Raw genomic sequence first — 70828 nt, 5'->3', positions numbered from 1 at the left:
CCGACGAAAACGTCATTGGTCGGAGACAGTATGGACAGGCCTTTAAGTTAAGGCATAAGAGCTGGTACAGTGGACAGTCAAAATAGAGCCCATCATGTTTAATGGAGATGCACACTATGGGTCAGATCAAATGTTTGCCATGCCATACTGTGTAGTTCATGTTGAAAATTGCAATATGTGCACTAACATGCAGGGGTTCCAGCTGGAAGAAATTCGGGGGTGAACTTGAATTAAAGCCACTTGTAAGAGCGTCATAACAGTGAAAAGTGTTCTCTACTGATCTGCCTTATTACAAACATTTCACTTGACTGTTCCTCCCTCCCCAGGTGTACCAGCACAGCTCGGGCCAGCTGATGTTCATGAACAAGTACCACGGCCGCAAGCTGACGCTGGCAGGCTTCAAGGAGGCCCTGTTCCAGTTCTTCCACAACGGGCAGCGGCTGCGCCGCGAGCTCATCTCCCCCGTGCTGCGCCGTCTGAGGGACATGCAGGCCGCCCTGGAGTCCTGCGAGTCCTACCGCTTCTACTCCAGCTCGCTGCTCGTCATCTACGACGGCGAGCCCCGACGGACACGTGCGCGCCCGCGTGCGGAGGAGGACGGTCTCTCCGAAGAGGAGGAGGAGGAGGAGGAAGAAGTAATGGAAGAGGGCGAGGAGGAGGAACGAGGGGATGGGGTTGAGGATGAAGGGGGCGGCGCGCACGCGTTTCCACACTGCTCCTCCGCGTCCAGCGGCGGTGGTAACACGTCCTCATGCCCCCTGGTGGACGTGAGGATGATCGACTTTGCCCACACCACTTGCCGTCACTACGGGGAGGACAGCGTGGTCCACGAGGGCCAGGACAGCGGATACATCTTTGGCCTCCAGAACTTGATCACCATCATTTCCCAGATGGAGGACCAGAGCACAGCCTAGAGTTGGAAATGGGCCTAGTGTCTCCCCCTTAACTCTGACAGTGTACAAATGGAACCAAATGAACCTGTGAGGGTTCATTTGGTTCCATTTGTACACTTGTCAGAGTTACAGACTTGTATGGGTCAATTTAGACCCCACTAAAGGAACCCACAGAGTCCCTGGAATCCACTTTGAGAAACACTGGACTAGCCTGTGTGTGCGCACGTGCACGCACACATACACAATGCACACTGACAAACCCGCACTTGCACAGTTATATATGTGTTTTTTTTATACGCTCTTGTTCTCTCTTCATAATATCCCATGGAAAGAAAACACCAGGACTTGGTTTGTGTATAATAGGGGAAGGGAGAGAGACTTTTTCTTTTGAGGTCTCCTGGTTTCTGTCATCAGTGCTTCTCGTGGTATTCTTTCGTTCCATTATGTCATGTCTATCTAAGGGCTGAAGGACGAGCAGCCCTCGATCGTCTTTGTTTTAACTGACTGTGATTTTCACGCTCTCTCCGGCTCCTCTCTGCCGTTTGAAACGTTTTTAACCCTGTTCATCAACGACGACAAAACCGCCAAATAAACCCCCTGGAGAAGTTCAAAGACTGAGCATGGTTTCCCTGTGTCCTATTCCAAAGAAAGCTCTCTCTCTCACACACACACACACAGGGGCGTCACACCAAATTCTGGGCCCTGGGTACAAGGATTCACTGCGGGCCCCCCATGAATGTTAACTATTGAAAAATAGCAGATATACAAGCTCACAGCGCGGCACCGAGTGCCGCGCTGCGAGCTTGTAGATCTGCTATTTTTGTGAAATTGTGAAAATGTGTGCAAGAAACCCATGTTTCTATGTCAGTGATGCTCAAACTTTTTCATGTGAAGGACCCCCAAAATTATATGAATTTGGCCACGGACCCCCATCTCAAAATATTGAGTTCCAGGGACCCCCCAAGAAGCAAAATTTGAGTTACGAATGTTCGCTTAGAAAATACATATTCAAAGATTTGCACACATTTTCACGACTTTTCAAAAATAGCAGATCTACAAGCTCGCAGCGCGGCACTCGGTGCCGCGCTGTGAGCTTGTATATCTGCTATTTTTCAATAGCTAAAGTTACTGGGGCCCCTCCACCCTGGGCCCTAGTAACTCAGTCCCACTTTCCTACCCCTTGTGACGCCCCTGCACACACACACACACACACACACACACACACACACACACACACACACACACACACACACACACACACACACACACACACACACACACACACACACACAGCAGACTATCAGTGGAACAGGAATAGTGAGGACAACTGGAGTTCTATTTGTTAAACATAATAGACATTCATATCGGCGCTCCCGTCTTTCTTCGCTACCCGTTCATTTGACCCTCCCTGTTACTTCACATTTAAAGAGGCTATATTCATACATAGGTGTCAGAGAAATGCTATAGAGATGTTTATTTATTTGAGCTGTTTCCTAAAATAAACTAAATTTTTTTAAACAATGTGAATGGAGAATACTACATTCCATGTTATTAATGTGACGATAATTATATTAATTTCTGTTATTTGACATGTTCAAATACCTCTCTTGTTGCTATTCGTGTTGTCCACAGTTGTAGGATAAATAAACACATGGTTTGAGCTAAACTGTCCATTTTCTTCCCCCTTTACAATCACAACATTACCAGGACTCCAAGAGAGAAGAATTGTAACTGCTGTATAAAAACCATAGGCTCGTGGCTGCTGAAAAAAGTGTGTGTGTGTTGGGGGGGGGGGGTTTGGGGTCATTATGGTATGAATAGAACCTTGTCATCATTCCCACCGGGCACGATAACTATAAAGATATCGTTCGCCATTGTATTTTTTTTTTTAATAGTTGGTGTGAACGCTGCCATCCACTTGAGTTTAGAACAACTTTTAAAACAATAGATCGAGATAGTTATCGTGCGCGGTGGGAATTACGCTTTAAAGTTTGTGTGATGCAGTAGCCTGTGTTTGTATTGTGTTATAGGTATAACTGCCAAAATACATAGTTTTCTATGCATTTTGGGGGAGTTGACTGACTAATTTCTTTTCGCCCACCTTCTGTTTCTTCTTGCCCCCCCCACAGTACTACAGGCTACATCCAGCGTTCCGGCCCTGGTGGTTCTCAATCCTTTCTGGATCGGGGCCCACTTGTCAAAGCAGTTGGCAGCACACCCATTTAATGGTCAGATGGGTGTGCTGTGTCCATTGTCGGCATGTTATGATCAATCAATTCTCACCCTTTGTCAATTCCCGCCCGTTGTCCCTCCCCTCTTCGCACCCATTGGTTGCTGTGTCTTGGTGGGACAAGAGTCCTTTCTCTCCATCCACTGCCATTGAAATTCAGTTGCTTCTTATTGTTATTTTGTGTATTCAGTTCTCATTTTAAACTTGGTTTCAGTAAAAAAAAAAAAAAAAAAAAAAAAAGGAGCCTCTCAGGTGCAGTATAGTGACTGGGCATGTTTTTAAATGTTTTTATTTCTCCAAAAATGTAGTTTTAGCAAATTCAACATAAAAAGGGTGGAACCAGGGCGGGACCAGGCAGGAAGAGCCTGCTGGTTGGTCAACCAGGGACCAATCAGAAGGCTGACAAAGGGTGAAATTACTGTGTTCTTGATAACATGGTATACTTGAAGTTCCTACTTGGCAATATCACAATGACAACTCACTTTTCAAGGTTTTAATGAAAAAAAATACCTTGTTATGTTTTTATGTTAATGTTATATTATTACATTATAAGAACTGTTAGGAACAGTTCTTATAATAGTCAGTCCCTGGTACCAGAGACCAGGGACTGACGGTCGAACTGGCGCATAGAACACCATGTATGGGCACAAAGATCTACCCAACAGGCACTCCAACATATGGGCGTAAGTATCTGCCCAACGGGCACTCCAACATTACTTCTGAGACTCCTACATTGCATATACTTCATATACTTTAGAATCTGAAGATTTGGGAGAACAGAATACAAAAGATTTCATGTGGGTGTTGTTATTTATGTCAGGTCGGGCTTGTGGGTGGTGATGTCACCAAGAACACTGCTCCCTCATTGGCTAAAGGCCCTGCCTTTGTACTGTCGGTATTCTTTTTAGGAAGATTTGGGGTCCCATCCTAATTTACAGTACACTTTAAGACTGAATAAGACATAATAAAGCCATTATAAGAAATAATGTGTTGGTAATGAGAACTAATATGTTTTATTATACAGAAACAAGACAGAATAGCAGAAAGAGCGGATACATTCTCTGGCACCGTCACCTGCCGGCGGCAGGTCCCGCCGCGGGAAACTGCCGGTCCGTGCGATGGTGGCTGCTGCGGCAGTTACCAGCGATGCCGGTCCTACCTACAGTTCCGTGGCCGCCGGTCTTATCGCCGGCGATGCAGCACTACTGACCGTCGAACTGGCGGTAGGCAGGTGCCGGTGCCAGAGAATGTAGTCGCTCTTTCTGCTATTCTGTCTTTGTTTCTGTCTAATAAAACATATTAGTTCTAATTACCAACACATTGTTTCTTATTATGGCTTTTTTATGTCTTATTCTGTCTTAAAGTGTACTGTAAATTAGGATGGGACCAGATTTGGTATACCATACTGGTCTCGCCTTTCAGCGAGCCCACAATTAAAAGTGTTTTGCCAATGATTTGGAGGCCCACATGCAATATCTGCATGGCCCACAGGTTGAGATCCACTGGTGTAGGCAAAGTTCCAGCTTGCTTTGTGATGAAACATTCATTAATTTCTCTGAAGATTGCTTGGAAGATGATGACAGGGCTGCAACCTGATATGGCTAGACAGCCACCACTAAAAGTCTCACCACCTGCTGAAAGGAAAAACAAGTTAAATCAAGCCAAGTTGATGCACAGTAAAATCCTCGATATTCATTGATGAAAGTGTATGGTTGTTTACTCTCGACTTTACCTCTGAGACAATTTGGCTCAATAAATAGGCAACCACAATTGCAATTTCCAATTGCATCTTTCTAGTTTAAAGGACAACTTTGTTTTTTTTACAACAAGGGTTCATATTTTAGATTGTAATTACAGAAAATAAAAAGTGAGAGTTAAAATGTTTTCATTTGCTTCGTTCTATTGTTTTATCGTGTTTACTGTGCTAAAATGTGGGGCATGCGTACGCATGGGGGCATGCGTACATGTGGCTAAATATGTCTTTTTAGACACAATAAGCCAGCAGTTTCTTTATTGCTATTTACAGTAACACTTCTAGCCCCCATAAGTCACATGATATCCAACCATGAAAGTTTGCGTTGTATCTTGTGAATGGGCTTATTCTGTGTAAAATGACATATTTAGCCACTTGTATGCATGCCCCCAACCACTGAAATAAGAAGACAGTACAAAGGCAGGGCCCTTTGCCAATGAGGCGCAATTGGTGGAAATCTGGGAGTGGTGTTAGCTGGTGTATTGGTTGAGCTTCACATGTCATTTAGTGAGTTCTGCCGCATATATCTGCCGCAGACAATACAAAGGCACGGAGTGGGAGTGGTGTTAGCTAGAGTATTGGTTGAGCTTCACATGACAGTTAGAATGTTGCAGAATATAGTCATGTTGGCATGTTGGACTATAGTCCTGGGGACATTTTATTTATTTTGGGCTCGCCTGAAAGGTGAGAACACTATGTTATCTTCATTATGTATAGAGTGAGTTCCGTCGCGTGAGTTCTGTCGCAAACAGTACAAAGGCAGGGCCCTTAGCCAATGAGGTGCAATTGAGGTGTAGAAAATCTGGGAGTGGTGTTAGCTGGAGTATTGGTTGAGCTTCACATGACAGTTAGCACGCTGTAGAATATAGTCACAAGCGAGGGTTATGGTTTGGGTTAGGTATAGTATTCCTAACCAATTCCGACGAATGAACCTTTGGACTAATGAACCTTCGGAACAATGCCATGGCACCATGGCTGCCAGTTCCCACCTGATGTTGTGTGGGAGTTCAGATTGCTCCAGACCGTACTGAATAACTGCTAGCTCGGATAATGTCTTAAGACTAGGACTCAAGTCTAAGATGACCAGGTCACTGGGTTTGACTCTGTATCCTCTAAAGAGGAAGACACGATCTCCCACCATGCAACAGGACCTACAAGACATCGGAAATGGGTGTTTCCCCTTGGGCTCAATCTTCTTCCAGGAGAAGGTCTCTGGATAAAATTTCCACACGTCATTGTGTGTCTTCTTCAGATGACTGTTGTATCCACCAATTATGTACAGCTCTCCTTTGTAGGAAAAGGCTGCAGGTCTCCAGCGTCCTTCTGGGAGAAGCTGTGTAGAAGGCGTGCTCAGCCAGCAGTTGGTCTCTGTGTCAAACACCACGACTACGTTGTAGTTTTCATTCCCGTGCCTTGTTCCCCCAAATACAAACATCTTTGACCCAATGATGGTGGAAGAGTGAAGAGATGAAGCAGGTGGGGGAGTGCCTGTGGTGTTAATTAAAGACCAGACCATTGTGTTGGTGTCCAACTTATAGATGTCATCCTCAATGTGTCCAGTCTGGGTCCATCCTCCATAGACATACATGGCCTTCCCCAAAACACAGGCGGAGTGGTTCCTCCTCCCCCCTGGAACCGTTCCAGAAACACTAGGCCTTAACCAACTGTGAGTGTCAACATCATAGCCATAAACAACGTTGGAGTTCTGCCCCCGGACGTTAATGAAGGCGCCCTCCTCTATCTGAAAATCCACTACACCCCCCCAGAGGTAGACGATATATTCTATGAGCACAGCAGTGTGGCACACACAGTTGGAGGGAACCTCAGGGGGGAGTTCTTCTATTCCAGGTGTCACAGGAGGCAAATTAATCCAACGCAAAGACACTGTGTTGAAAACATGCACTGGAATCTGGTCCCTGTCATTCAAGTCACAGTAGCCTCCAAAGGAGTACAGTTTGTGTTCCACTGCTACAGCAGCATCCAAGGATCTCTTTGTTCCTCTGTTGAGAAGCAAGGTCCAGCGCCACATTTTGGACAACAGCTACAAAGTGGACGAAAGTGAGGTCTTGAAGCGTCTGTAAAACAATGCAGAGCTGTTCAACACACCAACACTTATATTGGTACAGCTACACATACAGAACTCCATATTTGGGCAGGATGAGATCATATTCTTGTCTTGTGGAACACCTTATTTGGGCAAGGCTGGATCCGACATTCTCTGATCAGATTGATCTCATATCCTGGAGGTTCAAGCTTGAGGATTAGTCAAGCTTCACATGACATTTCGGCCATTATATCAAGGAAATGTTTAATAAAGTGTATATGAATTATTTAATTATTATATCAAGAAAACATTTTAATCAGGTTAATAAAGCATTGCTACACTATATATAGTGTTCCTACGCTTTGATAATATATTTTGCAATGTGGCACTTCTAGGGCTCTGTATTAACAGGTAGGGCTGCACACGGGTAAGGTCAGGCCTAGTATAGGGTGAAACGATATGGGCTTCAAATTGATCAAATACAATTTTAATAATCATATAATCGTTCTGTACGCTTGTCCTTTTTATAAAATAAACGTTTTCATTTTCAAGATGTCTATATTTTTGAGCCGCACAAACCGCTCCTATAAGTGGCTGTGCGTGTGTCCGTAGCCTTCTTCCTCAGCGTTTTGCCATAGCAAAATGTGTGTGTGTAGCATAGCCTGTACATCCTAGACTTAAATCCTAGTCTGAAGATGTTATGCAAGCACGACCACCAATCACTTCACATTGGATGTGATTTTTTTTAGATAGCTATACTAGCCCCTCGGGGGTACCATTGTACCCATTTATCTGTCTGTCCCTTTTATACCCATTTACAGTATGTAGTACTGTACTGTATGTTTGTGTGTATAATATAAGTGTGTGTGTGTGTGCGTGCGTGCGGGTGTGTCTGTGTGTGTGTGTGTGTGTGTGTGTGTGTGTGTGTGTGTGTGTGCGTGCATGTGCGTGTGTGTGTGTGTGTGTGTGTGTGTGTGTATATATATATATATATATATATATATATACAAAATATTAGAATATTGCACACAACCACTCAAAAGAAGGATTTATAATACAGAAATGTCAAACTTCTGAAAGGTTATGTTCATTTAGGCACTCAGTACTTGGTCTGGAATACTTTATGGAGATCATGATTTATTTTTAGGCCTCTATCAAAGCAAACCTGGGCTTCCATAACACCTCAGCAGTACCTGCAGGCTGACCACCTTCATGCCACGCCACCACTGATGAAGACATTTGTTCAAAAGTATTCCAGACCAAGTACTGAGTGCATGCATACATTAACATAACCTTTCAGATGTTTGACATTTCTGTATTATAAATCCTTCTTTTGAGTGGTCATGTGTAATATTGAGCTGTATGCCATAAAAATCAAAATTTAAACAAAAGAAGGTTTTGAATAATTCACTGCATGCACAATGAATCTAGAATATATGAACGTTTAAAAAATAATAATTATATTACAGAAAGAAAAACCTTTACGCAATATTCAATTTTTCTGAGATTGTATATATATATATATATATATATATATATATATATATATATATATATATATATATATATATATATATATATATCACACACACACACACACACACACACACACACACACACACACACACACACACACACACACATCATTATAAAGTAATGTGCATTGTTTAGTTGATTTTGTACTGCTTCTCAGAAACCAAGACAGGGAGATTAGACTATAAATATCCAAAGCCTTGTTTATCCCACTCCAGCTCAGACACCAGCAGCAGCAGCAGCAGGAGGACTGACTTGAGTGTGCTAGATGTGAGTCTGTCTGCACTCTGTCGTGTGTCATCATCCCAGTCTATGGTCTCAGCCAGACCAGTCCTCCCCAGCTCCAAACCAGTCCGAGGCAGAAAGAAACCCCAGCATGCACAGCATGAGTCACCATGCGTCTGATGCGTGAGATGCAGAGCCGCTGGTCTGCCCAGCGTAATAATGGCTCTTCAATAGACACATGGTGTGTGGAGGAACGATTAGTGTCTGTGTGTGTCTCTATAGGGTCTAGATTAGAACATAGTGTTTCAAACGTTACTCTGGGATGTATAATAGCCTACTACAAAAGATGGAAAATTACTATATATAGTCACTAGTTATTAATGAACTATTAACTAATGAATTACATTTAAATGTTTTACTCAAAGGAATATCTGTACATAGAAAATAACTTCTTGTAAATAGCCTACTTAAAAATATCAGGCAGAAACCTTGTATCAACATTTTTCAACTTTTTACATTTGTTTTGTAAATGAATACCCTACTTTATCACACAAGGGTGTTGAATAAAAGCTTGTAGATCGGCAATTAATAATTTGTAGATCGTCAATTAATAATAAAAAAGGAAAGATTTTTACCTAACATAATTATATGAATACAGTACTATTGTTTGCCTGTATCTTATTATTATTATCATTATTATTTGCCAGAGCTCATTGTCAGCTGCAGTCAGATATTTGATACTTGCCCTGTGACAATCTAGGACAGGGACTGCTTGTTTGTTGAGCCAGGATTGACAGTCTGACCTCATCCAGTGCACGGTCAGGACTGTAGACGGTCACATGGTGGATCAGATCTGTGTGTGTGTGTGTGTGTGTGTGTGTGTGTGTGTGTGTGTGTGTGTGTGTGTGTGTGTGTGTGTGTGTGTGTGTGTGTGTGTGTGTGTGTGTGTCTGCGTGCGTGCGTGCATGCACGCTTGCTTGCGTTTAAAACAGACTCATAAGAGAAGCCCTTATAATCATCATCAGTCATAGAAGAGAAAATGCCTTTGATTTGCCTTTGCTATGTGACTGAAGCAGGATGGAGAGAACTATAAATGAAGGGATAGAGAGAAAAAGAGAGAGAGAGAGAGAGAGAGAGAGAGAAAGAGAGGGATGGATAGAGAGAGAGACACACAGAGAGGCAAATACGAGAGAGAGAGAGAGAGAGAGAGAGGATGACCTGGGTCTCTGAGGTGCTGTCACCTACCATCAAGAAGATGTGTGTGTGTGTGTGTGTGTTTATGTGTTGTCCATACCTTCCCCATGGCATTGCATGTATAGGCGACTTATATAAGCCTGGTGGATGTCGCTATGGCAACAGCTGCATAGTATCTGCGTTAGGCTGTGAATGAAGCAGTGTCCTAGATTCTGGGTTCAATCATGTAATCCCATCTGACAGCATCAGCATGTCCTTCAAGCACTTACTATTTATACCATAGTATTAATTAATCTACGGAGATTTGCTTTTATCGTGGCACAATCCTGAACACCAACTGAGTTATCAGCAATAGCATACTGTACAATACTAAAGTGTAGATTAAATCACACCTTGAACAATATCTGCATATACGTTAATAATAATGACAATGAGTCATGATGAGTCTATCTATACCAGGGGTCTTCAACGTTTTCAGTCCAAGGACCCCTTAGTTGAGAGAGAGAGAGACAAAGCAAGGACTCCCACAACCTTTCAGAGATTCCATATAGTTTCATCCTTTGACAGCACAATCATCAGTGTATTTTGTGTTTTCAGATATTTAACCACTTGAGCTGTCATTACCTAATAAACCTTTTACTCTGTACTTAGTCTGCTCTTTTCCCCCTTTACACCAAACCTCTTTGCCGAAAATAGCTGATCTACAAGCTCACAACGCCTCTGTGAGGCGTTGTGAGCTTGTAGATCTGCTATTTTTGGATACAGTTCTCAGAATATGGACACTAGGGTTCGAGTTGTTAATATACAAAGCATTGGATGATTTGGAGGACTCCCTGTAGTAACTCTGAGGACCCCCTAGGGGTCCCAGACCCCCTGTTGAAGACCCCTGGATCTATACATTCAATACTTTTGTATGTGTAGCCATGGCGTTAATTCAACCTGTTTCACAGATTTGTCAGCATCACACTGAGAACCATGGAAATAAGGATTTAATTACACAGGCTTTAATGCCAGCTTTGGATGAACTACATCATGCATTTACATCTTGAAATGTTAGGGTTAGGCAACACAAAGGGGGGGAAAGTGAGACTGAGTTAATATGGCCCAAGGTGGAGGGGCCTTAATTATGTTATACTTTAGCTATTGAAAAATAGCAGATCTACAAGCTCACAGCGAGCTTGTAGATCTGCTATTTTTGAAAATTTGTGAAAATGTGTGCAAATCTTTGAATATGTGTATTTATAATTTTGCTTCCGGGGGGTCCCTTGAACTAAATATTTTGAGATGGTAGTCTGTGGCCAAATACATATCATTTTGGGGGTCCTTCACATGAAAAGGTTTGAGCACCACTGACATAGAAACATAGGTTTTAAAAAAAACCTTTAAGGATTTGAAATATTCAAAGGCTTGCACAAATTTCGTGATTTTTCAAAAATCGCAGATCTACAAGCTTGTATATCTGCTATTTTTCAATAGTTAAAGAACCCAGCGCCCAGAATTTGGTGCGACACCGCTGGGCCCAAACCATACCATACCAACTAAGCTCTGCATATGTAGTGCCCCAGACAAGACCAGGCCATAACAACTCTGCCAATTAATCGGGCTCAGCTCTATTGGCACAGTAAGTTGTGCGTCTGTTTGATCCCAACTCGGCGCAAATCACTACATATAGCAAAGAATTGTTGAAAGATCTACAGGCTACATTATTTTTCTCTCAAACATCTCGCATACAAATGTGATAAAAAACACTGCACAACTTATACGTTGTTCTCTGTGGTGGGTTAATAACACCAGTCCAAATATCACTATCTCTGTAAGTTCATGTTTGGCCATGTATTTAAGTGTATTGCAACAGTTTGTCAATACTTATTTTGTTATTAAGAATCGACTCTACAGAACGAATGCTTCATTCCTCTTACATAAATACTCTTGGATAATCATTCCCTCTCGTACACAAAGGCACATTCTCTCATTCTCTTCCTCTCTGCCTCTCTCTCTCTCTGTGTATCTCTCTCTCTCTCTCTCTCACACACACACACACACACACACACACACACACACACACACACACACACACACACACACACACACACACACACACACACACACACACACAGGGAAGCTGAATCCAGGATGTAAATTAGCAAAGAGAACATAATGAAAATTGTGCGGTGTGACAGTCAAGGGCACATAGTGCCTTCAACCCTCAACTATCTCCCACGCTGTGTCTGTGTCCTTGCACTGCTGTCAGAGAAGTCCTCTATTGTCTCTCACACATGGGACAAACATGCTGAGGACTCAGACTGTGAAAACAGAGAGGGATTGTTGAAACAAACCAGAGCAAGGTAGTCAGATGCACGCTGTTCTCCATGTCTGCTCTTTAACATAGTAGAGAACATTATGTCAAAGTGCATGCTGAAAAAAACTGTTGTCATATAGGACATGTCAGACGTCCACCTTTGTCTGTATTGCACCAGAAGGTTTAACATTACCATAAACAAATTTACCATTGCCTCCCGTTAAAAGTTGGACTTTTGTTGAAATAAATGCTTCTTGATAGATTGGAACAAGGAGTAGATAGATAGATAGATAGATAGATACCTTTATTATCCAACGGGGGAAATTCAGTTGCCCAGAGGCAGCACAGCAGTTAAAGGTTACAAGTACTGTTGTGTACAGTAAAAAAAAAAGCAAGGCACAATAAAAAGAAGAATATAAACATTAAGTGTCGAAAAAAGCTGTCACAAAAAAAGAAGAATATATACATAAAGTGACCAGGAAACATTCAACGCTCATAAGTGTCACGTCACACACAAAAAAGCAATACTCAAAACACAACTTAACAAAGCAGTGCCAAACAAAAGTGTACATAACAGTCAAGGGTCAGTGCAACACAAGTATCTCACCACCATATCAACACAGAATAACCCTAATGATTTGATAAAGTTGTATTTATGTTTGAAAAAATGTAGCAGCATAAATGTCAACATGAAATTGTCTTAGACAGTGAAACCGCAGACAACCAGCCTTTGGCTGGGGCTGTTTTGACAGGTGTTAATGTTTACCCAGCATCATTGCTTCAGAACACACTGCGCAGCGGTTACATAATTAGATTGATGGTGTGACAGCAGAGCTGAAAAGGGGTGGCTGGAAATAAAGAAAAGGGGAATGCAATGGGCCTTGTGTACAAGATACACTACACCACTAAAGCCTGTATCATAGTCGGGTCCGCGGCGGAAGGCTTTACACCACGGTGTAGTCTTTTCGAGTCTTTTTGAGTCATGAAACTACAACGTTACATCATTCCTCACGGTGGAGAGCTTTCCACCGTGAGTCCCAACACATCTCTCTGTTTTTACTATCAGACAGACAGGCTCTACACCCCGTTCACTGATTGGTCGATCTGAACCGGTCTAGATGGGGTAAAGGACTTCACCGTGGGCCGTGACTATGATGGCCTGCACTTATTTTCTGACTTGAGGTGGAAAGCTTTCCACCTCAAATTTGCGGTGGATAGGTCTCCACCGTAGACTCTGATACAGGCTTTAGATACCCATGTACCTGGCAAAATACTTTATAAAGGTTAAGGATGTCCATAATTACAACACCAGAGGCAGCGCCACAGATCACGTTCAACCCAGAGTCACCTCAAAGAAAGGGTCAAACTCGTTCTTCTGCTATACCAGAAAAGAAATAATTCATTAAAAACAAACTGTACAGCACTTGAGTGTGTGTGTGTGTGTGTGTGTGTGTGTGTGTGTTTTATTTTTTATTTAACCTTTATTTAACCGGTAAAAACTCATTGAGACACAGTCTCTTTTTTCAAGTGGGAACCTGCCAAGAGGCAGAAATAAATAATTACACCGTCTTTGCTGCACATAACACACAAGACACCAACAACAAAAATAGAACATCCACGATACACCACAAATACCTAAGAATAACTCCAAAGTGATACACTTTACACAATATAAAAGCTAATTTACGTACACCAGGTAGAACTACACATACAGTGTGCAACCTGTACCCAAAAAAAAAGGGGTGTGTGTGAGAGAGAGATACTGCCAGCATTACTTCCTCATCAAAATATTTTGCCGTCCATCAGGTTTGATTAGTTTCAAAGCATCAGCATCACCACAAACACACCCAGGGGAATTTGGAGCAGAGCAGCACATCTTGGCTCCTCCCTAGTCATTACTTTTTGGAATTTCCTCTCACTTTGCACAGACAGTGCTGAGAGGCTGGTGATCAGTACGTGGCCCAGGTGAATTTCACAGTAAGAAGCACTTCAACATGCAGGGGTGTCACACCAAATTCTGGGCCCTGGGTACAAGGATTCACTCACATTGTGTGCTTTAACTATTGAAAAGCTCACAGTGAGCTTGTAGATAGAATAGATAGAATATTTCAAATCCTTCAATGGATTTAGAAAAAAACTATGTTTCTATGTCAGTGGTGCTCAGATATTTTCATGTAAAGGACCCCCAAAATGATATGTATTTGGCCACGGACCCCCATCTCAAAATGTTTAGTTCCAGGGACCCCCAGAAGCAAAATTTGAGTTACAAATGTTCGCTTAAAAAGTACCTATGTTCAAAGATTTGCACACATTTTCACGACTTTTAAAATATAGCAGATCTACAAGCTGGCAGAGCGGCACTTGGTGCCACGCTGTGAGCTTGTATATCTGCTATTTTTCAATAGCTAAAATATAAAATAATTAAGGCCCCTCCACTGTGGGCCGTAGTAACTCAGTCCCACTGATCTGCTATTTTTGGCTTAAGTTTCCCCCCAGAATAGGGATGATGGGGTTCAAGTGGTTAATCGAATGTTGACATATGCTATAATTTATGAGGATTTGGACTGTCTACAAATGCATACTGTATACGATATATTGTACAAAAGAAAAAAGAAAAGGGAACGGCAAAACTAGCCATGCTATAATTAGAATATTCCATAACAGAGCCAGTAATGCTGGTTGTTCTGCTCTTTTGAAAACATTTAGCCTGAACTGACCGTTAAGTTATAATAATGAACTACCACAGGCACATACTAACCTTAACCACTTAACCCCCATATGGTTGACTGGAGTCCCTCTGGGCTCTATACTAGTGTATTTTTTGTTTTCTGTTATTGTGGGGAAGGGCTTGCGCATAAGATAGCAGATCGACAAGCTCACAACATGTCTCATTGCAACGCGTTGCCATTTTATTGATCGGCTATTTTCTGTGAATAAGGATGCGGGTCGTGGAATGTTCTTTTACCAACAGTGTTATGTTGACTCTTTTATCCAGACAGTGCAATATATTCTTCTGTCTGTATTGGATTAGTTGCTGATTACATGGTTCCAGATTTAAAGTTTAAAAAGAAGAAATAGAATAAAAAGGCATTGAGAAACACTTGTGATTATACTGAGGCTTTGTTACCAGATTAGAAGAAGACGGCTTTGGATGCTCTGCAGCAAGGCCTGTGGCTGGTTTCTCCTTCTGTCCAAACATAATGACTTAGTTATCAGTAATAACACCCCCTATTGACGAGTCTAACCTAAGAGGTTTCTGTGTGTGTTTGTGTGCACGCGTATGTTTGTGCATGCTTGTCAGTTGGTATTCAATTGATGGTATGACACTGTGTGTCTCTCTCTCACACACACACACACACACACACACACACACACACACGGTAATACCTCCTCAAAGAACAATACCACATGTATTACAGTACAACAAAGAAATTAAAAAAGAATGCAGGACAGTCCTACACTATTTTGGTGTCACAGAATCAGCTTAGAGTATTTCTGATGTACAGTATCTGATCTGGTGACCTCAACAGGCTTTAGTCTACTTTGTTACACAATCTGTTGGCAGCCATTTGTTTGTAATCTTTGTATATCAGTGAAACATATGGATTTATGGATCATCACATTCAGGTTCATGACAAATTGCTGCAGTGAATAGCCTATTGTTGAGTCCAGTTATTTCCAAACTCCCAGTATATGTTCCTGCCATTTTGCTATCTGACCATCTATACGTATGGCCCATTGACTGACTATTAGTCATACGCCTTAATACCAACACAGTAGCATCCCACAGTCTTTATTGAGTTTTATGTAAAAATAGGAAACGGAGATGAATCATCAGGAATAGTGGCAAGTTAGCCTACTATGATGTACTCCCATTGCTGTGTTCTGCTTCACATACAGTAAGCTTTCACACACATCACGCAGTGGGCGTCTGAAATGCCCTTCATATCACAAGGGGCAAGCATAGCGTATGTGTACTGTATGCTTGCGTAAGAAACCCAGATCAAACGTTTATTCCCAAGGAACGGTTAAAGAATGTGATGTAAATTGCTACGTTAGTCTTTTAAGCAGCCTGGTACAACTTTTGAGAGCAGATGATGAATAATATTCGACTTGGAAGCAATTTACAGATGATACTGCCAACATTCAAGTTATACAGTTCTATCTTATTTAATTTGATCTGATCTTAACCTATCCCATGCTATATTATCTTGTCTTTACCAGCAATATAATCATACAGTAACAGTAAATGTTGTTCTACACCAATGGTTCTCAAAGTGGATTCAAGAACTCTGTGGGTTCCTTTAGAGGTCTAAGGTCTAAGTTGACCCATACAGGTCTGTAACTCTGTAGATTTGTACTGTCAGAGTTGAGGGTTGTGAATGTTTGAGAAACACGGTTCTACATAATCTTTCCACTAGTAGTCTATATTCATACCACATTTCCCCTCTATGATTAATAAAGTTCAATATTTTCACATTATAGTATGGTTATGGTTAATGACTGCATTGTGGTGTAGCAGACAGCTATGAACTGTGAACTACAGGTTTTTCATTACGTGTGTCTTGAATTCAAATGAAGCCTAAAAGCCTTCTGCATTTTTCATTATACAAACTTTGTTAAACAAGAAGATTCAAATTGACAGTGTTTTAAGCCCACTCTGCCTAACTGTTGTCTGTGTGTGCACGCATTTTCTTTGTACGCATGAGTCTATAATTTAAATGCTGCATGTCGGTAAGCCTAGGTTACATACAGTACATACATGTATAGGATCAGGCAACAAGAGGTACAGAAAGCTTGAAGCTCTCATGATCATCACACCATTACTATTTGCTGTATAATCATGATGGTCAGCGGTTATGACATCATGAATGATGGGTCAATGGTTAAGTGAGTCCACTCATCTGCGTGCACAGATCCTGTGCAAGCAGATGAGTGGACTCGTCAGATGAATGGACTCAACCACTTGTCTAAGGTTGCTTTAAAGGAGTAGTTCACCGCCAAAATGACCTTTTTTTCTATTGATTACTCATGCCATGGAGAGTAGAGTTCAATAATATTTTTTGGTTTTTGTCACATTCCTAAGACAAAAAATTGATTTGAGTAAATGTACCCCCATTGATTCCGGATGGGGACCCGTTTCGAACGAATGGGGGTAAATTTATTGTTATCACATTTTTGTCTTAGGAATGCGACAAAAAACTAAAACTATTATTGAACTCTACTCTCCATGCCATGAGTAATCAATAGAAAAAAAGTCATTTTGGGGGTGAACTACTCCATTAATGTTCTGTGTGTTCTGTTGTTTACTGTCTGTTACACTTTTGATGGGCACTATGGCAACTGGTAGAGCGGGCATGGCAGCTTGCCTGGATGAAGCAAGTCAGGGCCTGATCCAAACTGACGAGGTCACAAGGTCAGTGGTTCTCAAACTTTTACATTTCAAGGTCTTCCCTTAACTCTGACAGTGTACAAATGGAACCAAATGTAAAGGGTAAATTTAGACACCCCCCCCCCCCTAAAGGAACCTAGAGATCCCCTGGAATCCACTTTGAGAACCACTGGACTAGGTCACCTGCATGGGTAAGGGTGTCTGAATGTGTGCATAAAAACTGATTTGAAACACAGCTGTGAACTCTATATATTTTCTGTTCCCCAAAGGGTATTAAAAAAAGAGTATCCCCATTGGAGACGGTAAAGACAGATAGAAATTAATTTACTGCCCCTGTCCCTGCTCAGTCTCTGTTCAGCTGTAGGTGGTTTTGGGACATCAAATGGATGATGTCATCAATGCTTTCCATAGGACTGAAATCAGGTTAAAGTAAAACTGTGCACAACTGTGTATCAAGTCAACATCATGAAAATGATAGGATACACACGGTGTATCAGTATAATTGTAGCCTACCAAATGTATAGGCCTAGATTTAAAAGCTATGGAGTTCAGACCAAGAATTTAACCTTGTGGGATAGAAACTTTTAACTTAATCAGATCTGAATTATAGTTTAATAAAAAAAACGTTGATAAACTTTGTGGGGACCGACCAAATTCAATTAAAAAAAATGAATTGTAAAAACTGTTGAATTGAATAGAAAGCAGATAGAAAATCAAAACCAGACTTTTGATGTGTACATTTAGCAAAATATTGTCGTCAAGTAAAGGACGTAGGCTACTTAGATCCAAAAATAAGGGAACGGTAGTACAGAGTATAGACCAGTGGTTCTCAAACCTTTTGGGCTTCAGTACCTCCTTTTCCTGATTGCTGAATCCAAGGACCCCTACATCATTTTGACTAGAAAATACTGACATCAAAAGTCCAGTTTTTATGTCAATATGTTTAAATAAAACTAAGTAGCCTGTTTTCCATAGTAAAATTCTTACTTAATTTGGTTTAAAGCTATACAGAGCACTGAGAGCAGCATGTTCATTAAACAGAACAGTAAAATAAATGTTTCCAGCATGCTCTCTCAAGTACCCCTTGTAGTAGCTCTGCGTACCCTCATTTGAGAAACACTGGTAAAGACGGCAAAAAGGTTTGAGTACCACTGTACTACAGTAAGTAACATTACCAATCTTATAATGATCAGGTCATGAACATGTTAACAAATCAAAGGTGACACCTAGTGGACAAACCTAGTCTCTACAACACATTTGCAGATAATTATTGGGAGTTGAGAAGTGAAGGTGAATGGCATGGTCAGGCTGGAATATTAAGCTGACTGCCTGGCAGGCGAGCAGGCAGGCACACTAGGAATGAGCCTGAGAAGAGAGTTGAGACGGTACAATCCGAAAACCTGGCAGTATGAAGCATGTCACCACTGGAGCTGAATGAAATACTTGATTCTACAGTGCCTCGAAGGGTTGTTTTGTGTTGGACTAAGCTACTTCTTCCCCACCCAGAGATGGCATCAATAAAGACAATCAAAAGGTGGACTCCTGAAGCCATTAATGGAGCTACCAGTGCTGTTCTCAAACATTTTCATGCGAAATGTATATTAGGCCGCAAAATCTCAATTGAAAAGATTCTGTGTCAGGGACACCATGAAAAGATATCGTTAGTCTACCACATCAAGGTCAAGGACCCCACTTTGAGAACCACCAAGCATTGCTCCACACGTTTTTAGAGTTCACCATTATCACAACAAACTAAATTTAACAACCTCAAACAAGAAAAGTCATCTTACTCAAGTTTTATTTATCTTCTCAGTTCTCAGACCGTTATAGCTTATAGGGAAATGGTAATAAATCGGTACCCCTTAACACAAAGAAAAGGTTGCATTTTCAAACAAATCCACCAAATCTGATGTTTCAGATTTCCACAACAAAATTACAAACTAATAAAGTACAACCAGAACACTGCAAATTAAACTGATCATAGAAAATAAACTTTAAAACTGACAATGATCATAGAAAACAAACTTGAATTATGCACTGATCAAGCCAAAATCAATTAAGAGTATGAATAGTAGAAACGCATGGGAAAGGTTTCTATTTGAAAGTGTTTGTGAAGTTGTGTGTGATCATAAGTAACCAGATCAAAAAATGACAGCTTTCCTGTCTCACATGTCAGCTCAACTCTGATCCTACCTGGGTTTGACTTCACAGAGAACAGTGCAAGAATATAATTAGCAGCACGCTCCATATTCATTATTAGACTACGATTAACTCCAGTATCGACCATCTGCACCTCTTAATAATCTGCCAGAACCCCCACCTACCACTGTTCATTCTGTTCAAACATCACCACTGTTCATTCTGTTGATCACCACTGTTAAATTCTGTTGAACATCACCAACATCACCACTGTTAAATTCTGTTGAACATCACCACTGTTAAATTCTGTTGAACATCACCACTGTTCATTCTGTTCAACATCACCATCCCAGCAAGTCCCTGAAACAAAGCCCTCAGAACCCAGGACATTTCCCCATCGGGAAGCTGCTGCCTGTTCTCCTTATCGCATGTAGAAATATAGAACTCTGTTATAAAAGTCTGGAATTCAAAATTCACTCGAGTAAAAGTACAAAAGTATTGGCAGCATAATGTTCACCTAACCAGCCCAGGCAGAGCAAGCAGTCAGGTGTTAAAGGCATGTTGTTTCGGGGTTAAAAGGAAATGGTTATGAACAAACAAGCTATAGCAATAATTACAAGCAAACACTACAGCAGAATCAGAACATACTGTCATTTAACGTGTCCATTATATGATGGGTTACTTCTCTACCCATACCTGTATCCTCGTTTCAGTCAGCAAGTGCTGCTAGGACAACCGAATATCCCTCAGGGTTAATAAAGGTCCATCTTTAACTGCGTTTAATATCAACTATGTTTTCTGCATGTTTATAATGCCTATACACAAACACAAAGAGACAAGATGGGGTTGGAAAAAGAAGTGTCACTTTTATTTTCTGCTTATTCAATGTCTATGACCTTGGTCTCTCCTTCTTGCCCTTGTAGAGAGCGAGCAGTGACACATTGGCCACTTTGACCACCTTGAAGCGGACACCGGGGATGTCGCCCACAGCATGGCCCTTACGACCAAATCCTGCCACCAGGACCTCATCGTTCTCCTGCACACAGGAGAGGAGAGATTGGAGAAGAGATGGAAAGGAAATTAATTATCAACAATGTTCTCAGCAGGATTCTACCCATCTAGTCTATTAAACTAGAATTGTTGAATGAATCCAAGAACTAGACTAACCAACACCACATGTAAAACTGACGACTATTTATCTGATGCTTTTGCTCAGCCTCCTGCACAAAACTCAGTTATAACAGCTGTTCTAGCCAAGCAATCCAATTCTTCACGTTTTTAAATAAACTATCACACAAGGTCTGTTAATGGTAGAAAGATATTAAAGTAAGATGACCATTCTAAAGGGTGAAATTGGTCAAAAACACGTATTTATGAAAAGTCTATTTTCTCCATTACTATTTCATCCATTACTATTGAGTATATTATGGCTAAGGTGTAATTTAAAAAAAAGGAGCGTTACCTACAGCATACAGAACTAGAATAGCACTAAATAGGAGCCATCCCCGTCAGCCTATGTAAAATTTGCATAGAGTGGCAACAATTTTCCAGTCAAGCTCTCAGCATACAATACATTGGGATGTGTCATCCGATTCTCTTGTCACCCTTAAGAAAGATGGGATTCTTGTGACAAGATGGTGTTAACGCTTATGTAGCCATTTGAAATGTTTCCACAGATGAATACTCTAACCTCAGAAATATAACTATAGTTAGGCATTAAGGAGTGTCCTGTGCAGAGGCTGCTGAAGTTTTACCTCGATGAAGTTCAGACAGCCGTCGTTGGGGACAAAAGCTGTGATCTTCTTGCCGTTCTTGATGAGCTGAACTCTCACACACTTCCTGATGGCAGAGTTAGGCTGCTTAGCCTCAACACCCCTACAGAGGGAACAGTAATTAACATAAGAATCATTAGTAAATCTTTTCAGAGAGCCAGACGTGCAACATTTTCAATCATCGTTGATATTTTTGGCCGCGATTTATTCACCATCAATGCCCATTCTGACAAAAGATCATTTAAATGGCACCGTTAGTCAGTATAAGGGTCAATTCATACTCCAATTTATTTTGGTTTGGCTCCGTCTAAACTATGATATGGTGTTATTCAGAGCCGAATTAATGACGTTACCCACCAATCCTCTGAAGGACGCCATAATCATAGTTTAGAGTCTAAACTCTAGACAGAGCCGAAACCCAAATAAATTAGGCTCTAAAAGTTGAGTATGAATCGACTATAAGAGGGCATCTAGGTTTCAGTCACCCTTTTAGGTGACACAATTCATTGGGGGACCATTATGGTCAGTTGTCCACTGATAAATTCATTGGGGACCATTTTTTACAACATCTGTACTTTGTATCCTGAAATAGGACCCATCTACATAGAAGACAATGATGGCACTTCCATTTTCACTCTTTACTCCTGTGTTTCTGATTGTACTTACACTTTCTCCAGGACGATGCCCTTGGCGTGAGAGGCTCCTCCGAAAGGGTTGGCCTTCAGGGCAGTGCCCAGATGGGCCTTCTTGTACTGCTTGTCATGCCACTTCTGCTCGCGGCGATGGTTACGCAGCTTCCTGGCGGTACGCAAACCACGACACTTTCCTGGAGAAATAAACCATAAATTAACGTTCAAGTCCCAGTAACAACATGACCCTCAACAATTATTGTCTTTAAGTTTAATACATTTAGGGTGTGGCTTCTCTTGAGTTTTTAGTTCCCCAGCAACAAGAACAATACTCCTGATGCAAGTGTGATCCAGAATGCCACTGTCAGTTCAACTTGTAGAAAGGTGTTTTAATCAAGAATGTGTCTCCTATTAAAAGTAATTCAAGCAACTGATCTAGTCCAATGCTTTATGACCACAATAAATAAATCAATTAAACGCCTAATTCAGTAAGTGATTACACTTCCTCTACTCATCATAACAAGTGTTTGCAAGTGAACTTGCAAACAATACAGTACAGTTTCCAGGTTAAGGGCAGCCACTTGAACTCACTTCTAGCTAGCTAGACAATGTTTAAGTTACACATTCTACTGCGCAACGCACAAGTCAGTGTGGCACAAAAGTAGATCACTTTCACGTTTAAACAGTTGATTGGCTGGGCTGCGCTGGACGTGCTAGCCGACAGATGCCTTAAATCTTAACTGACAACGTGGACGTGGTAACCGTAAGCAATCACAAGCAAAATTACCGGTGCTTGTGGTCACCAACTTTGACAATATTGTTTTTGTTACGCCACAAATGTCTGCGCATACCGTGAAATACAACGAGAAATAAAAGATTGAACGCCATGCTAGGCTAATAGCTATATCATGCTATCACGGTGCGTCTCTTATGGCCGCTCCACGTTGCCGAGACCGCTGCCTTCAAGATATACTCATGTTTGACGTTAAAAGTGATTTTGTCCACCCTTCAAACGAACATAAGAGTGTATAAAACATCCAGACATCCCGTCGATGCAAAATAGGAGCTGAATTGGACAGTTTAGCAGCATTTTGGACAGAATAAGTTCCATACCCATGTTTGCTGATTTCGAGCCTGGGAAGGAAAGGAAAAACCCAGTATGCACAGCGGCAAAGTAAAGTCCGAGGACCTGAAAAGGGGTGTCTGTAAGACTGCCTGTTTAGATGTCAGAATTACTTTAGTTTAGAATATTAGTTTTACACACATTGTTTTTGTTCTTGAATGTAGATTTGCAAACGCAAAGATTGTGCAAGCTTCACTCTTCTGATTTGAAATTGAATCTGTGAAATGAGGTTTATGTGAGATTTGAACTTGTGATTATTAATTTAATTCCAAAAAAATTGATCAGTTGTGATGAATTAATATCCTAGATATGTAATCAGTTGTGATCAATTCAATTCCCAGAACTGTGAAAGAAATTGAAAGGAGAAACATTCTGGGGAAGTTCACCAGAATCACCACCAATCAATCAATCAATCAATCAATCAATCAATCAATCAATCAATCAATTCTTCTTCAATCATGGAAGTACCATATTGCTGTTGTTAGCGCAAAAAGGGATAGTTTGGAATTTGACATAAAGCTGTGCGTACATAATCAGCCAGGTGGCGTTACTCCAACCACCCACGAGATGGCGCCAGCGTATCAATGCTACGATGGGTAATTATTTGCCTTGTTTAGTTTAGTCACATTCTGATTCTATCATATATTATATATCCCTCTCCTGTAAGTCGCAATGGTTTAACGTGGTTTCATATACATTATAGAAATAGCTTTTACAACAAAGTGAAATAACTCTAGCTGAGTTCATATATCTAATAAGAATGTTTTACACGAGAAAGATCTCTGCTAAAGGTGAAAAGTGACCCTATGCTGCTGTGCAGCAACACACCGGAAGAAGAAACACAGACAGGAAGACAAAACCTCCAAATCTATGGACAAAACACAACAACACACATGAACTTGTGACTGCATAATATCAGTGTATGTAAACCATGTTAATGTTTAAAATCATCTGGCAGTTTCTATAAATAACGAAGAACCTTACGTAGCCAGTTATAACACGAGCCCCTACCCCAGGGAAGAATAAATATTGTCTACCGGTTGTTTGTATGTCAAAATTAAATGTACTGGCGAGTTATCACCGTAGCTAACTCATGGGCTAACCAGTAACCACAGATGATTGTTGATGATCCTGTAGCATCAGTACAGGTGATTGATTTTTGATTGATTGATTACTTTAGAAGTCTGCATAGTCAAAAGGACAGGACAGTACAGTCCACTGATACAAGGTCAACTAAAAGGATAAAGACCACAAGAAAGTTGTTGGGCTTGTTTTGCATTGGGGTCCCTTTGTGCTCAATTAATACAAGGACTGGTGTTTGTGATTCTGTTATGGATTTGTTATGGATTAATGTTCCTTCTAGTTGAGCCGTGTATTTCAGTATTGCATCAGCCTCTCTGAGCCGTGTATTTCAGTATTGCAGCAGCCTCTCTCAATAACCTGTGGACTTATGTTAAATCACTTGTCCACTTCGTCAAGAAGACTCTTATTACGCCTGGCCGCCGTGTCAGTCCCACCACCGGGAAGAACTCACTCCGATCTGAACCCACTCAGTCGTCGCCTCCACCCTAGGATGGAGTGGGCTGTGGTCAGATGCGTCCCTGGCGAGGCTAAACTCACCATCTCATTCACACTGGACGGCAGCCACAAACACATGCTGAGGGACACGACAGAGGAACTGGGCAAACTCCTGGCGAGAATCAGCCACAATCTGGTCAAGGGCCAGGGAAAGGCTAAGAAGTCCAAGAAAAGCAAAGAACAACAGCAGCCTCCGGAAGAAGAAGCCAGACCTCCGGCTGTCACGCTGTCTTATGACGGCGAGTTGGTGCCAGAGGGTACGTTGAATTCGGAGGCGTGGCAGGACGGGGCGGTGCTGCAGGTCGGAGAGGTCAAATACGCCGTGCAGAGAAACCCGCCGGCCTTCACCACGGCGGAGCTGCCGGCCTCTCTGCTGGCGGGATTCCCCGTCTGTCCCAAACTGGAGGTGGAGTTCAGCCTCCTGGAGCAATGTGAGTTCACCTGGTACAAGGAGACCCGCCCCGACGCCAGGTGAGACGGGACGGGAGAGGTGTGTCGTTTTAATATTGTGGTGGCAGCTGTGCACACGTGACAGTGACAAAATCCACGATCACATATTGTCGTCCAAACATCTTCACAGTTCACACATACTGACTCATTTATGAAAGCAGGACATACGGCATGTAGCTGTAGTGGCTCAGACTCAGCCTGATGACCAAAGCCTAATATCTCCCCTGGCCAAGAGGGAATTGCCCTTTAGGCTAGATGTTGGATTTCCACAGGAGTGCATCATGCACACATCAATTGTCAGTGGTTCTCAAAGTGGGGCCCTCCGGGGAGCCCCACAGGTCCTTGAGGGGTTTCCCCAGCAAAACTGTTAAAACCTAAACCCTTACTTACCGTATGTTGATGTAAAGAAATTATGAATGATTTTGTTTAACAAGACAAGTCTCTTATGGGACACAAATCTTTTCAGATGGTGGTCCAACTCCATGGGCAGATGCATATACATTTTTGGGGTCCTTGACATAAAAAAGTTTGAGAACCACTGATTTAAACACTTCCCACACACAGCAGCAATCTTGTATCCTCCCTGTTGTTGTGATCCTAGCCTAGGCAACATTCTGTCCTCCTTGTCATACTAGTAGTCTTGACTCTTCAGTTTTCTGATCCCAGTGCTGACACAGCAGGGGACAGTGGCGACGTCTGGAGAGAGGTGGGACTTGAACGTGTGTACGTCCCTTCCAACCTGGACATCGGTTTGAGGCTGAGGCTCTGCTGCAGCCCTAAAGATGGGGACCGGCGAGGGCCGGACAAGGAGCTGGTCTCCGTGGCGCCCGTGGAGGCTGGTCCGGGTGCGTGCACGTTCGTCAACCGTCACATGTACACTCTCAAAGGGCCGGAGGATGGTGTGCTGAGGGTGGTGTCGTACAACATCCTGGCTGACATCTATGCCCAGACGGAGCTGTCTAAGACGGTGTTGTATCCCTACTGTGCCCCGTACGCCCTGGAGGCCGACTACCGACAGAACCTCATCAAGAAAGAACTGGCGGGATACAACGCTGACGTCGTCTGTCTCCAGGAGGTTGACAAAGGTAGGCTGGAATCCGTGGACACACCGCTTGTTGTGTTGATATTTTAGACTCGGTCTCACACGCACGATGAAATCTAGGGCCGCCGCTAGGCACACGCACAGAACGCACTGTGCGTAGGGCACCACTCAAAAAAGAGAGAAGACAAAGCTAAAAAGAGACAAGCCATCATTATCATAATAACTCATTTGTATTTGCTCAACCTAAATATTCATGCATGAATGCGTGGTCAACTTGTGTGCTGGTTGTATCATTTTTAACCCTGGCGGCCCTGATTAAATCAATCCTATTTTCCTCAAAATGTTATGAACCCCCTGCAGTACCAGCAAGCCCACAATTGGACAGAGACTAGGGGAAGCCCTGCTTGAGAACACATGATTTTATATCACTGTGTACTGTTCAGTGGGGGTGTTACTGTTCAGTGAGTGATATATTGTATATCATGTGTTAATTAGTGGTTCAGTGATATGTTGAATATTAATGTGTTCAGTGATATATTGAATATTAGTGTGTTCAGTCAGTGATGTATTGAATATCATGTGTTAATTAGGGGTGTTCAGTGACAGTCTGTGTCCAGCTCTTGATGCGTTTGGTTTCGATGGGGTTTTCAAGATCAAAGCGAAACAACACGAAGGCCTGTCCACATTCTACCGCAGGTTAGGAAAACACTCATTTCATTGGTCTTTATGCCCCAATCAGCACACATTCTCTCTACTCTACAGTGTAACGGTCTGCTCAGTTCTGCTGTCTTTCTATTTTTTAGGTCAAAGCTGAGGTTGTTGAGTCGTCATGACATAGTACTGAGTGAATCTCTGACCTCTGACCCTCTGTACTCTGACATATTAGAGAAGATATCTACCAACCCTGTATTCAAAGACAAGATCTTACAAAGATCCACTGCTCTGCAGGTACTGTGTGTGTGACGTGTGTGCGTGTGCGAGTGGTAGAACATAAGTTTCAACTTGGTTGGTAGGTCAGTACAACTCTTGCAGTCTTGCTCAACAATACATTTTGCTTTGCTGTACCAATTGAACTACACAAGAATAACCAGCGTAACATTTTTCTCCTATGCAGGTGAGTGTGTTTGAGGTCCTGAAGGAACCTTCTAGAAAGATCTGTGTGGCCAACACCCATCTATACTGGCACCCTAAAGGTAATGAGAGCCTTGGGACAACCTTTTTGCTTGATTGAATATTTTATCAGACAAACATTTTAAACAGCACAAGGACAGTCAAAACAAAACAATGTAGTACAGCACAAGTACAGTCAAAAACACCCGGCCTAAAAGGAACACCCCCGAAAGGTCCTTGCGGTCTTGTTTCCGTTGGAGTCTTTGGTATTCAATTCATCAACATATAAAGTAGCATCAAAAACATTCAATATCATCACAAGTATAAAACAATATGTGTACAGAGTAGGGGGGCTTCAAAATGGCAGACCAGAACAACTTATTGTTCAAGATCAAGGTGTAAGTATGGAAATATCAAATATGACGTCTGTTGTTTCTTTCTCTTGCACTCTAGGAGGGAATGTTCGGTTGGTCCAGATCAGTGTTGCTCTGAAACACTTAAATCATGTGATCAGTGAGGTGGCACCTGGTGCTGCACTCATCTTCTCTGGCGATTTCAACTCCACCCCTAACTCAGGTAACCCTGCCCCTGTAGCTCAGGTGGCTCTGCCTTTACTCAAGTAACTACACCCACCTTGAAACTAGCGTACAGTTTATACAGTATGTCTATCCACATATGAATCTGCGATATTATCGTTTATCGTGACACTCACGATAATCGTATCGTGGAGATTTAATTCATTGTGATGTCGTCCTCCGCCATGCACTGGGATCAATTCATCTTTTATTTGCCGAGCTGCATATCCGGTAATCGTAACAGCCCTATCTGTCCCTCTCCAGGCCTGTTCAGTCTGTTGACCCAGGGTGTGATAGCAGACAGCCACCCAGACTGGAGCTCTGGCGGTCCAGAGGAGGCCTGTCCCCAGACAGTGTCCTCTCTGTTCTGTCCTCTCCTCAGTGCGTGTGGAGAACCAGCCTACACCAACTACGTTGGAGGATTCCACGGATGTCTGGACTATATCTTCACTGAGCCGGACAAGATGGAGGTACAGTTTGACATTATCGATGACCTTGTTATATAGAGTAAATCAGGGGTCTTCAACAGGGGGTCCGGGACCCCTAGGGAGCCCTCAGAGTTTGTACAGGGGGGTCCTCCAAATCTTTGTGTGATAGCTCCTTTTTTATATCACACTTGAACCCTAGCGTCCATATTCAGAGAACTTTAGCCAAAAGTAGCAGATCTACAAGCTACAACGCCTCGAGGCGTTGTGAGCATGTAGATCGGCTATTTTCGGCAAAGAGCTTTGGTGTAGAGGGGGGAAAGAGCAGACTAAGTACAGAGTGAACGGTCAAGTTTATTTAAGTATTGACGGTTCAAGTGGTTAAATATCTGAAAACACGAATTGACATGATTCCAAAATACACTGATGATTGTGCTGTCAAAAGATGAAACTATATGGAATCTATTAACAGGTTGCGGGTGTCCCTGCTTCATCTCTCTCTCAACTAAGGGGTCCTTGGACTGAACACGTTGAAGACCCCTGGAGTAAATGAATATATGCTGATGGTTGGTTTGTTTTGCGTGCAGGTGGACCAGGTGATCCCTCTGCCCAGTCATGAGGAGGTAACGACCTACCAGGCCCTGCCCAGTGTATCCCATCCCTCAGACCACATCGCACTGGTCTGTGACCTACGCTGGAGAACCTAACGCCTCCTTCCACTCAAGATGAAATACATACTTTGAAGATTTTTTTTAATTTATTTTTTTGGGGTGCCTTTATTGCCTTCATTGATAGGACAGTAGACTGACATGAAATGGGGAGAGAGATGGGGAGTGACACGCAGCAAAGGTCGTTGGGATCGGGACTCGAACCCACGGCATGCTGTCAGGCATCAGAGCCTAGGTGGTATGCACCCGGACCGGTAGGCTAGTGGGTGCCCCGACATACATACTTTGACTGACCCGACTGGATTCATTTTCTATGCACGTCACGCTAAATCATTCTCCCATTGCTAGCTTAGTGCAGTGTTTCTCAATCTGTTTTGGCTTGAGTGCCCCCTTTACCTGACAACGTTTTCCTTATAAAACTGCAATTAAAACCATAACTAGTGGTATATGATACCATGATAACCCCCCTTTCAAGAATATAATGTCGCAAATAAGAAAGCGAGTGAGAGTTTCAAACAGTGCTTTACAGATTTATTTTCAACACTTGTGGCCATAACATTTCAGCCCAGTTTTTATGTCAATAACTTCAAAGATCATTCAAACACATCCCAGTTGCCTGGTACCATGTAATTTGGGTTATCAATTATTAGGCTCACAACACATTTCTCCAAGTGTCATAATTAAACATAACATAATGTATAGGCATACTTCTATTTGGAGTATTTCTGTGTACCCCCTGCAGTACCACCGCGTAACCCTAGGGGTACACGTACCCCCATTTGAGGAACACTGGCTTAGTGTATACTGTAAGACTGTTTGGATAAAAGTGAGCACAAATCACAGGTCTGACAAAGGTTAAATTATGTCTTCATCAATAAATCTGACAGAATCAGTTGTTTGTCTTCAACAAAACTTCTTCAAACTGCATTATGTAACTTGTTTTAGTGAACTAATGTGTATTTTGTCCTATCTGTATGATAATAGTACATATAGCTTCTATAATTGGGTGGTTGTATTGGGTCTCCCTGATCTTCTGTTGAGACCTTTTATATCCTGTGACACCTGTGACTGCTTTGACACGATCTTGTTTCTGGTTTTGACCAGGTCTTTTGGTCAAACTTATATTTCTCAGCTGAGAAAGCGAACAGGCTCTCTTGGTTCAGTGTCAAAAATGTCAGCATGTGCACAGTTGTGAGGAGACCTGAGTTCAAAACAGGAAAGGAATTTCCTTTTAAAGAGGTGGTGCCATAGTTTTGTACTTGTTCTGTTTTGTATGTGTCTATGGAGTTGACATTACTCTAATTTTAGCACTTTCTGTAGACTTTGAAAAAAAAAATCTTCATCCTACCTAGTATAATCATACCTGATCATCATGTTTTAGGGGGCGGGGGGGAATCATGGCACTGCATCTTTAACTTTAACTTTCTCCACACAGCATGATCAAGCCATGATATTTACATCATGGAAATACATTATTTCAGTTGATAAAACATATCTACTGATGCACACACACTTGGACACATCATAGGTGTTGTTTACTGGGTGTTTCGGGTCTTGCAACAGACGTCCTCCTCCAGGCGGCCGAGGCTGATCAGACCCCGGGTGTGTCCAAGGCCTGATTTACACTGCAGCCTGAATCAGATCAGTATTACATCCAGATTGGAATCTGATTGGTTTCATATGACCATGTGACCTTTTAAACCAATCAGATTCCCATCTGCATGTGACACAGATCTGATTCAGGCTGGATTTGGCTGCAGTGTAAATCATGTCCAAGTGGCATGATGCTACTAGCCCCCTGTCTCTTGGGGGCTTCGAGGCAGTGTGGCAGGTGAGCTGTTGGCGGCACAGGAGGCTCTAGAGTCTAGGGCCTAGACTCTAGGCACTGTGGGTTCGCTCCCCCTTCATCTGACCAGAAGTGGGCCCTATACTGTGCGTTGCCGCTGGAAAATCAAACATCTCATTTTGCCAACATGGATTACCACAGCCAGTGGTTATTATTAAACGGAAGAAAGAATAACCGAGGGGGAGGGGCTGCTGTTTACATAGGCTAGTTTGATGACAAGTAACTAACCAATAGGCTAGTAGGCCTATACTATTTAGGCAATAGGGGTTTTCACTAATTAACAGCATCATTTTCAGAACATTTGATTACAATGATACACACACACACACACACACTCATACAATCATGTTTTATTTTTGATTTGTTATATATAAATTTGACACCGGGTGGCTAGGACAATAAAATAATAGGCTACACTAAAATAAATGCAAACATAACGTTGCAAACATAATGTTGCATTTCTTATAGCTTTCTCATTCTTTAAACTTGCAAAACATAGTGCCAGTAGGCTACTTTTATAATGAAAACATACTTGAAATGTTGCAGCTCCTAAGCCTAAACAAATTACCAGTCCAAATCCGATATGTCCATTGTAGCTACAACGATGATGATAACGTTAATAAAGAATACATTCCGGACTAGTTCACACGGGGCCGAGTGCCGAGCCGCAGCCTTTAACATTTAACCTTGAACTTGAACTAGGATTCATTGATGCTCCGCCCCTTCTATGGCCGCTCCACGTCACTTTGACTGACGTTGGATTCGTGGATGCTGGATGCTGCCCGCCAGGTAGGCCAAGTAGTAACTGCTGCAACCTGCGGGAAGGCGTCTGCGAGACCTGGGTCTGCAAACAGGTCTGCAGTGCAGACCTGTTTGCAGACCCAGCACTGCAGACCCAGGTCAACCTCTCTACTGCTCCCAGTGGCAGCCTTAGCTCCAGGCGGAGCCGCTCGATTGTCCACGACATTGCAAGCGGCGCGAAGGCCAGCGGACCTTGGTCCTGCTCTTCGCCCCCGAGCGCCGCAGGCGCGAGTGGCCGCGAAGAGCGGGCCAGGGCCGCGCGGCCGGCGGAGCGCCGCGCGAGTTACGAAGCCGTGGTGAATGCAATCGTTCTATTTATGCCCAGGCCGTAAGGCCTGGGCAAGCCCACGATAAACGCCCTGTCCAAGTGACTACAATGTCTGCACAGTCACCGAAGCACTAGGGGCAGTAAAGTCAAGTATGGGCAGACTTCCCGCAGGCTGCAGCGGTTAGCTTCTCAGGTAGGCTACAGCGTGGACCGGTGGTGTCTTTTTGTTTTTGTTTAGCCTACTCTGTGACGACATGGACATATACACGTTTTCCGTTCCATGGAGGGACAGCCTCCCCGCACTGCATTGGTGGAAAAAGTACTCAAAATGTTTACTTGAGTAAAAGTATCAATAGCCTACTGCAATTAGTGCAATACATTATAAAGAATTACTCTGTTACAGGTACAATTCAAAATGTATTTGTGTAAAGTATAATGGCATCACTATGTAGGCCTACTTAAAGTACCAAAAGTAAAATAGGCTATTCATTATGCAGAATGTAGACCTACTAGCCTACCATTTAAAGTTTTCAAATCTTTTGAAGAATGATGATATCCTATGCAAAGTCTGTTCTATCCGTCTGTCTTTCAATGTTATATGAGATACATTAAGTGGTTCCTTTGTAGATAAGCCGAAAAGCTTACTAGGATCTCCTTTTAGTTGACCTTGTACCAGTGATTTGTACTGAAACTGTACTTTTTCCTATGCAACCTTTTTAACGAAATAAAAATAAAACAATTCACAGGAGGTAGGCATGCAGTGATCACCTCATGTGCACAGTGCACATACCTCAAAATTGTACTTAAGTACAGTACTTGAGTAAATGCACTTAGGCTAGTTACTTTACACCACTGAACAATGGCTCCTCTGACTCATATGGTGTCTGCGTCTGTGTTGTCTCCGTGTATACAGGTGACACAACATAAAGTGACATGGAGGGAGGGGAGGTGGTGCAATGGTCTGTTGTCACTGTGTAAGCTATATATAAACAGAGACAGGAGAGAAAAGTCTGTGATATACAGTTGGTAGATCGAAGTGTTCATGCGGTTCCAACTTCCAACAATACATTCAGCCGAGACAAGTTACACTTCTAGATATTGATTATTGTTTAGGGAGCACAGAGCAGTGAAGATATAATGGGAGCCATCTTCTCACACATCTTCTCACGTTGGGTGGGAAAGAAGATGATGCGGATTCTGATGGGTGAGTTTACCATAATACCTTACCTTACACTGCCATGTGTTGATTCTGAGGAAGGCCAGCAGGCTGAAACATCAGCCAAAAAAATTAAAGAAATCACTGCATATGTAGCCAAACACTTTTTCCTTTATTCCTCTGTTTGAGTTTACCATAATAATATCATTCACCTCTCACCACATTTCCATATCTCCATATATGGTAATAAAAGGGATTTGGTTCCCCTGACATCACACACAGTGATGTCAGAGCGTGATGTCAGAGTTGTCTACTGTTTTGTCGGATGACCGGTGTGGTGTCACTCGCCAACACAATTTTCAAGTCAGATTAGCCAAAAAATGTGTTATTTTCAGTTATTTTTGATGAGCAACACTGTCACTGGGCCTACATTCATCTTACACTGCATACTACAACTACTGCTAATAAAAAAAATACAAATGCCCTTGATGTTTTTCAGTGGGTTTGGACGCAGCGGGAAAGACGACCATCCTGTACAAACTCAAACTGGGAGAGGTGGTCACCACCATCCCAACTATTGGTACGCACTACAAAGCATTCTGTCAGACATCTGCGTCACACATCATCATCTTATCGTCTGAGAATGGCCACTGGGAGCGCCGTACTAATGCATTCTCAATGCAAGGTTGTTTGGTGTTTTGTCGTTGCCGTGTCTCTTCAAGAGCGTACAGGCTGCGGTTGAGCTAGAGACACGGCAACGCCAACGACAAAAAACCAAACAACCTTCCATTGACAATGCATTAGTACGGCGCCCCCAGTGGCCATTCTCAGACGATAAGATGATGATGCGTGACGCACATGTGTGAGCGCGGCCTAAATATCTATCTATCTGTCTATCTTATTTAAGCAAGAGTGAGTGTGTGTGTGTGTGTGTGTGTGTGTGTGTGTGTGTGTGTGTGTGTGTGTTCATTTCATTTCATTTGTTTTTCCATTTACTCAGGTTTTAATGTGGAGACTGTGGAATATAAAAACATCAGTTTTACCGTGTGGGACATTGGAGGACAGAGTATCATCAGACCCTTATGGAGACACTACTACTACAATACACAGGTACTACTACTAATAGCAGTATAACAATGCACAGGTACCACAATACACATGTAGTTGTACTATATAACTGTACCACCATTAGGCTACTACTACAACTGTTCGGTTTTATGTCTATGGCTATCCTTGTTACTTTATAGTTCATATTTACCGGTACATTTTGACCGTAATTTCATTCTTATCCTGTTGACTGATTTGGCACTTTTAGGCAGTGATAAAAGTATACTGCAATGTATAAATAAATATAGAGATTTTAAAGTGGAATAGGCAACACGTTTTAATGTCTTTATTTTCAGTCATTTTTGGTGAGGAGGGCATTTTATAGAAGCATACTAGGGCCTACAATAATAAGTCATATTCCCTTGTACTGTTCTACCACAATATATAGGCCTACCACTACTACTACTGTACTTTCAAAATACAGATTTCTCACACTCAATATGCAACGGCAACCAACAACAATGAAAAAGTATAAAGAGAGGCAAAAATAAGCAAAAAGGTCAATGAAAGCACATGTACTATAAGAGCCATTTGAGCCAAGTTTCTAGTTCAATGATGATGTCACTGGGTCTTTAATCAGGTGTTGCTGATGTGAGAGCCAGTTTTTTTGACTGTTTGTGAGGCAAGTGGTGTTCAATGCGTTAATGTTTATTTCTTTAGTGACGGACTGACAGTGTGAAAATAAATACACTTCATGTTAAACTTTATGGACACCTTTTTGGACTCCAGTTCTTGGGCACATCACACGTCTAAGCTTAGTCCTTTAGCACCACCAACCAGTAGTGCCAAGTATAGGGTTAAGGACGTAAGGAATAAACCATATTGATGTCTGTCTGTCTCTCTGCCTAACAGGGGTTAATATACGTTGTAGACAGCAACGATGCTGAGAGGATGAAAGATGCTGCTGAAGAGCTCCACATAATGGTATTTCTCTCTCTCTCTCTCTCTCTCCCCCTCTCTCTCTCCCAATATCTCTCCCATCCTTGTTTATCCTAGCCTAGCTCAGCTTGACAATCCCCCCATGTTAAAACATGCAGTTAGTTAGCTAGCTGCATTAGTATATAGGCTGGCAAGCCAGGCTATGTTTATCCTGCCTTTCCTGTTTCAATGGCAAAAATACAGAATGAAAAATAAAAGTTTTTTATTTAAATGTTTTACAGATTGAGGAGGCAGAATTAAGGGGAATTCCTTTGCTGGTTTTAGCCAACAAACAGGATTTGCCCAGAGCCATGCCTGTCAGTGACATCACAGAGGCTCTGAACCTATCCGGACTCTCCAACCCGGTGAGAGACTGCCCCCCCTTCCAGTCTGGGTTGAAGTTGAATGTGAACATACAAGTGTGTTTGTGTGTGAGAGTGAGTGAGAGAGTGAGTGAGTGAGTGAGTGAGTGAGTGAGTGAGTGAGTGAGTGAGTGAGTGAGTGAGTGAGAGAGAGAGAGAGAGAGAGAGAGAGAGAGAGATAGAGAAGCAGTAACTTCAACATAAATACTGTAGACTCATACACATGTATATGTTTTTCTGTCTTGTCTTCATGCTTATCTGTCCGTCTCTGTCTCTGTCTGTCTGTCTGCCTGCCTGCCTGCCTGCCTGCCTGCCTGCCTGCCTGCTTGCCTGCCTGCCTGCCTGCCTACACCAACCACTGACTGGATGGTCACAGTGGTTTGTACAGGCGTCCTGTGCTGTGAGTTCCGCAGGTTTGATAGAGGGGATGGACTGGCTCTCCAATCAAGTTTTACAGCGTCAGTGACATGCTGCTGATGTATCACATGGCACATCAACATCAGCTACACATATCTTTGTTAAACCTCATTTAATAAACCCCCATTGGGCCGTTGTGAATATTTTAAAATGAATCCAATGATATGAATACTCATATGTTATTGATTTCAGCTGCTCCAATTCCAAACATGCAAGTTTACATGATCCGTTTTTATTACAGTCCATTGTACTGAATTGTATATTGTTTTATGTCCATTGTATTTGTATTTAAGTTAATAAAATGTATAACTGAACATAAAAAATAATAATCATTGAATAATAATTGTCAATATCCACATTTGTGACTATTAATACTTTCCCAAAGTAGTCGTTCTCAACTCTTTCTGGTTCTGGATCAAGGTCCACTTGAAATTCATGAAAGCATTCGCGGCCCACCCATCTAAGGGGTCAGATGGGTGGGCCGCCTGCATTTTCAGTGCATGTTTATTTTAATAATCTTTCGATCGATTGTGTTCTGGCATGGAATTAACGTATAGCTTATCTTAAAGGGATATTACACTTTCAAAGTCATTTTATCGTCTAATCAGGCTTTTATGAACACCCTGAACAGTTTTTAATTTGCTTGATTCAATATTTAGATATTTGATGTAAATGTTACCAGGCCCAACACGCCCAGGCCCTCTCCACATACACACCCATTGTAACTTCAAACTCCATTTTAACCATGATAGATTCATTAAAAACACCCGTTGTTTTTTCTGTTGACTCATACTACCCTCCTAATACGTGAGCAGGCCGTGTTTTTTCGATAACTTTTTTCATTAATTTTTAATAATTATTTGGGAAAATGAAAAATATTTAATACAAAAATGGATTATTAAAAATAAATGAAAAAAGTTATTGAAAAAACACGGCCTGCTCACGTATTAGGAGGGTAGTTTGAGTCACCAGAAAAAATAATGGGTGTTTTTAATGAATCTATCATGGTTAAAATGGAGTTTGAAGTTACAATGGGTGTGTATGTGGAGAGGGCCTGGGCGTGTTGGGCCTGGTAACATTTACATCAAATATCTAAATATTGAATCAAGCAAATTAAAAACTGTTCAGGGTGTTCATAAAAGCCTGATTAGACGATAAAATGACTTTGAAAGTGTAATATCCCTTTAAGTTCCTATTTATCGGTATCACAGTTGAAATGACATTTTCAAAGTTATATTATTATTAACCCATTTAGGCCTACCTAACCTATAGAATAGGGCTAAATCAGAAATTAGCCTACAAAACAAATATGTTGCTACATACTGTACATGTACTGTAAGCCCCTCCCAAACAGCAAAATGTGTTCCCGGCCTGAATGGGTTAATATCTCACTCTTGCCAAATGATTTAACTTAAAATACTTAAAATAAAATATCCTCATGGCCCATGGGGGATCACTGTTTAAAAGACCCCAGAACATAAATACATCAGTATTATATCAGTAAAACAACTAGTTTATGTACAGTAGATAACCCCAGGAGGTTAATTCCCGTGATAATTCTCGTGACAACCAGCATGATCAGGGGGCGGGTGGTGGCGTGATAACAGGAAGTGATACCACTGCTGCGAACAGAAACAAAACAAAACAAAACCTTCCAACTGTCAGTGGGTGGCTCTGACACAGAAGTTGAGTGAAGATAAACAAGTACAGCTTGTTTTGAAAGACGTCAGACGAGGAGCAGCCTTGCACACAGACGGACAGAGAAGCAGAACGATAAATACAGATATAGATACAGATAAGAGTTTACTGAAGAGCTCTGCTGGACAGCACTAACCATGAGGCCGAGCAGAACAGCCGTCTTCTACGTTCTCAATATGATTATGGTGGTGGAGTCTTTTCCTACATCTTTTCCTACATCTGGTATGTATACTATAGACAGATGTGCACACATCTGTGCACACATTCAGTACACATAGATGCAGGCAAACACACACACACACACACACACACACACACACACACACACACACACACACACACACACACACACACACACACACACACACACACACACACACACACACACACACAGAGGCACAATGTCAAGGCTGGAAGCATTAAACCCTATTTAATCCTTTTCCTCAATCTATCCTGTCCAGTCTATCCAGGTACAAACTTGCGAGGCCAGATGTTTACTCTGACGCGGTACGGAGGCGGGGTCTCCCTCTACCCTCCTTCCTTCAATCCATCATCCCCCTCTACCTCATGGACCCCTTATACCACCTCCTACTGGCCAGCCCCAACCACAGGGCTACCATCCACAGCACCCCCAACCACAGGGCTACCATCCACAGCACCCCCAACCACAGGGCTACCATTCACCCCAACCACAGGGCTACCATCCACAGCACCCCCAACCACAGGGCTACCATCCACAACACCCAACCCCAGCACCCCAGCACATCATCATCATCATCACCATCATCATCATCACCCTCATCATCATCATCATCACCATCACCCTCATCATCATCACCATCATCACCATCACCATCATCATCATCGTTCGACCCCAGCACCCACGACCACCGAGCCCAACCCCAGCACCCTAGCACCCACGACCACAACACCCAACCCCAGCACCCTAGCACCCACGACCACAACACCCAACCCCAGCACCCTAGCACCCACGACCACAACACCCAACCCCAGCACCCTAGCACCCACGACCACAACACCCAACCCCAGCACCCTAGCACCGACAACACTTCCCCCAACCCCAACCCCACCCAAAACCACAACACTTCCCCCAACCACAACAGATCCGCCAACCACAACACCAGTACCAACCACAGCGTCTCCGAGAGGAGGTGAGTTTGGTCAGATGTGTTCTGTTCTTCTTGTGAATTAGAACAGCTTGTTTAATGTCCTGCTATTTCAGCGTCAGTCATTTGGCAGAAGCTCTTAATGATCAACTGATCTAATGTAATCTAATGGACCAGTATATCACACTAATGTAATTTAGTCATCCAGTAAGATCACACTAATACAGTATAATCTAATGGTCACACTGATGTAATCTAATCAACCAGTAGAATACACTAATGTAATCTAACCAGTAAGACTCCCTAATCTGGAGATAAGCGACCCTCAGGTCGCATATACAAACTTTAGAAGGCAATGGTAGCCAATCAGGAGGGAATATGGGAAATGGGACAGATCCGTGTTGATGACATGACTTTACGTGATTTTAGGGCAGAATCTGTAGGATTTGATCTGTAGGAGGTTGTGGTTTGGCAGCCAAGGAGTGTGTGTGCAAAGTTTGGCATGGATAGGGGCAACAGTGGCGGAGATATGAGTAGGGCAAAAGTGTGACATGACTTGTGACGGACAGACTGACTGACTGACTGACTGACTGACTGACTGACTGACTGACAGCCAGTGGAGTTTTTGATAGTAACTGCGACCGTCAGTAATGTAATCTAATCAACCAGTAGCTCACACTAATGGTGTATAGTTTCTACTGGGATTCATGTGGGGGCACCGTATACCTGTGGCTGTAGGGATTCTTTCTGGCAGGTGCCAGGAACCAGTGGCGAATCCAAGTTACTCTGCTAGTTGTTCATATTATGTCCCATGAAACACACAGAATACAATCAAACATATTGGGCTGCATTATAGAACACAAAATTCATCACTCTGGAAGAATATTACTGTTATTATTTATTTTTATGCTGTCAAAACAAGACTAAACAAAACTAAACTAAGCTAAGCTAAACTAAATAAAACTAAACTACACTAAACTCGCCTATACTGACTCTGTGACTCTTCTGATGTGTGTGTGTGTGTATAGGTGTGTCTGTGTGCTTGCGTTACATGGTTGAAGACAACAACCAGAAAATCTTCACCCTCAGTCCTGGAAGCAACTCTCCTCTAGTCCTGTCAGCCTTTTCTGCTGGTAACCAGCTGGGGTACCAGCTGACTCTGGGCTACGGCAGTGAACTGACCTTCAGCTCCTTCTGGAAGCGCTGGCCAGACGTCAGTGATGACCCCTGGACCAGCGTGTGTGTGACTGTGGACTGCAGAAAGGGCGTGGCCCAGGTGTTTAGAGGAGGGGCTATGAGCATCAGGAAGAGACTGCCAACGCAGGTGAGGAGAGGAGAGGAGAGGACAAGAGAAAGAGACACAAGAATTACTTGTAGTCAGTGGCGGCTGCAGGGGGGGGCTAGAGGGGGCTTTAGCCCCCCCCCCTGATGAAGGCTTAGCACCCCCTAACCCCCCCCACCCCACAAACCCAATACTGATGAAAATGATTTAAGGAATAAATAAATACAATGTATATGAATATGTGAAAGACAATCCACCGTTTGTCAGCCTTCTGATTGGTCCCTGAGACTCCCTGACTGGCCAACCAGAAAAAAATCATTCACTTTTTGCTATCGGGGGTGGAGTTTGTGCAGTGGAGAATGTTGCTTTAGGCTTTCATCACCGTAGGCACTGTGCGACACGGCGTTCGTGCAGATAGCGATTTCGCTCATTATAATGAAATGAGCTTCAACAGACTAGTTCACATGGACCTTATCAATGTAACTAAGAGTTACGATTGGGTACATATATTTTAAATGGGGAGAATTACGAAAGCCAGCCTATTATGTGAGTAGAACTATAATCTGTCTGTCATCTTCCTAACCAAGATGCACTGCGCTTTCTCTTTCTATTTATCTCCTGTCTGATCCAGAGGATTAAACTAATTAAAACATATATTTTCGGGGGAAAACTGCTGTTTTGCTATGTAACTACTGTACTTTTTTCTTCCCTTTTTATTAATATCACGTAGATGTGTTTTTTGGTACTTTATATAGCTGTAATGAGGCTATGAAAAATCTTTTTCCTCATTCATTTCCAATGTAAAAACAATCTGCCATGATGATTCTGTCCCACTGGGATTAAACTAATTAAAACATATATTTTCGGGGGAAACCTCCTGTTTTGCAATGTAACTACTGTACCTTTGTCTTCCCTTTTTATTAATATCACCTAGATGTTTTTCCTTTGGTACTTTAAATTGCAATAATGAGGCAATGAAAATACCCTCTCCCCCCATTCACTGCCACTATAAAAACAATCTGCCCAGGGTCATTTGTACCCCCATAGTAACAGGGCAGAATGGGGCGGGATTTGCAAATGAGAGAATTGACTGACTTCTATGTAAACCATACTATAAAATCTTACTTTTTATGCTGGAAAGCATCTTCAGCCTCACGAAAACCCTATCCGATCACCTACAGTCCTCAGATTTGGAGCTGGAAACTGCCAATGATCTGGTTTGTTCAGTTATCCATAACCTACAGTAGGTGCGAGTGAATCACGTTTGTCATATTAGTACTATTCATTATTGTTTGTTGCCAAAATGAATTAGCCCATGCTCTAAAAAAGCCAGCTCCCCATAGCCCCCCCACTGCCCCCAGTCCCAATTCTCTGGAACCGCTGCTGCTCGTAGCTGTAGTACAACATTCAAACTGTCTCTCTCCTCTTCTGTGTCTGTGGGTGTTTAGTATGAGTGGACAGGTCCTCCTGTGATTGACATCAGTAGCGTGTTTGAAGGTCAGCTGACTGATGTCCAGGTGTGGAGTTCCAGTTTGTTCTACCTAGATGTCTCCCTCTACATGACCCATCGTTCCTGGGGGTACGTCCCTTTGTGTGTGTGTGTGTGTGTGTGTGTGTGTGTGTGTGTGTGTGTGTGTGTGTGTGTGTGTGTGTGTGTGTGTGTGTGTGTGTGTGTGTGTGTGTGTGTGTGTGTGTGTAATTGTTTGTGCATATTAACAACACGCCATGAAGCTGAAGTCAAATGTGTGTGTGTGGGTGTGTGTGTGTGTGTGTGTGTGTGTGTGTGTGTGTGTGTGTGTGTGTGTGTGTGTGTGTGTGTGTGTGTGTGTGTGTGTGTGTGTGTGTGTGTGTGTGTGTGTGTGTGTGTGTGTGTGTGTGTTTGATGTATTGATGTTGATGTATTACCTTGCTTATTGTAAATCTCTCTGGTTAAGAGCGTCTGCAAAATACCTAAATTATAAATTGTGTGTGTGTGTGTGTGTGTGTGTGTGTGTGTGTGTGTGTGTGTGTGTGTGTGTGTGTGTGTGTGTGTGTGTGTGTGTGTGTGTGTGTGTGTGTGTGTGTGTGTTTGTCCAGGGATTACCGTGGTTCTGTCCTCACCTGGTTCGACATCGGCTACTCTCTCAGAGGAAACTCACTGCTGGAGTGGGCTTATGACATGCAGGGACCAGGCATCAGCCAGAGGACAGACCAACCAATCAGGGGGAATGCCAGAGAGTCTGCACCACTGATTGAGAAGAGACCGAAAAGGGTTTTCAGAAAGCGAGGACGGAAAGACAGGAAGAGAGAATGGCTTTAGAGCAGGGGTCTTCAACAGGGGGTCCAGGACCCCTAGGGGGTCCTCAGAGTTACTACAGGGGGTCCTCCAAATCTTTGAGTGAAACTTTTTTCTCTTTATTTTATATTAACCACTTGAACCCTAGCGTCCATATTCAGAGAACTTTAGCCAAGAATAGCCGATCTACAAGCTCACAACGCCACGCGCTGCGAGGCGTTGTGAGTTTGTAGATCGGCTATTTTTGGCAAAGAGGTTTGGTGTAGATGGGAAAAAGAGCAGACTAAGTACAGAGTGAAAGTTCAAGTTAATGAAGGTTCAAGTGGTTAAATATCTGAAATTGACATGAATCCAAAATATACTGAGGATAGTGCTGTCAAACTATGAAACTATATGGAATCTATGAAAGGGTTGTGGGGCTCCATGCTTCATCTCTCTCTCAACGAAGGGAGAACATTGAAGTCCCCTGCTTTAAAGAAAGGGAGGGAGAAACAGACTGATGCAGGGAGGAAGAGACTATGGATGTTAGCAGAGAATGAGGGAAAGGGCAGATGTGAGGGATGGAAGTAAAGACCTGATAAGGTCCTCTCATCTTTCTTCTATGAAATGTTACAATGTCATATAAAAAAATCATCCATTTACATTTAGATTAGATTACATTAAAAATGTGTGATTACATTTAATGGTCAGAGTGTTTTAATCTGAAAATCAATAACAATATTCATTCCTTGATGTGTTCCTTTGATGAGCATAATTTATGGGGTGAAATTTCAGATTCTGTCTGTTACTGTAAATCAATTATATCACTGCTCTGATGTCTACAATAAAACATATTCAAATGTATAAGGAGATTTGTTTGAAAGTCAGATATATTAAATTGAATGAAAATGAACAAATTGAGCTGATTGAATGAGAAGCAAGGAGAGAAGTAAGTCTGATTCATCAGACAGAAATCAGGATGTTATTGTTACAGTCCTCACTGATGACATCGCATTGATCGCATGACACCCACATGCGTGCGCACGCACACGCACACGCACGCACACACACACACACACACACACACACACACACACACACACACACACACACACACACACACACACACACACACACACACACACACACACACACACACACACACACACACACACACACACACACACACACACACACCAATGTGTGACAGACTGTAAGATTCACCTTCAGACCAACACACACAATTTCCACAGAGGTAAAGTAAAACTGTCCTTACTGCTAGGAGGGCATACTGATGCAGATGGGACTCTGCTGCTGTTGACTCTGTCAGCTGAATGACACGTTTACAAAAAACAGGATTCAAAGTGAAAGTAAACTTCAGGGAACAGTCATGACAATAGAGAAGGAGACCGACTAGCTGTTTTACTGTGTTGAGCATAGCCCATAGCTTCAGTCAGAGACAAAATGCCTTCTTATTTGAACTTTTCAGAAGTGATTTTTTTTCCTGTCCTGTGAATTGTAACATTGTTCAGAATCCTGTTAAGCTATATGAGAGAGAAGAAAACAAGAGAAGAAAATACAAGAATATCCAGTTTGTAAGAAATTGTTCTCAATGATTCCCAACATAAACTTGACTTGTTCAGAAATCAGGGGAAACTGGAGGTCTTTAATAAAATTAAGAGAAACTGTGACCAAAATACAAGAAGAAAAAATAAATCTACAAAAGGAAGAGGAGGCCAGGGTCGCTACACAGATGGAGGAAGAAGAGTCTGGTTATGAAGAAGATTGAGGGGCTGTGAAGAGACACCAAGCCTTTCACACACAATCAGAGCCATAAATGGCTGAACACATCATTATTGCACAACAAGTTCACAGTAAAAAAGTCAAATGTACATGGCTATAAGATCATTAAGATGCATGGCCTCAGCAGCACTGATAGACATTTGGGCCTTTTATTGTGTCTGTAGAAGATGAAGGACATGTCTCCTACACTCCTGTGATTCTGGGCCCCAACACTGCCCATCCAGAATGTGGAGAGTTACAGCCGCTTCCTGGCAGAATCCACTCTCATAGGTACTTTGGTGTGGATTTTGTTCCATGGACCCACAGAAGCAAAGATTTTAGTTAAAAATGCTCACTCTGAATTTGGGTCTTGCCTCAAGCTTAGCTAGATGCAGAATAGATAGGCCTACACGCAGGCAGCACGTACGTAACCATAAGAATGCAATGTACATGAACTTGTATTTTAAATGCGATAATGTGACTTGTGACGCTTCCATGATTTTCTCTTCAGATCGTTGGCAAAAGTTGATGTGCAGTTTGTGCATTCATGGCATCCTCTCTGATTTGATAATGAATTCCGCCATCTTGTGGCAAAATAAAGCAACTGGGATGAATCCATAGTATGACTGTATGTATAGGCCTACATACAGTCATACTATCAAATCAAATCAAATCAAACTTTATTTATAAAGCACATTTAAAACAACCGAGATTGACCAAAGTGCTGTACAGTCAGAGCAGTGAGAGCAGGAGCAAACAATAAAAGCAAGCAAGCATATGTACATTATAACAAAGGCAACAAGAGCACAACACATGTGCAGTACAAGCAGACATTAAAAAGGAACGTAGGTACATTAAAAGGAACTTAGGTGACATTAAAAGCTAAAGAAAATAGGTGAGTTTTAACCTGAGATTTAAAAACACTTATGGATGGAGCAGTCCTAATCGAAAAAGGCAGGCCGTTCCATAGCCTAGGGGCTGCAGCCGCGAAAGCGCGGGCCCCTCTAGTAGTTTTTTTAGGAATCAGCTCGACCAGCAGCTGTTTGTCGGCAGATCTGAGGACTCTGGCGGGGACATAGGGTTCCAGGAGATCTGAGAGGTATTTAGGGGCTAGACCATTTATGGATTTGAATGTGAAAAGGAGAATTTTGAAATCAATGCGGAATTTTACGGGAAGCCAATGGAGTGAAGCTAAGACCGGGGTTATATGTTCGCGTTTTTTAGTGCCAGTCAACAGGCGAGCAGCAGCGTTTTGGACCAGTTGTAGTCGTCTGAGGGACGACTGGTCTATGCCACTATATAAGGAGTTACAATAGTCAAGCCTTTGGGTGATGAAGGCATGAGTTGCCATTTCTAGTTGTTTCTTGGGTAGAAAAGGCTTGGCCTTGGCTAGGAGGCGGAGTTGGAAGAAGCTGGTTTTGACAACTGAGTTTATTTGTTTGTGAAATTTGAATGTGCTATCTAAGGTGACACCAAGGTTTTTGGCGGATGTGCGGATGTTTGAGAGAAGGGTGTCTGGGATAATGAGTGGTGTGGCCATGTGTTGGTCAAATATGATTATTTCAGTTTTGCTTTGGTTGAGGTTTAAAAAGTTGGCATCCATCCAGATTTTGATGTCTTGTAGACAGTTGAGTAATGGCTGAAATGAATTGTTGGAATTGTTAGAATTTGGTTTAAGGGGCAGGTATAGTTGGATGTCATCGGCATAGCAGTGGAAGGAAATGTTGTGTTTGGACAGGATGGGACCGAGGGGGAGCATGTAGAGCAGGAAGAGGATAGGGCCTAGTATGGAGCCCTGTGGCACCCCACATGTGAGGGGGGCCGGAGGTGAGGAGAATGGGCCTAATTGTACTGAAAAACTCCTGTCAGACAAATAGGAAAGGAACCATGTTAGGGCCGTACCAGTAATGCCGACCTGATGCTCCAGGCGCTGTAAAAGGATTCTGTGATCCACGGTATCAAAAGCGGCTGATAAGTCCAAGAGCACCAGGGCGGCGGGGTTTCCGTTGTCGGCTGTTAAAATCAGATCATTAAAAACCTTTAAAAGAGCTGTTTCTGTGCTGTGGCCAGGTTTGAAGCCAGATTGAAATTTTTCATGAATGCCTTGTGAAATTAAAAAACTCTGTAGTTGGTTGTAAACTATTTTTTCCAAAACCTTGGATAAAAATGGTAGTTGCGAAATGGGCCTAAAATGTGATAAAACTGTGGGGTCAAGGTTTTTCTTTTTTATTAGCGGTTGTACGACGGCGTGTTTAAAAGCAGTAGGGACGCAGCCTGAGGTACTATGGATTCATCCGAGTCTCATCTTTCGTCCCTTGGTTGAAAAATCAACAGAAATGTATGTATGCCTAATTATATCAAACTATATCCACAAAGTTTTGTTTTACTGTCTGACAGCATCGTGAGCCGCAACTCAGCAACTATAGTGGCAGGTGCACACATATACATCAAAGGGGGCTTGAGCCCCTGCCCTTTTATCCATCTGTAAAAAGTGCCCTCTCCAGACCATGAATGCATTTCTTTTTTACTATGGTGAAAGAAATGCAAACGCCCTTTTCCGTGCCATACCTGAATGCAGCTCCTGAACTTGAATGCAACATCTTATGTTGAAAGAATTGCCCTCTTTTAGAAGTGTCAGCCCCTGCCTCTCTAACATTATGTGCACGTCCCTGGCACACACTGACACACAGCTGCCTGCAAGCACACTGTTTTGTCTTGGTCGGATGCTAGGCTAGGTTAACTAGTTTGTGTCATGGAGGATGAAATTGATTGATTGAAGACTTTATTAGAAGTTTGCATAGAAAAAGGTAAAGTTTCATGACTTTTATTTCCAAAGCCACATAGCCTACCAGTTATAAAGCTTATAGTTTCTCTAAATAGCACAGGTACATGTAGTAGCATACTACTGTAGGAGTGGGCAACTTTGGGCCTTCACTCCAGAGGGCCACATTGCATATTGCTATGTTCTACTTTGTCATTCTAGTATCTCATACAAAAGAAGCAAAAATAGCCGATCTACAAGCTCAAAACGCATGGCAGCTGAATTGGAATACTGATTACTTTTTTTGTTATTAATTGGAATCCTGAAATGTAACATTTTGATTTAATTTCAAACACATTTAGTTATATAACTATCAACCTGCAGCCGCATTAAGTACAGTACTTAAAGATATATATAAAGTAAGAGTAAATAAAGTGAGATTACTAGATTACATTAGTACTAGACCTTACCCGTTCGAAGATATGTGCTCCAAAATATGTCAAACGCACCCGGTGAAAGTGTGTGAGAGAGAGAGAGAGAGAGAGAGAGAGAGAGAGAAACATTCCTAACTGTGAGAGAAAGGGGTGTGTGTGTGTGGGGCTACAGATCCCATGGCCTGGAGGAACGGACCGTAACCCTGGCAACAGACAGCAGAGTTCAACAGAAGTGGTTAAGAAAACGCTAATTTAAACTGCTTTAATTTGGGAGAAATGAAATTCGGGCTCCGTCAGTGTTGGTATAATGCTAATGGCCAATACCATGTGAACTTTGGGATCAGTTGCTGAAGCGAGTGAATAGATAAACGTAGATAAGCGTGAGCGTTAGAGCGTTAGAGCGTGAGCGTTAGAGCGTTAGAGCGTGAGTTTGCTCCTTTATTAGTAGGATTACAAGTAGTACCTCATTCTAGTGTGTTGGTAAAGTGAGTGAGATAAGACATTGCTACTGTCTAGGTAAGACTGCCACCTTGTGGTTTCCTGGGTAGTATTTTCTGTTAAGACATGTACAGGAAGTAGGTACCTGTAGTAGTACCTGTAGGCCTACAGGTATGTCAAAATTGTGACTGCTGTCTTTTCTCATTTTGATTGTACACAAAAGCTCTCCAACTAGTAGTTAGAGCTGTGGAATACATTTATTTATTATTAATACATTTAATTTATAACGCACTTTACATTTGCAATACATCTCAAAGTGCTACATTAAAAGGAACACTGAATACATTTAATTTATAACGCACTTTACATTTGCAATACATCTCAAAGTGCTACATTAAAAGGAAAACTGGACAAATTAAAATAGACTAAGATAATAATAAAAAAGAAATGAATAGATTCAGAACAAACATGGTCACCTACACAGCTAAGAAAGGTTTAAAAACACATAAGGTATCCAGAAGTTCATCTAGGCAAATGCCTTTATTAAAAAGAAAAGTCTTTACTCGGTCTATTGAGAGGTTAAAATGGTACTATTCTATTTTAGAAAAATGTTCAAAGCTTGTAAATCTCATTCATTACATTTTCTTCACAAATGTATCCCTGTGGAACGAAAACAAACAAACCTTCCCACATGACCTTCTCTGTGTGAGGATAATGACCCAGGGCTATATTTGGAATCATGTCAACTTTGCGTTGTTTAAACACAACACACACATAGCCTATATACATACCTGAGAAGTCAATATTTTGTAATAACTTGAATGTATTCTTCAGCGAGTGAAAAACTATACATCTTTCCATCACAAATGATGTCTCATTTTATCATGTACCTTTTGCTTCCACCACACATGGCATGGGTGTGAACTCAGAGCCTTCACATGGGAGGGACTATGGGAGGGCCCAGAGAATTGCTCAATGAAGCTGACCACATGCAGCTGACGGAATACTATGCACAAAGGTGAAAGAACACGTCATGTGGCGCAAGCGAGGCACAGGGAGTTAAATAGAGCCAACATTAAGAAGTCTAGACATTAACAAGGATACCCTGTCACTGTGATCTTTCCATAGCGCCGCCGTGATCAATACCAAGTTGGGAACTGTGTTTCAGAGAAGACTGTATCTTAACATCGGGAGAACAACCCCTGGTATGGTTTCAGGATTCTATGTTGTAAAATGTCTTAATTTATTTTTAAATGTTAAAGTTAATTGTTCGTGACAATTCCACATTTCTATCATGACACTTTCCTATCATGACACAAATCATCTAGTCTTAAGACTCTTATCTCAGAAATGTTTATATATATGTATATATAAACAAGATACGGTAGGTATGTAGGTCCTGTCCTGAGTGTTCAAACTTGGTAAAGTTGTCTGTCCAGTGTATTTAGATCCTTTTATCTATTCTTTATCTCTTTTTTATAATCTTCTCAAAAGTCTGTCTCCATGCTTTAGCTTATTGTGGTAGTAAAGTTACAGCTCGAAGTACTGCAGCACAACAAAACCATTGCTAAACTGCACCTTTTCAAATCCCAGATCTAGTGCCCTTTGGCAGCAGATGGATTATGCAATGAAGTCTCTCAGCCTCCTAACTCCAACAACCCTCTCAAAGTAAGACACTGGGTTCTAAGTTAGTGGGAGGTGGGTCATGCACACAGTCCTGTCACAGACACTGGGACTAAGTGCTTTTCTGTCATTTTTTATTTGTATAACTTGTTGTTTTGCCAGGTGTGTGAGCTCCAGTGTTTCTGCCAGTGCCTCTTTGACCCAGCAGATCCTGTCGGGTCGGACTCCTCGCTCGAAGCCCTTCCGGGTCACGAGTGCTGACCGCAGTGTGAAGAAGGGCATCATGGCTGATGGGCTGCAAAACCTGATCAACAAGGTATGAGATGGACTGGAGGACTGGTGTGAAGTAGGTATGAGATGGACTGGTGTAAAGGGTGAATTATACTCAGTAGTTCACAAAGTGTTGCAAGATCGGCTATTTTTATTGTGCGACACACAACCAAGTATACAGTCCAGGGGTTGACACTAAGGTCTCAGAGGCACTTGCCCATCGGACAATTTACTTGCGCAAAAAGTAAATTGTCCCTTATAAAATGATAGGTAAGATTTTAATTGCAGCTCAATTTAACACTTATTTCTTTACTTTCTGGGGCTGTGCAATAAAAAATGTCATACCTCAATGGCTCCAAATGAATATATAGCTATGAATATGATAGTTTCATACTTGTTACATTCCACAGACCAGAAGACACAGCGCGCTGTCCACGTTCAGGTGTTTAGACGTATCTCGTGTTGTGTTTATAGACAATTGCGTCCCCTCTCAAATGTATGAGCACTTGCCTGGGTCGGATAATCTGAAAGCAAACTTCACCTGCCTGAAAGTTTAATTTACCTGCCGGCGGCAGGTGGGCAAGCCTTAGTGTCAATGCCTGCAATCTAACTCAGGCTTGATTTGAAGGTATAAGTGAATGAGTCATGCTTGAGATGACGACTTTCTTAAGATTGTCGTCTACGCTGACGGTACACTATGATCATCAATTCTGGACATGTAACATTGTGACTCAGACAGACATGGTGTCAGTGAGTCCAGAGGAGGATGGTGAGAGAGCAATGCAATGAGACACCATGGTGTGCGTCTAGAATATATTGCAATGGCCACAATGGTTCTTCATGCACTTTATCTTGTTCTTTGTGTGATGAAACTGGTGAGCAATTCGTGCTTCACAACAGCAGGGCTTTTAGTATCTAAGGGGCCGTGTCTCCACCAAGATGTTTTTTACTGAGTGCCGCGTATGTTTTGAATTGTTTACAATGGGAGCACTGAACACCGGGCCTGGCTCTGAGCATTTCTTTGGCGCTGGCATGTTCACGTGTGGCGTTTTTTAATTTGCTTGAAGCTTGAGCTGAAATGTTTTCAACTTTGGCTTGTTGAAGCATTTTTAGGCAAACGTTTTGACGTTTTCAGCTGGGGAAAAAAGCTTTGGACACTGCCCCTAATCCTCTCCATCTGCGTGCTCTGATTTGTAATTTTGTATCCATTTAATTCCAGAATAAGCAGAGAGGAACTTAGGAAAATAGCTACTGCAGGCATAAGGTTTCCTCTAGTTCAGGGGTCTTCAACAGGGGGTCTGGGACCCCTAGGGGGTCTTCAGAGTTACTACAGGGGGTCCTCCAAATCTTTGTGTGATGGAAACTTTTTTCTCCTTCTTTATTGCGACCGAAGGTCGCATATACTCTGAAGAACCGTGTCGCTTGAGTGACCTTCCTTCCGTAACCTCTGTGATGTCAGTGTGATGTCAGCGAGTTGTGACATCACTTCCTGAACAGGGCGGCTACACGAAATGTGGATAACACTATATATGGAGATAGTCCAGTCCATCATGTCATATGGGACTACCGTCATAGAAAGCTCAACGTTGGGCATTTGGACCTATACATGGAGAAATGGAGCGAATCTGTTTGGCCTAAACATGGAGATGTGGATAACACTATATATGGAGATAGTCTAGTCCAATATGTCATATGGGACTACCGTCATAGACAGTAGCCATTGTTAATCCGGAGTCAATGGCTGACTGTCTGTACAGAAAGTGATGTCACATGACATACTTTTTATGCCCATATATGAGTCCTAACATGGAGATGTGGATAACACTATATATGGAGATAGTCTAGTCCAATATGTCATATGGAACTACCGTCATAGACAGTAGCCATTGTTAGGTCGGAGTCAATGGCTGTCTGTCTGACTGTCTGTACAGGAAGTGATGTCACATGACATACTTTTTATGCCCATATATGAGTCCTTCTGTACCACATCTCCATGTTTAGGCAAACTCCACACAGAAAGGCCCTATCGCCAACCCAACCTAGGGTGTGAACGATAGGGCCTTTCTGTGTGGAGTTTGCATGTTCTCCCCGTGTCTCCTAGGGTTGATACCCTCACAAAAACATGAACAAACTCCCCCCAGAATGACAACAACTGGAATCGTCAGAGAAACGCGGTGGTTGGCCAGATGGTCAAGAATTGGCGCGACCTTGCCCTTTAGGGCGAGGTTGCATGTCACCCTGAGGTCGCATTCCACCCTCAGGTGTCTTACTAGTATTAACAATTTGAACCCTAGCGTCCATATTCGGAGAACTTTAGCCAAAAATAGCAGATCTACACCTCGCAGCGCGAGGCGTTGTGAGCTTGTAGATCGCCTATTTTCGGCAAAGAGGTTTGGTGTAGAGGGGAAAAAGAGCAGACTAAGTACAGAGTGAAAGGTCAAATGTATTAAGTATTGGCGGTTCAAGTGGTTAAATATCTAAAAACACAAAATGACATGAATCCAAAATACACTGATGATTGTGCTGTCAAACAATTAAACTATGTGGAATCTATGAGAAGGTTATGGGGTCCCTGCTTCATCTCTCTCTCAACTAAGTGGTCCTTGACCTGAAAATGTTGAAGACCCCTGCTCTAGTTCCTCTGACTTTCCTGTTCTTCCTGCTCAGGCCATAGACTCCCTGCATGTGTCCTGTGTCAGTGCCCTGGTGCTGGACGAGGATGGGACAGGGGTCGATACGGAGGAGTTCTTCCAGACCCTGCCTGAGAATGCTGTCCTCATGGTCCTGGAGAAGACACAAAAATGGACCCCACCTCAGGTAGACTAGATGGTATCATGTGTATGTAAATATTTTCAAGAAAGGATGCGTTAAACCAACCATCGCTGCGTCCACAGGATGCATGCTATTTTATCCTGCTACGTTATGAACAAATACAGCACTTAGAATGCGCCACATTCCCGCACAACACAGCAATGTTATTATTATACTCAGAGCCAAGTCAGCCAACGTTAATGTGTTTGCGGGACTCGTCTCCTTCTCTCCAGAGTGTGAGGAGACTTCAACAAATCTGTTCCGTCTCTGTTATTCTTCCCCCTTTCTTATTGCGTTGTTGTTCTTTAGTTCCTATTCATCTCTGTTTCTGTGAAGTGTAAATTATAATAAAACTTAAAACTGTAGACTACCACAGCACAGTTACTGTCCAGCTCTCATTTTGACAGCTGCGTAAACATTAAAGGACAACTCGCACTACATTTACAGGATCATTTTCTTAATTATATCGATCCCAAATGACTGTCCATCCATGGGGTCTGTTAGGGTCTACAGCAACAGCTGATCGGATCAAATGATGCACGTGTCAATAAAGAGTGCTATGGACTTGATATTATTCTATATTGTTCTATATTATTTATGAAGTGCCCTCCGCTCATAAAGTGCTTTCTGTGGACACTGCCCCTAATTTATTCACATAGATTAGAAGCTCATGGCGCATTGCGATTCACCCGTTGTTGTAAACTGACCTATGGGCCGCATGGCTCAGCAAGGCTTACTTACAGTACATGAATCCTAGCGTCCCTATGGAGAACATTCGCCAAACATAGTCGATCTACACACTCATGCAATGCATTGTGAGCTTGTACATAGGCTGTTTTTGGTGTAGAAGAGGAAAAAAAGAGCCCACCAAGTATAGAGCCATGGGGGACCCAGGTAAACTCTACGTTTATAGGGATTAAGTGGATAAGCTGTTGAACTGCATACGACACACTTGGAATGAGCTGTTGACCATTTCTTCTCCTCTTATTCCACCCTCCCACCCACAGATCAGCCCCCCCAGAGTTCAGCGCACTGAGCGCCGGCCGAAGCACAGAAAAGACTTAGCCAGAGTGACTTTTGATCTGTATAAGAGCAACCCCAAGGACTTCATCGGCTGCCTGAGTATGAAGGCCACCCTGTATGGTGTATACTCTATGACCTACGACCTACACTGCTGTGGTGCCAAAAGGATGCTCAAGTGAGTGATAGAACACATATACATTAAAGGGGGCTTGAGCCCCTGCCCTTGTACCTGTCTGTAAAAAGTGCCCTCTCCAGACCATGACTGCAGTTTTACTATGGTGAAAGAAATGCAAATGCCCCTCTTTCCATGCCATACCCGAGGGCAGCATTCAAGAGAATTGCCTTGTCCAAACTCTTGTGAACTTGAATACAGCATCTTATGTTGAAATAATTGCCCTCACTGTGTAGAAATCCATGCCGTTACACCACATTTCCAGTATCGACTTGATTATACTTAGTGTCTTGTGTTATATCAAGTACCGAAAATAGCCGACCTCCAAGCTCACAATGTGTCGCGCTGTGACGCGTTGTGAGCTTGACTTGGACTGCTATTTTCAAAATGTTCACCAAACACCCTTTTAGAAATTTCAGCCCCTGCCTCTCTAACATTCTCTGCACGTCAGTGGCGTCAGTTCAGCAAAAGCTAAGGTATGGCAACATGACTGGTGTCTTTCACAACAGGCATGATACATTTATTTTAAGAAGTGCATTCTATTTTTTCCCACGTTTCTACGGTTTCTTGGGCTGGATATGGCAGCCTGGAATGGTTGTGCAGCTAAACTTGGCATGTTAGTAAACGTGCCACAATTAACAATAATGCATTGCACCTGTGCAGCTGACCTGCGGAATTTGGGAATATACCATTTTATCAAGGTGAGGAGAATGCAAGTGTGGAGAATATAATTATAAAAGTGACCATTTTGTTACATTTTGCATTTGCAGTTATTTTACTGTAATTTAACAACATAATAACCAGTGCAGATAGACAAAGGGACATTCATGGATTTATATTTAAAAGTAACTTTTATTTTCCCCCCCTGGACCCAGGGTATGGCAGCTGCATACCCCTGCCATACCCAATTGACGCCCCTGCTGCACGTCGCTGATGGATTAATAATTTGCATCCCGACTGTTATCAGAATGCCTATCCACAAGTTTCCGCGGGAGTTTACTGGAGACTAACGGGACCAAACTTCCGGGTTTAACAGCAGACATACAAGCTCACGTCGCGTCGCAGATGCAACCCGTTGAGCTCGGTACAGACGTCTGCGCAATGCACTATGGGGCGTTGGAAACTCGTGGATAGATTCCTCTGTATCTGCCTGACACATCTTCTTGCCTTCTGCCCTGCTGTTTCTCGTAGGGAGTTTCTGCGGTGGACGCTGTTCTCCATGCAGGCCACGGGCCACATCCTGCTGGGCTCCTCCTGCTACATCGAGCAGCTGCTGGAGGAGGAGGAGAAGCAGCAGCAGCAGCAGGCAGAGAGCAGCAACCTCAGGCTGCCACAGGAGAGCAGAATCAAGCAGCTGCAGAGTGTTCTACTGGGCAAGGCTTCCCAGTGACATCACAACTGTGGCTGTTTGTTTCTTTAGCGGTGCCAGCCGCTCCAACAAGTGGCCCGGCCACAACGGCAAACCTACAGCTAAGTGGCGCTGTTGAGCAGCCTTAAGTTCATAGCTTAATGAAATGAACTCGTCTAAGGCGCAGCTCCTTTCACACTGGGTGTGGTTTTTGCTTTTATACTGAGTAAAACGTGCAACATAAATCTTCAGTAGATGAATTGCAGTGGTGGATGCGTTTCGGCCCAGGGCGTGGGTCAAAACGAACACGGAAATGATGTTGCTTGAAAAGGCACCTGGACTGCCTCAAAGGCTGTTGCAGAATTATGTTGCTGGCTGTTTTCCTTGCACTTCCTCTTGCACTGCACCACCCAGGTGCTTAAAAGACTTAATTATGAAGTTCTGCACGCCCCTTTTGTCAGGGCTGTTTTAATACTGTTATGGTGTAGCAGACGTGTCTGTGTGTGTGTGTGTGGGGTGAAATGACATGAGGAGTGAGTCTGTTACTGGCACATGTAATATACCGTATATGCTGTTGATGTCACTGTAATTTGCTTGCTCTGTTACATACTGTAGATCTCAGAATGCACTTTTGTTGTTGTGATGTTGTCATTCATTATTTAGTTTTTTTCCCCACACTAATGTTAATGAAGAAATAAAAAAGTATCACCTATTTCCCCTTTTGCAGAACACATACATACCTGTACAGTAGACAGTCTTTTTAGTCTCATTTTATGGGAACATTATGGCATCCCTATTTCAGGGGCATGTCATAGAACGTTTTCAAGATTGTTTTGAAACCTTCAAAAGGTAGCTCTAAAAAAAACGTATACAAGCTCACAATGTGCCCCAACATTACAATGATGTGCAGGGGCGTCACACCAAATTCTGGGCCCTGGGTACAAGGATTCACTGCGGGCCCCCACTGAATGTTAACTATTGAAAAATAGCAGATATACAATCTCACAGCGCGGCACACAGAAGCAAAATTTGAGTTACAATTGTTTGCTTAAAAACGACATATAATCAAAGATTTTCACACATTTTCACGACATTTCAAAAATAGCAGATCTACAAGCTCGCTCGCAGCGCAGCACTCGAGCATGTAGATCTACTATTTTTCAATAGCTTAGTTACTAGGGCCCCTCCACCTTGGGCCCTAGTAACTCAGTCCCACTTCCCCCCCCTTGTGGCGCCCCTGACATGTATGAGTGCTTGGACACTGTAATTGGTGCATGGTCCAGCTGTCTCCCACGCCTTCCTTCCCTAATTGTCGCCCGAGTCTCTGCTGTCCTGTCAGCTGCAGCATCAGAGGATGAGAGAACAGGCCAGCAATGAGAACTGGCCAAAGCATTTAGCAGCTGTAGGGAAGTGAAAGGACAGGGAAGCAAGCAAGCCATTACACTGGAACAGTACTGCAAGCGATGGTTTGCTGGTTGCACTGCAGCAGATTTCAAGGAAGACATGGGAATTTGGAATTGCCATCATTGTGATGGTTTAGCCATTTGTTTTATTGTGATTTTATTATTCTTGATTTAAGGAAACATTTTATTCAGAGTCAGCTTATCGCTTTAATTTGCTGAATCTGACTGAGGTCACATTTTATGAATGTGCAATTTCTGATTAGAAACACATCCAATTATGATCTTTGACTTTCCTGCACTGCTCTTTTCTTTTTGCATGGCAACTAAAAGGCTAAAGTCTGCCACATGCTTAAACATCAATATCAGTATGTTTGGTAAAGTGAGCATTTCAATGTTTAACTTGTTAGAAGCCGAGATTTCTAAAGTGTTTGTTGTTTTATTCTTTTACACTTGACAGCATGTAAACAATCTGAATGGGTCAAAGTTTATTTCCTGTTGCAGTGTTTGAGGATATCAGTAGCTGGCAGGAAATACATTTAGAACAGCTATTCCCCATGCAGCAATGCAATTCCATTGACAAGGTTTATTTACCTAATGTGGCCATTCAAGTGTAAGCAGGGCCTAATGGGAACGGTTTAATTTGACACAGTAGGTAGCAGCACTCGCTCCACTCAGACAACTACAGACATGTTCCTTTTGGTTGACCTTGAAGTTTGAGCATGCGTTTTTGCATTGTCCATAAATTATAATCGTGCTTTTATTTTTGGGACGTTTACAAACGCACTCTACAGAGTTGTAATTTATGTCTATTTTTGCAAACTGCTTGGCGATTATTGACATCGGAACGACCTTCATAGTAAAAAATAAATACTTAATTAATAGTGGTTCCTTCCTCCTCTGTCATTGGGGCGCGAAATAGACAGGCGAACGCATCTCGCTACTGTGTGTGAATCTGACTAGACTCCCAGCGCGCGGACATAAAGATCAACGATGTGCCACACTGGCACTGATGTAGCTTGTAGTGCGTGCGCGTGGTAGCTGGTGGTCCAGACTTCAGACAGAGGAGAGGGAGTTCATTCCGGAGACGCACCTTATGGAGAGATGCATCGGTTCGTCTGATAACGGAGGTAAGACACCGCTTTTTAAACATTATTTGTAGCGATTTGAACGGAATACGTAGTTTCTCCCAAAGAATGTTGCAACAGTTGGCAAGCAAAAAAAACTGCTATGATATCTCGGCGCGGCTATACTTCAAACGCTTGTTGTTAACATCATTTAAACGGGAATGACGAACAACTAGGTTTTATCATCTTTATAGCCTAACTTTATTTTGCTATAACTACAGAGCCACACTTCTCAACTCTATTTATAGCCTATCTATTGGCTACTTGCTATATCTTCACTTTTACATAACACAATGTGCAACATGCATTGCAAAATTGCATGCACATTTAGGAATGACTGTGTACTGTGTAGGCTTTAGCCTGGCTTACAATTATACTATATGGGCAGGTAGCCTTCTACTTTGGTATGATTGCAGAAGATTGTATGAATCTCTTTTTGCAATAAATAAATAAATAAATGGTGCTCAAAGCTTTGTTGTATTAAGATAAGCTTTATTTTTGATTGAGTAAGTGATTAAGTTGACTTATTAATTAAGTCACTGCTCCTCCATGTCAGCAATATAGATCGACAGGACTGGAAATGGAATAGGCCTATGTGGTTTTATTAAAACAACATGTGGGAGTGTGTTTGACACCCGGGCTTTGAAGCTGCGTTCTCCCACGCTCCTGTGGGATCTCTCGCTGCAGCTCTGACTGCAACACGTATCGCTGCTGTGTATCAAAGTGTGCCTATAGGCTAAACATGTTCACATACATGTGCATGCTTTGCGTGGGTCAGTCAGTGCATAAGCTCTTGCACACATACATGTCTATATATTTATACAACATTGGTTCTCAAGCATTTTCATGTCAAGGACCCAAAATTGATATGTATTTAGCCATCTGTAAAGATGCTGTGCCAGGGACCCCCAAGACATAACATCTGCGTTGTTCAAATATTTCCCAAATTATTCCATATTTTTCACAATTCTTCTAGATTTATTCAAAAATGTATAGCCAAAGTATAAAATACCTCACAGACCCCCATGGACCCCACACTGATGTACAGTGTGTGTGCCTACCTGACCTGTATCCATGTACAGGGGCGTCACAAGGGGGGGGGGGGGGGAGTGGGACTGAGTTACTAGGGCCCAAGGTGGAAGGGCCCTAATTATTTTATACTTTAGCTATTGAAAAATAGAAGATCTACAAGCTCACAACGCGGCACTCAGCTTGTAGATCTGCTATTTTTTAAAAGTGTGAAAATGTGTTCAAATCTTTGAATACATGTATTTTTTAAAGCGAACATTTGTAACTCAAATTTTGCTTCTGGGGGGTCCCTGGAACTAAATACTTTTGGGTCCTTCACATGAAAACGTTTGAGCTTGCCTGATTACAGACCCTGTATCGCTACACCCCTTTAAATGTTTCTTGAATAATGGAGTGAAACGAAATGTCAATTCAGGCTGAGTGTCATGTCAGGCTACGTTTGAGCACCACTGACATAGAAACATAGGGTTTTCAAAAAACCTTAGAAGGATTTGAAATATTCAAAGACTTGCACACATTTTCTAGATTTTTCAAAAATAGCAGATCTACAAGCTCGCTGTGAGCTTGTAGATCTGCTATTTTCCAATAGTTAAAGCACAAAATAATGCGTAATAATAATGCGTTCCCAATCTAAATGTGTTAAACCCCCTCCCCCTATGAAGAACATTCATGGGGAGCCCGCAGTGAATCCTTGGACCCGGGGCCCAGAATTTGGTGCAACACCCCTGTCCATGTTGGCTACATGCAGTACCTTTTTTTCAAGTGTGGAAAAATCTGACATATGCCTCTTTGTACATTTTTTATTTCTCCTTTTTCCCCCCCTTCTTTTTTTTAAGCCTATATTTGATAGCGATAGAGGAGAGAGAATGACAAATGCTTCAGCCGGCTGAACTCGCTGGTCAGGGCATTGCACCCTACTGTATGTGATATAATGTGACCCAACCACTTGGCTCTCAGGTCACCCACACATGCCTATTTCTGGCAAAAGCAATTCCTTTACAGAGATAGATGATCTGTCTCTCACACTGTCACACACACACACACACACGCACGCACGCGCATGCATGCGCGCGCACACACACACACACACACACACACACACACACACACACACACACACACACACACACACACACAGTCCACTCACAAATCCAGAGTGTTATTTTAGGTGAGTGTACTGTATAAATGGACCGATACAAGTCCTTTCCAAACTGTCAGTTGAATTAACACTACAGATTTTATTAGGTGTTGGGCTATATGGTCCAGAAGAAAAAATAATGTGTACACGTGTGTGAAGCTATAAGCCGCCATTCTCTTGCTGCAATCAGCGGGGCAATTTGATTAATTGTCTTCTAATTGCCTCCAGCTGTAAGTAACCTAATCATTTTAGCTAAGTGGCTTTCTGTCCAACACCTTTCATCATACATAATCTAGGCCTACTGTACTGTACATACAATATCATGTGTGTGAGTGTCCACTGCACACTTCCATATTGCAACGCGTTGTTCTACATCTGTTATTTTCACTACTCTTGCAACACCAGGGACATGCAGAGAATGAATCAAAAACAGCAAACCTCCAAGCTCACAACGCGTCACAGCTTTACGCGTTGTGAGCTTGGAGGTCGGCTATTTTCGATGCTTGATTTCTACATATTTCTTGATTTGAACATAAGATGATGCATTCAAGTTCAGGATAGTTTAGACAAGGCAGTTCTCTTGAACGCTGCCTTCAGGTATGGCATGGAAAGAGGGAATTTGCGTTTCTAGTAAAAACTGCATTCATGGTCTGGAGAGGGCACTTTTTTACAGACGGCTAAAAGGGCAGCCCCCTTTGATGTGTACCTGTGCACGTGCCTGTGCAACACTCTTAATGACGATGTAGGGCATTATTTTACAAAAAAAGAAAACAAAGGTGAAATACGGAGTTAATATGCGATTTGCACTGCAGCATTGTGCACCTGTGCACACTATCCTTATACGATTTCTGAGTTTTATGATTCGACTGTTCTTACATTCATTTCCCCACTCTTCCCTCATCTCAGGTTCTCAGTGACTGTCTATTTCATGTAAATGTCAAAGCTCCACAATAATATGAATCATTTAACTAACAGGACAACACAAAGGCGGCCACTCACACTCATAGCTCATAATGCTCTTTGAGAAATTTTAGCTGAATAATAGATTAGTTTCACAATTTCAGCTGATGCGCTTCAGGTAGCTATACCATACAGCAGTGATATTCAACTGGCGGCTCGCGGGCCAAATGTGGCCCTAGCAGAGCTTTCCTTGTGGCCCCTGGAGAACATTCCATATTCCAATGTAAAAATAAATGTAACAAATTATCATTGGATGGTTGGTTGTATAGGATGAACATTTTGAATGTTCAGCAACTTATCTTTTCACCATGTTGCTAGGCAGCTTGGCAACATGGTGAAAACAAGAGCTCAACAGATGAGTTCTGAGTGCAGTTCAACCATACATTTGAAACCAATTCTGGGACTTGAGTGGATGTTGTCCATTTACCCCAAAGAAATAATTCACCTGGATTGCGTAAATCTTCTCCATCATCATCATCAAAATCTAAGCCTGTGCTCTATAAAGGACTGGCACAGAAAACATCAAAATGCTGTCCATTGTTGTGTCCATTTCTGGGTCTTGAGTGGATGCTGTCCATTTACCCCAAAGAAATAATTCACCTAGATTGTATCCATCTTCCATCTTCTCCATCATTATTAACTTCAAACACATCTTGTGCTCTTATCAGTCGGGTGCTCAAAACAAAAGCAAAAACCTTTCATTCATACAAACATGTGCCAGCCTGCCTCAAATACTCTTGCCGCAAAAATTCTTCCATGCCAATGACCCATGTAGAACATACTGAAATACTGTATCTACTTCCTCTTTTCTTAAAAACTTCAAAGTCTAAGCCTGTGCTCTATAAAGGACTGGCACAGAAAACATCAAAATGCATGAATGCCGTGCACATGGACGCGTGCACGCATCCGCCTGGGTGACAGCAGACTGCTGGAAGAGCGCTGGCGCTTTGGCATACTTTGACCAAAACAATGCACAGACCTGGTGTGGCCAAAATGTGGCCATATTTTCCCAAATATGGAGATGACTGACATCTGACATCATAGATCTTTGATGTCATAGACCACATGAGACTGACACAATATGTCCATATATGGGCATTCCCAGATATGGGCTATTTATGTACATATATGGGCATTCCCAGATATGGGCTTAATATTGATGACATCAGGGATCTCCATATACAGTATGGGCATAAAAGGGATTATTAGTCCGTGAGTGTGAGTCTGAGTGTCTGTCTATTACCAGCACCGTTGGCCCGGTCGCTGCCAAAATGTGCACACACACTCCCTGGATGCCAATTCAGAACCTCTGCCCCACATTTTCAAATGGGCCTGTTATAGCCATATTCCATTCTGATTGGTTAAGATTGGCTTCCAAAGTTTGCAGGATTGGAAAAAAATGCCTCAAATCATGATCGCAGCTTGCGATTTGTGTGAAATAACAGGCCGATTTGTGTTTTTATCTATAAAACAACTGTACGCTACACCAAACAAATTTTCCAAAAGCAAAACTATGCCGCATCAAGGGGTTTATTAGGTAGGCCCTAAAAGTATGTCTATTAGCGCAGGGGAATTATGTTGGGTTAAAACTGAATCCGGTTTGATCTTTCTGGACAAACATGACGTAGAGTGGTTTCCGCTCCCGACCGGATCAAACCCCTAAAAGTGAAGGGATCCCAGGCTACTGAGAGGTAGCAGCAAAACAGGCACTCACTGCAAAACATTGTTGCATTGTTGCTTTCGGGTGGAAACCTTGTATGTCCACAACTGTTCTTTTCAGGAAATAATAATAATAATACATACATAGTTGTTGGAGCCAAATTGGCCTTTTTGGTTTATTTTGTTTTGATCTAAATTGAATTAATAGTGTGGCCTTGGTAATAATGATGATGTCATGTCAATCACAGCAAATTGGCATTGTTACTCACCATGACAACCACCACAGGGGGTGGTTGCCAACTTATACCTGTCTGTGGGTGATTGTGGGCAGGTGTGCAATGGGGAAAGCCACACAGTTTTCGACAATGTAGAGCCTCCAATAGGTTCTACTGAGGGGCAACTGGGTACTCGTTTAAGTCAGACGCGTGCATGCTTAATATTGATGCCCCAGTGTTATTCACATTAATCAGACAGAGAGAGCAAGCAACCTAAACCAGCCAAAGAAACTATCTGTGAGTAATGCACAAGACACTTTGCAAACAGGGGCCGGTAACTGCAAGACACAAGAAATCATCATCCCAAAAGAATGTGTTTCTAGCTACATGCTGACAAACTTTTATGCCCTGCCCAAGGTTGACACCCAGAAGAGGATGACCGTTACTACATGTAACGTCATCAATGAAGAGGAGCTGGCTAAGAGGCCATACATGGACGGCGTTGTCGCTCCCCCCACTGAGACCAATGTGGAGTTGTCGTTGATAGGCACCAACGCCTCCACATTAGTTCAATCAGAAATTGAATTGGAAATTGAAAATGGTCATGGCAATGGGCCAGCTACCATTGAAACCCTATTGGGGTGGGTTTTTAATGGTTCCCTTTCAGGAAGCAGTGAGGAGCAGCGTGAGATTGGCCACACCGCTTCCACTGTAAATTGTCCCCCTTTAGGTTACAGTAAGGAGCGGAGTGAGATTGGCTACACCGCTGCCACTGTAAATGGGATTTCACTAATTGAGAAATTGTTGGACAATCAGGACAAGCCTGGTTTTGATGAAAAGGAGGACTCTCCTCCAAACCAACATGTTGCCAGGCAACACATTATTGGTCTGAAAAGGAAGTTTGGAAGAGATGAGAAAGTCCACAGAGAATACACCAACTTTCTCAATGTAATCAGTAAGAGATATGCTGAACATGTTCAGTCTGATTGGAAAAGACTGAGGAGATCAGTTGCGTGGCTTCTGAAATCAAGGAAGACTCTATTGGACAAGAGTCAAAAGGGGAAACTGAGTCATGAAGATGCCGATGAAGTGCAACAGGAAATGCAATGCATTCTGAGTGTGACACCAGACAATCTATGGAAAGCTTCACACACCAGCAAAGGTTACCTGTTGAACTTGCTGTGTTATCTTGGAAAGGTGAAGTCAAGAGAACCAGTCCCATCTGCAAAATGGATCCCATACTGGAAGATGGCTTGCTTGAAGAATGATGGAGGTTGAGTAGGGCAGTAATGTCTGAGGCACAGTTCCTCGCGAAAGACCTCCATCCACCTTTATACTGATGAACATCCACAAGAAGGAGAGGTTGAGTAGGGCAGTAATGTCTGAGGCTTGTTCCTCGCGAAAGACCTCTACCTTGAAGAACATCCACAAGCAGGCGGACCATAGTGAGATAAAGCATGTTCTCTCCTGATTGCTGAGAAATGATGTATTAGTGCCAATACATCAAGCCTAAAGATCCTGTCTGAGTGACTTCTGCAGGATTGATGGAAGGAATAAAGACAAAGTATGAGTAAAAGACTGAAATGAGTACACTGGCTAAGCCAACAAACCACTGCTTGCTTTAAGAAGATGCATTTTGAAACCTTAAGAAGAATTTGATGCCTATTGAGTCACTTACAGCAAGCCAGACATCAATGCCTGGGAGCTGAAGGAAGGCATGTACACCCTGAATGACAATGATCTAGTCCCAGAGACTTAAAATTCTAGACACTGCCTTGAGGCTGGCTAGTGTCACCTGCATCCTAGAGGCTGTTAGAGCTAGAACAGGTCCCCACAAAGATTTTAGAATTTTGACTGTTTTGAATTGTTATTTAATGAATTTATTTGGCTCCATTTGTATTGTATGTTTTGAATTGTTCACGGCCTCCTGCCGTTCTCAATTAGGGGCCGGTGTGTTGGAGCCAAATTGGCCTTTTTGGTTTATTTTGTTTTGATCTAAATTGAATTAATAGTGTGGCCTTGGTAATAATGATGATGTCATGTCAATCACAGCAAATTGGCATTGTTACTCACCATGACAACCACCACAGGGGGTGGTTGCCAACTTATACCTGTCTGTGGGTGATTGTGGGCAGGTGTGCAATGGGGAAAGCCACACAGTTTTCGACCGTGTCCATGATAGCCGTGTTGGCTGGCGGCATTCAATTGTATATTCCATCAAAGTGAGTTTATGATATCTGACTATGTTAATAAATGGATTGACATATCCAACGATACATCTTTACTCTGGACATTGAATTAATGCATGCACGCGTCTGACTTAAACGAGTACCCAGTTGCCCCTCAGTAGAACCTATTGGAGGCTCTACAATAGTACTGTACATACATTTTATGTTGCGCTTTTCGAGGTACTCAAAGTCGCTTTATAGAAACAACTTTATTAGGACAAACTAGTTAAAGGAGCTATAGTCAACTTTTTCTTGAAAAACGGATGCTAAAATAAAAATAATGTTTCGAAAATATTTTATAAAAAAATAAGCTTCATATATGTGTTTCAATTAAAAAATGACCACAAAAAGCGGAAAAATAATGATAAAATAATCATTTTGGTCCTTTGTTTACATTTACAGGGCCCGTAAATGTAAACAAAGGGCCAAAATGATTATTTTATCATTATTTTTCTGCTTTTTGTGGTCATTTTTTAATTGAAACACATATATGAAGCTTATTTTTTTTATAAAATATTTTCGAAACATTATTTTTATTTTAGCATCCGTTTTTCAAGAAAAAGTTGACTATAGCTCCTTTAAAAGGTTAAACTATAAAAGAAAGGTAAACAAAGTGAGGTTGGGATTCAGGGAATGCGAGATGTCTTCCAATGGATCCAATGTAGTTATTATTTAGTTACAAGTTCTTGTTAATACTTTTCATTGGTTCAATAATTATAAAACCCACAGACACACTTAAGAACGTTAACTTTGACTTTACAAAAAAAAAGTAAAATAGCCAATCTACAACGTGAACTTGCAGATCGGCAATTGTTCTGCTACTTTTATATGACGCTGCAGCAGTGCATTAATTTACGAAAAAAACATAAAAAGGTGAAATATGGAGGTACAAGATTTCGTCCCGACAGCAACGATATGCTTTATGTACTGGCAAGGGAAAACAAGGGTGTGTTTGTATACTGTATATACTGTACACACAAGGGCTGACAGGACACAGATGAACATGATGGCCAGTTAACCCTACAGTTTACCTGGTTGAGTCCCACGGGGCTCTATAGTGACGTTTTTGTTTTCGCTCTACATGAAATATCTTGGCTAGAAATAGCCGATCTACAAGCTCACACTGAGTTGCTACACACACGATGCATTGCATAGATTGGCTATTTTCTGTGAACGTTTCCCCCATAATACGAATACTGGGCTTTAAGAGGTTAACACAGGGGAATGAGCAGGTGGAATACAATGTGGGAGTGAGAAAGAGACAGACCATTACAAGCAATTATGTGGATCAGCATAAATAGCAAGCTGCAAAAACAAACTTTTCACCCAAGAAAATCAAACAATGTCTTTACTTGTTTTATTCCTATGAATTATCAGATTGCATTACAGTTTACATTATGACACTGTATGTATGTCATTAATACAGCAGTATACTGTTCAGGTATAACTATAAAAGATTTCAGTGATGTTCAGCTTACTCTTGAGTATATTCCAAACCTTAAGCACTTCACTCACCCAAAAGTTATAATTTCTGTGCATCAATTTTGGGCTGCTGCCCGAAAAATCAATCCAAGTCTTTTTGCTAGTTCATCACGTCAACCACATACAGTAGATGCTCTCTATCTTGCGGGCAAATGTTTCCAGGTTTCTTATGCCTGTATTTGAGTTGCATTATAATGTTTTGTACAGTAGGTTAGACAAGGCCAGACCCACTTGTCTCAGTGTCTTAGTCTCAAATAACAATGCATTAAACGGAAATTTAACCCCTGGAAGAAGCTGCATTCAAAGTCCCCCCCCCCCCCCCCAACCCAGAGCACTGAGCTCCAAGCAGGAAGCCGGATAGTCTTCAACTAAATTGTTCCGGGGGCCACATTGTCAGAAACCCAAGGGGCCGGGGGCCGGACTTTGATGCGTTAACATGTGTCAATGAGGATGTGTCACAGACACACACACTCCACTCCGCAGTGCTCTAAACTTTCACTTGAATGTGATGGAATATGATTAAGTATTACTGTGATTATGGTAAGCTTACGTGTTTCATATCGCACAAACCATACCTATCCACAACTTTCCAACATCCCATCGTGCATTGCGCAGAAGCCGCAGCCGAGTGTGATCTACAAGCTCACAACGGCTGCATCTACGATGCGACGTGAGCTTGTATGTCTGCTCTTAACCAGAAGTGTGGTGCAAAAAATTCTCCAGTAAATTCCCGCGGAAAGAGGTGGATAGCTTTCATTAGCCCCCCCCCCCCACACTCAGCTGTTCCGCTGAGTAGGCTCAGCCGTGCCGATTCAAACTGCTAGTGTGGTACGATGCGTCCACAAAACAGCTCCCGTAGGATTTTTGTGCCAAAATTGATTTTTTTGCAGATCCTGGTTCTATTTCATACCTCCTAACCGCCAGAGGGCGGTGTATGAACACCGTGGATAAACATCACGCGCTTGCGCAGAGGTCGAATTCTAATAACAACATAGTCACCCGTGACCCTGTGTGCCTGTGCGTGAGCACGTACACTGCCTACATAGGCAGGACGCACACAAGGACCTCCCTCTTTCATCTTTTCGCCTAGAGCGCAGGTCGACACAGCAGATGCGTTGGAGTCTCGATAACCTAAACCTATATGGTACGGTGGGAGCTGCGGTTTTCGCCCTCCTAGAGACTACGTGGACTGCAAGGTTTACCCTGTTCAAGATGGGACTGAAAGCAGTACGGTAAGTAACGGCTGATGATAGCCAATTGCTAATATACTAGCGTCGAGAGTGGTTTTCGCTCCATAAAGCTGGTTGTATTGTGACCCACGTGTGTAGCACGTCTGCCGTTCACTATAGCGTCGATAGTGGTCTTCGCTACATAGCTATTGGTGAACCCTGCAAGGCAGCAGTGTGTTGGTGTATGGTTGTTTAGCGATAGCGCTATTAGCCTAACCAGCGTGGGTCTGCGGCTAACGTTGGCATAGAGAGCGGTGTTCGCTCCACAAGCTAACGTTAACGGTCGCTTGTTTACAGCGTTGCACAGCACACGGTGCTGGCATTTAAAAGCGTGTAGCATAGAGAGCGGTCTTCGCTCCACAAGCTAACGTTAGCTGTCGCTTGTTTACAGCGTTGCACAGCACACGGTGCTGGCATTTAAAAGCGTGTAGCATCAGAGAGCGGTGTTCGTTCCTTCGCTACAGTTAAAGCTGCTATAATCACCAGTCATGCAGAACGCATGTGCCCGGTGCGCCGCCGCTTTGGATATGGAGGATGGTCATGACTGGTGCCCGCGCTGTCTCGGCATTGACCATCTGAGGCAAGCCTTGACGACGGAGGCGTGCACGAATTGCAGCTGCATGGCCTTGGATGCGAGGAAGGCACGGCTGGCGACGGCTGAGGGCAGGGACATGCCTCCATCAGGCATGCCAGTCTTGAGCCCAGTGAGGGGGCTTTCTAAGAGCAAGCGCTCCCATAGTAAGGACGCATTGGCCAAGAAGGCAGGCGCCAAGAAGGGCCGTCGTGAAACGGCTGGTGGGGAAGGTGCAGGTGCGAAAAAGGTGCGTCAGGAGGACCAGCAACCCCCGTCCCACACGGTGGACTCACTGGCCGCTGAGTTTGCTCAGATTAAGGCCCTGCTCTATAACCTGCAGCCCCGTACCCCTACCACCGGTGCTGCTACCGTAGGGCCCCAACGCCATGCTAGGCAGCTGGGCCTGGACCATGCTGCAGCATGGGCTGCTGGTTTGGAGGACGTCCTGTCTATATCGGCCTCAGACTCTCTCTTCACAAATGAGGTTTCATATCATGAGGAGCCAGTTGGAGAGGCCCCTCGCTCTGAGTCGGGCTCACAGGGGTCAGGAGCAAGTACTGCTACTACTGCAACCAAGGAGGACCTTCAGCTTGCCCTGTCGCGGCTGGGCATTGAGGTCTCTACTGAAGGGCCCCAGCTTTCCAATGAATTCTTCAGGCATAGGCCGGATCCAGTTTTCTCTGTGCCGCCTTCGAGGGCTTTCATTGCGGAGCTGCAATCATGCTGGGCAGATCCCAGGTCTAATCGTCATCCATCGCAAGACCGCAGGGCCATGGGTGCCATGGCTGACGCGGCACAGTTTGGTTTGGACCATATGCCAGCGGTGGAGAATTCAATCGCTTCCCTGGTGGTGTCACCAGAGGAGGCCCTTAGTCAGGATCCTAAATGTCCACTGGCCCAATGCAGACTGACGGATGACTACATCACCAAGGCTTATGAGTCAGCAGCTCAGGTGGCGCGTGTGGGGAATTCGATGTCCCACCTTGTCCTGGCCCTGGACAAGTCTCTTGTGGCGGCGGGGGCGGATGCGGCAACACAGAGCCTGAGTGAGGCTTCACTCAGGGCCTTTGCCTACATGGCTAAGGACCTGGGAAGGGTTATGTCCACCTTGACCTTGGCTCGTCGCCAGGTCTGGCTTGCTCAGGCCCCTGTGTCAGCGCAGTGCAGGAAGAAGCTCTGCAAGCTGCCTGTTGCCCCAGGCCAGATTTTTGGGCCCTCAGCTCAAGAGGCCCTGGACCGCTGCCTTGAGGTGAAGAAGTACAGGCGTCAGTTCGCAGACTTGTGCCGGGAACCCGCACGGCAGTCAAGGCACACGGGCACTCAACGCTCAGCATCTGGTGGTCAGAGCGCTTCATCATCGGCGGCTAGAGACTCTTCGTTTCGGCACGACCAGCCCCAACGAGCGCCCCCACAGCCCTCTTTTAGGGAGCCCAGAGGTAGGGCTCCCAGGCGTGGGGGCGGCCGATCATCCAAATCATTCAAGGGCCGGGGGAGTCGAGCGTGACTCCCCCGACCCGGGCCCCAGCCGGTTCACCCCAGAACATCTAAGCCACTGGGAAGCCCTAACTTCGGACCCCTGGGTACGTTCCACCATTTCCGGAGGATACAGGATTCAGTTCAGACGTCGGCCCCCAGCATTCACCGGGGTGAGGATGACCGTGGTCGACGATCCGCTGAGGTCTCAGGCCCTCAGACAGGAAATTACAGAGCTCCTAGTGAAGGATGCCATAGAGAGTGTACCTGGTTCAGCAAGGCTAAGAGGGTTCTACTCAAATTATTTTCTTATCCCAAAGAAGGATGGCACACTTCGGCCAATCCTCGATCTCAGGAATCTGAACCAATTCCTGAAGACTTTTCATTTCAAGATGTTGCGCCCAGTGGACGTTCTCCAAGCTGTGGCAGCAAAGGACTGGTTCACCAGTATAGATTTAAAAGATGCTTATTTTCACGTGCCAATAGCACCAGACCACAGACAGTTCCTCCGGTTCGCCTTCGAGGGTCAGGCATACCAGTTCCGGGTCCTTCCGTTTGGCCTCTCTCTCAGCCCCCGGGTCTTCACCAGGTTCGTAGCGGCGGCGCTGGCCCCGCTCCAGGACAGAGGGATGCGGATTCTCCCGTACCTCGACGATTGGCTGGTGTGCGCGTCGACTCGAGGACAGGTACTCAGCGACACATCGGCCCTCTTGAACCATGTGGCGCAACTGGGGCTCACAGTGAACCTCACCAAGAGCTCCTTGACTCCCAGTCAGGAAACTGTATTCATTGGAATCGCCCTCAACTCCGTTTCAATGATGGCCTGCCCCTCTCCACGGCGAGTGGACAGCATCCTGGAGCTTGTGTCTCATGTGCGGAGAAGCACCACGCTCGAGTATGGACTGCTCCTCAGGCTGCTGGGTTTACTGATATCGGTATCCAGGCTTGTACCTCTTGGGCTCCTGTCAGTGCGGCCTCTGCAGGTGTGGGTCAACGGCTTGGGCCTCGACCCCGTGTGGGATCAGGAGAGTCTGGTGACGATCTCCAGTCATCACCGTCGGTTGCTGGAGCCGTGGAGGAGAAGGGAGAGACTGTGCCGGGGCGTGCCCGTGGGGGCACTACCCTCCCGCCGGGAGTTGGTGGTGACGGACGCTTCCCTGTCAGGCTGGGGAGCCTTATGGGAGCACAGGGCAGTCAGAGGGTGCTGGGGCCCTCAGGAGAGGCGACTACACATAAATGTGCTGGAACTCCGGGCAGTGTACTTGGCCCTCAAATACTTCCTTCCTGCCTTGGAGGGGAGGCATGTCCTTGTCAAGTCGGACAACGTAGCAACGGTGTACCA

General features: G+C 43.1%; 6 protein-coding genes across 7 annotated transcripts in view; 5 read left to right on the top strand and 1 right to left on the bottom strand.

Moving 5' to 3' along the window:
• The window catches only part of LOC308287290 (inositol hexakisphosphate kinase 2-like), an 8989-nt gene extending 8030 nt beyond the window's left edge, over positions 1 to 959 (top strand). The window contains exon 5 of the mRNA XM_080728410.1: positions 327 to 959. Coding sequence (XP_080584536.1) covers positions 327 to 914 — 588 coding nt within the window. The 3' untranslated portion in view covers positions 915 to 959. The remainder of the gene's footprint in view (positions 1 to 326) is intronic.
• Positions 960 to 20543: 19584 nt separating this feature from the next.
• Positions 20544 to 23277, bottom strand: rps23 (ribosomal protein S23). The gene is made up of 4 exons (XM_080728439.1): positions 23217 to 23277; positions 22141 to 22300; positions 21457 to 21577; positions 20544 to 20738 (listed from the first exon to the last, which is right to left on the bottom strand). The coding sequence occupies exons 1-4, from the start codon at positions 23218 to 23220 to the stop codon at positions 20592 to 20594; spliced, it is 432 nt and encodes a 143-aa protein (XP_080584565.1). The 5' UTR covers positions 23221 to 23277; the 3' UTR covers positions 20544 to 20591.
• Positions 23278 to 24095: 818 nt separating this feature from the next.
• On the top strand, positions 24096 to 29844 carry pde12 (phosphodiesterase 12). Of its 2 annotated transcripts, XM_080728552.1 has the most exons (9): positions 24096 to 24146; positions 24709 to 25275; positions 25921 to 26339; positions 26887 to 26992; positions 27100 to 27244; positions 27411 to 27489; positions 27860 to 27982; positions 28246 to 28451; positions 28994 to 29844. In XM_080728552.1, exons 2-9 carry the CDS (start codon positions 24800 to 24802, stop codon positions 29111 to 29113), a joined length of 1674 nt encoding a protein of 557 aa, XP_080584678.1. In that variant the 5' UTR covers positions 24096 to 24146; positions 24709 to 24799; the 3' UTR covers positions 29114 to 29844. The 2 variants fall into 2 exon arrangements, with proteins under 2 accessions (XP_080584678.1, XP_080584677.1); XM_080728551.1 differs by having other exon boundaries at positions 24105 to 25275.
• A 2312-nt stretch (positions 29845 to 32156) lies between these two features.
• LOC308286755 (ADP-ribosylation factor 4-like) lies at positions 32157 to 36178 on the top strand. The gene is made up of 7 exons (XM_080727879.1): positions 32157 to 32182; positions 33103 to 33193; positions 33645 to 33725; positions 34146 to 34255; positions 35105 to 35176; positions 35413 to 35535; positions 35909 to 36178. Exons 2-7 carry the CDS (start codon positions 33127 to 33129, stop codon positions 35996 to 35998), a joined length of 543 nt encoding a protein of 180 aa, XP_080584005.1. The 5' UTR covers positions 32157 to 32182; positions 33103 to 33126; the 3' UTR covers positions 35999 to 36178.
• Positions 36179 to 37627: 1449 nt separating this feature from the next.
• On the top strand, positions 37628 to 42533 carry LOC308286633 (uncharacterized protein). Its single transcript, XM_080727724.1, has 5 exons — positions 37628 to 37869; positions 38109 to 38819; positions 39803 to 40098; positions 41505 to 41635; positions 42133 to 42533. Exons 1-5 carry the CDS (start codon positions 37785 to 37787, stop codon positions 42353 to 42355), a joined length of 1446 nt encoding a protein of 481 aa, XP_080583850.1. The 5' UTR covers positions 37628 to 37784; the 3' UTR covers positions 42356 to 42533.
• A 6250-nt stretch (positions 42534 to 48783) lies between these two features.
• cidec (cell death inducing DFFA like effector c) lies at positions 48784 to 55684 on the top strand. The gene is made up of 6 exons (XM_080729103.1): positions 48784 to 48930; positions 49319 to 49393; positions 49511 to 49664; positions 52286 to 52435; positions 53437 to 53627; positions 54816 to 55684. Exons 2-6 carry the CDS (start codon positions 49341 to 49343, stop codon positions 55012 to 55014), a joined length of 747 nt encoding a protein of 248 aa, XP_080585229.1. The 5' UTR covers positions 48784 to 48930; positions 49319 to 49340; the 3' UTR covers positions 55015 to 55684.
• Positions 55685 to 70828: the final 15144 nt, after the last annotated feature.

Source organism: Nannobrachium achirus (genome assembly GCF_963921795.1).
Source record: "Nannobrachium achirus genome assembly, chromosome: 6".
Lineage (NCBI taxonomy): Eukaryota > Metazoa > Chordata > Actinopteri > Myctophiformes > Myctophidae > Nannobrachium > Nannobrachium achirus.
The sequence above is the reverse complement of the archived record's forward strand: the minus strand, read 5'-3'. Positions and strand labels throughout refer to the sequence as shown.

What these genes read in the sequence shown, in the direction of transcription:
- rps23 (XM_080728439.1), bottom strand. An exon ending in GGCATCGTCCTGGAGAAAGT is followed by an intron (nt 21,578 to 22,140) that starts GTAAGTACAATC and finishes TTCCCTCTGTAG; the next exon opens with GGGTGTTGAGGCTAAGCAGC. An exon ending in GCTGTCTGAACTTCATCGAG is followed by an intron (nt 20,739 to 21,456) that starts GTAAAACTTCAG and finishes TCCTGTGTGCAG; the next exon opens with GAGAACGATGAGGTCCTGGT.
- pde12 (XM_080728551.1), top strand. Translation starts at nt 24,677, where the DNA reads ATGTTAAATCACTTGTCCACTTCGTCAAGAAGACTCTTATTACGCCTG. An exon ending in GAGACCCGCCCCGACGCCAG is followed by an intron (nt 25,276 to 25,920) that starts GTGAGACGGGAC and finishes TTCTGATCCCAG; the next exon opens with TGCTGACACAGCAGGGGACA. An exon ending in TCTCCAGGAGGTTGACAAAG is followed by an intron (nt 26,340 to 26,886) that starts GTAGGCTGGAAT and finishes TGTGTTAATTAG; the next exon opens with GGGTGTTCAGTGACAGTCTG.
- LOC308286755 (XM_080727879.1), top strand. Translation starts at nt 33,127, where the DNA reads ATGGGAGCCATCTTCTCACACATCTTCTCACGTTGGGTGGGAAAGAAG. An exon ending in GATGATGCGGATTCTGATGG is followed by an intron (nt 33,194 to 33,644) that starts GTGAGTTTACCA and finishes GATGTTTTTCAG; the next exon opens with TGGGTTTGGACGCAGCGGGA. An exon ending in CTGAAGAGCTCCACATAATG is followed by an intron (nt 35,177 to 35,412) that starts GTATTTCTCTCT and finishes AATGTTTTACAG; the next exon opens with ATTGAGGAGGCAGAATTAAG.
- LOC308286633 (XM_080727724.1), top strand. Translation starts at nt 37,785, where the DNA reads ATGAGGCCGAGCAGAACAGCCGTCTTCTACGTTCTCAATATGATTATG. An exon ending in CACAGCGTCTCCGAGAGGAG is followed by an intron (nt 38,820 to 39,802) that starts GTGAGTTTGGTC and finishes GTGTGTGTATAG; the next exon opens with GTGTGTCTGTGTGCTTGCGT. An exon ending in GGAAGAGACTGCCAACGCAG is followed by an intron (nt 40,099 to 41,504) that starts GTGAGGAGAGGA and finishes GTGGGTGTTTAG; the next exon opens with TATGAGTGGACAGGTCCTCC.
- cidec (XM_080729103.1), top strand. Translation starts at nt 49,341, where the DNA reads ATGGATTATGCAATGAAGTCTCTCAGCCTCCTAACTCCAACAACCCTC. An exon ending in TGCAAAACCTGATCAACAAG is followed by an intron (nt 49,665 to 52,285) that starts GTATGAGATGGA and finishes CTTCCTGCTCAG; the next exon opens with GCCATAGACTCCCTGCATGT. An exon ending in AAAAATGGACCCCACCTCAG is followed by an intron (nt 52,436 to 53,436) that starts GTAGACTAGATG and finishes TCCCACCCACAG; the next exon opens with ATCAGCCCCCCCAGAGTTCA.